The sequence below is a fragment of the Gymnoscopelus microlampas genome (genome assembly GCF_963454915.1).
Source record: "Gymnoscopelus microlampas genome assembly, contig: SCAFFOLD_138, whole genome shotgun sequence".
Classification (NCBI taxonomy): Eukaryota; Metazoa; Chordata; class Actinopteri; order Myctophiformes; family Myctophidae; genus Gymnoscopelus; species Gymnoscopelus microlampas.
The window spans coordinates 1-62,500 of record NW_028155849.1 but is presented as its reverse complement, the minus strand read 5'-3'; the positions used below and the strand labels follow the sequence as shown (position 1 = coordinate 62,500).

Genomic DNA, 62,500 nt, shown 5'->3' with positions numbered 1-62,500 from the left:
CACAATAAGTATAAGGGGACTTTAAATGGGATTTATGTTTTTTTGTTGTTTTCACCTGTGCCCTATTGTCAAGATCATTTGGACCAGAAAACAAATGGTGTAAATATGGAGCTGGTCTGTTCCATCAAGTCAGACGCAACACGTCAGCCAGTAATTCAAACTATAGCGCTTTGTTTTTGCAGTTTTTTTTTCATTTAAATTAGTTTTACCCCCAGAAATCAATGGAGTCATGTTTTCAGACAGAATATATAAGCCTGTATTTACCAAAAACAAACAAACAAACAAACAAAAAACGGCATCATTTGAGACACCGGCTTGTCTGAAGGCTAACAAAAGGACCAATTACAAACATGCTAACGCTAACCCTTTTGTTTTGTGGTCCAAACATTCAGTAAAAACCGGGCCCAGGTTTAAAACATTATAAATAACATTTTAAGTGTGTCACTTAAAAAAAAAAGTGGACACGGCAAGACCATGAAAACCCAAAGACGGTGAGAATTGTTTAAAGGAGGGAGGGGGGGGGGGGAGGGTGTACCCGCGGCGGCCTCTGTATCGTTTACTTTGATCTTTTATGTGCTACGGTGTTTTAGAGATGGTGAAATGAAGGGCGGGGGTCTTATTATGAGAACAATCAGAGTGCGAAGGTTTTGGGGGGGGAAATAATACAAAAAATGGTGGCAATCGTTGACTTGAAATAAGCTTCAGGCGAAGGTTTCACATTGGAGGTTGTTAACGACGTGGTTCTCAACGTGAGGTCTGGGGACCCCCATGGGGTCCTCGAGAGGGTTTCAGAGGGTCCACAGCTTAAATGATTTGATACGACCCTTCTTTATACCCGTCAACTCTTGAGAGTGTACAAATGGAACCAAACGAACCCTTACGGGTCCGTATGGTTCCATTTGTACACTCTCAGAGTTACATTGAAGACTGAGGATTTCACAGCGTAGATTATTGGGGTCCCAGAGATGGGGTTCGCTCGTTTGAAATTAAAACTCTCTCTTTCGCTCCAGAGTTCTACAACACAATCAAAAAGTAGTTCCAACATGTTTACAATGAAACAAGTACTACCCTGAAACACTGACCCGTGGGGATGCACCGATACACTGTTTATATATCGGCCGCATATCGGCATCATCGGCCGATATCCGCCTTGCTTGTTCTGGAAAAGGTTCCAAATGTGATGGAACCTGATTTCCTGGTTCCCTCTACTGTTGGATCCGGTTCCCTCCGGTTTCCTGGGATCGGTGCATCCCTCTCTGACTGACTAGATATCTGTGTACAAATGGGTTTGTTGAGGAGAAACCTGTTTCTTTCTGTCTCTGTTGCATGCAGATGATGATGATGATGATGATGATCGTGTCTAGTGGATTTAAAACAAAAAAAAAGAAAGAAATCTTTTCATTTTCATCTCCATTCCATGTTTGAGATGTTGGTTTTTTTCATGCACCTTCTCACCGCCTCCGTTCGCACTCAAACTCCCAGAATTCCCTACTGTACTGTACTGTACTGCACTGGTTCTCAACATAAGGCCTGGGGACCATCGGGGGGTCCCAAATGGTCCCTGGCATAGTGTGTAACTTTGCCTTGTGTTTACATAACAAAACTATATATATAAATATATATAATTCTCTCTTTAGCTGCCATAGTGATAGTGTAATAGTGTCACTGCTGCCAGCGAGAAACAGCAATTTTACTGACCTTTGAAAAATGATGCAATATATTCTGTGAGCTCCGTCCTCATGGAGATGGGCTCATTACACACACAGGGGTCTCGTAGTGTAGGGGGAAAAAAAGAGTCCGCTCGGGGTAATCCATTGCACAGCTGTGGCCGTTAGAATGATATGAGGCTTGTTTTTGCCGTAAAGCAACAGGAACTGAGAAATAGCGATTTCCCCACCGGAAATAAACAGGAAATTAACAGGAAGTAAACGCGCTTTAATTTGTTTAAATGACGTTTTCAATTCCGGCTCTGATGGATAAGATGTTTTATTTATTGTTGTTTTTTATGCAAACACAGGGCAAATGTTCATATTATGTCTTTAACACTACAGCTTAGACTGGGGTCCCAGATATATTTAAAACGTGGGGTCCATGAAATCAATAAAAAGCTGAGAATCACTGCTGTACAGATAGTGGTCAGAAAACGCTGCTTCTAAACAGCCAATGGAAACGTGAAGGACAAACTGTCACTTAAGAGTGAATAAAGATCATTGCTTGTTCTTTATTTTTATATTTTATATAAGCCTTAATGTACAGCTTATATGTAAGCTGCTCTACTGTAAAGTACCTTTATATTACCATTCATATTCATAATGTAATCTATACGTGATTTTACTTTCATTTTGTCTCCATGGTTTCTATCGTTTTCGTTCCGTTTCTTCGTCAAATCAGCCGAATGCAAGTAATGTTTTTTTATCTTTTGTTTTTTAACACTAATTGCCATTTGTATGTTTGTTTGTTTATTATTATGTTTTTTTTTATAATGTATTAAGAGTTTTAATTGCTAAAAAAAGAGCTATCATTGCTTGTAACTTTGTACACATATTTATATTTAAATAAAAGCCATTTCTGATAAAGAGACGAGTGTGGAGTGTCCTGTTCAACCTGAGTCTAAACCTAACCCTAACCCTGTTCAACCTGAGTCTAACCCTAAACCTAACCCTGTTCAACCTGATCTATGATAAAGATCTATGATAAAGAGACGAGTGTGGAGTGTCCTGTTCAACCTGAGTCTAACCCTAATCCTAACCCTGTTCAACCTGAGTCTAACCCTAATCCTAACCCTGTTCAACCTGAGTCTAACCCTAAACCTAACCCTAACCCTGTTCAACCTGATCTATGATAAAGAGACGAGTGTGGAGTGTCCTGTTCAACCTGAGTCTAACCCTAATCCTAACCCTGTTCAACCTGGTCTATGAGAGAGTTGCTTCACTGTGCACAGGGGAGTGTGCACGAGTGTGCACGGGGGAGCGCCCGAGAGTGTACACGAAGGACAGTGTTAATTTCGTAAACTAAAACTACAAAATATGTTGGTCTTCTATAGCTTTTTCACTATGAAAACTAAAAACTAAGCTATGATGAGTAAAGCTGTAAATAATAAACAGTTTTGTCAACAAATAAAAACTAGACTAAAATGTCAGGGATGGACTTGTCCCTGACACACATTGTGAGCTTGTAGATCTGTATTTTCAGCTTGTAGATCTGGTATTTTCAGTACGCAGCCAAGTATAAATCAGGCATTGACGCCAACATAACATTTATTTAACTGTAGATTTAGTCGACTAAAATCTTATGACATTTAGTCGACTAAATCCAAACATTTCAGATATCGCCATGACAATCAATTGGCGGTTCTGGCGGAAAACCGACGACCGACTATCCGACCCACTCGACACCGTGGGCTCGACTCCCTCGGGTCGTGTGTGACGTGTGAGGCGACATTTGAAGTCGGTTCATGAGGTATATGAACTACAGACGTACGTACATAGGTTGTAGGTTGAAAATGGGTGAAGTGGTCCTTTAACCACGTTCCATAAAAATCTAAAGTAACAAAAAGTAGCAGATCTATACGTTGCGTTGTGAGCTTGTAGATCTGCTGCTTTTGCGTGACACTGTAATACAACTAAAGCATTAATCTATGAGGGAACGTGCACGGGGGAGCAAACGTACACAGGGGAGTGTGCTCGGGGGGGGAGGGGGGTTAACAAAGCAGCGTGCGCGCGTACGTGCACACGCCCATGTGCTCCACATGATGTATACATAAATTAGCGGCTCTTGTCTGTGTTGATTCTGAGATTCCCCCGACGACAGAACAACACTAATGAAGACGGATGACACACACACACACACACACACACACACACACACACACACACACACACACACACACACACACGTTTGTATAACTATACTTGTGAGGACATCAACATTATAGGAAGGTGATTGTTTTTACTGCCAATTCAAAATAAAAAAAAATGTCCGTTTTTAACTCCAATCCTAAAGCTGAAAATATCAGATCTACAAGGCAAGCTCACAGCTTGTAGATCTGCTAACTGTGGTGTGCGACACCGGTATGCAACGAAGTATAAATCAGGCATTATTCTGACCCCTAAACCACTGGTTCTCAAAGTGGGGTCTGGGGACCCCCAGGGGTCCTTGGGGGGGATACCAGGGGGTCCCCAGCTAAACTAATATGACGTCACAATCATTTTAACCATATTTTATACTTTGGCTATTCAAAAATAGCAGATCTACAAGCTCATAACATACAAGATCTACAAGTTCATAACATACAAGATCTACAAGCTCATAACATACAAGATCTAAAAGCTCATAACGCGGCACTCTGTGCCGCGCTATGAGCTTGTAGATCTGCTATTTTTTTTAAACTCCTGGTACAAAAACATTTTTTGAGACAGGCTTTCCGCAGCAAAAAAAAACATCATTTTGGGGTCCTTGACATTAGTTTGAGAACCACAGACCTAAACCCCAACATGAAACTTTTCCCAATTTTAAACCTATAACTCCCCAGATCCTTTCTAACCATTTAACAGTTTAACACACACACACACACACACACACACACACACACACACACACACACACACACACACACACACACACACACACACACACACACACACACACACACACACAGCAGTGACAGCAGGTATGATGGTGACAATATGAACTTGTCACCTGTGTTCGTTCCTCTGTTGTCACGGCGTCTGCCCCCGCGGTGACGCGGTCGCCACGACAACGGGGGCAGAGAGCTAACCGCTAGCACACGCTCCTTAATATTCCAATGGGAAGAGGGGGAGGGGATTTCCTAAATGCATGTTAGACATGACATGTGACATGATGAGACACGGGTGATGTAATCAATGGTACAAATCTGTTTATTAAATCTCTCATGTTAAAACATTGCACAAACACAAATTACATCTTACATCTATCCATCCATCTGCGCAGACAGACAGACAGACAGACAGACAGACAGACCAGTGTACAGACAGACAGACAGACAGACAGACAGACAGACCAGTGTACAGACAGACAGACAGCCCAGTGTACAGACCATAGACTGTAACAGACAGACAGACAGACAGCCCAGTGTACAGACAGACAGACAGACAGACAGACAGCCCAGTGTACAGACAGACAGCCCAGTGTACAGATAGACAGCCCAGTGTACAGATAGACAGCCCAGTGTACAGACAGACAGACAGACAGCCCAGTGTACAGATAGACAGCCCAGTGTACAGACAGACAGCCCAGTGTACAGATAGACAGCCCAGTGTACAGATAGACAGCCCAGTGTACAGATAGACAGCCCAGTGTACAGACAGACAGACAGACAGACAGACAGCCAGCCCAGTGTACAGATAGACAGCCCAGTGTACAGACAGACAGACAGACAGCCCAGTGTACAGACAGACAGACAGACAGCCCAGTGTACAGACAGACAGAAAACCCAGTGTACAGACAGACAGACAGACAGACAGACAGACAGACAGAAAACCCAGTGTACAGACAGACAGACAGACAGACAGACAGACAGACAGACAGACAGACAGACAACCCAGTGTACAGACAGACAGGCCAGTGTACAGACAGCCAGTGTACAGACAGACAGACAGACAGACAGCCCAGTGTACAGACAGACAGACAGACAACCCAGTGTACAGACAGACAGACAGACAGACAGACAGACAGACAGGCCAGTGTACAGACAGACAGACAGACAGACGGACAGCCCAGTGTACAGACAGACAGACAGACACAGACAGACAGACAGACAGACAGACAGACAGACAGACAACCCAGTGTAAAGACAGACAGACAGACAGACAGACAACCCAGTGTACAGACAGACAGACAGACAGACAGACAACCCAGTGTAAAGACAGACAGACAGACAGACAGACAGACAGACAGACAGACAGCCCAGTGTACAGACAGACAGACAGACAGCCCAGTGTACAGACAGACAGACAGACAGACACAGACAGACAGACAGACAGACAGACAACCCAGTGTAAAGACAGACAGACAGACAGACAGACAGACAGACAGACCAGTGTACAGACAGACAGACAGACAGACGGACAGCCCAGTGTACAGACATTACTCATGAAAATAAAACAATCTAAAAGTCGGGCCTTTCAACACATTTTTGTGTGAAATGTCCCTTTATAAAACTGCCAGCTGATCATTCTAAAGGTCTGAACAGAATGGATCCTGTTCCTTCCTGTACAATTCACTGTGTATAATATATAATAATGTTTCATCTCTGCTCTTTAATGTATTCATTTACACACCAGAACCAACAGGAACTCAATTAAAGTTTCCAATCAGGCGTCTTGCTCGGTCAACTCGGTGGGTCCTGAGCGCGGCCACTAGAAAACACGCCCCGCGGGGAGAGAGCCCTCGTGGCGTTGCTGGGGCAACCAGCGACCCCCCCCCCCCCCCCACCCCGTCGATGTGATTGAACGACGTGGAGCAGAAGGTCCCTCGTCACCCCCGGGTGAAAAAGGGTCAACGTGTGCAAAAGGAAAAAAAAAAAGGCGATTGGATTTCAGCCGTGATACACAGGATATAAATGATCTGTGTCAATTCACCCATTTACAACTCTCAGAGTGTGCACATGGAACCAAACGGACCCCTACGGGTCCGTTTGGTTCCATGTGTACACTCTCAAGAGTTAACAGACCTGTAAGGCATTGGTTCTCGCATTGGGTCCTTGAGGGGTTCCAGGGGGTCCCCAGCTAAATGATGGACAGGAACCAAATGGACCCTTATGGGTCTGTAACTCTCAGAGTTGAATTAACATTGATTTTACAATATAAACTGCGGTCCAAGTGATAGAAATGCCATTAAATGGGGGTCTGTAGCCTAATGCATGTCAAACTGGGGGTCCTTGAAATTAAAATGGTTGAGAATCACTGCTAGAGCCGTAAAAATCTTCTCTTATGGGGGTCCCTGGCATATCTTTTCAAATGAGGTCCGCGGGCTAATAAGTGTCAATTTGGGGGTCCTTGACATGAAAAAGTTTGAGAACCACTGCTGTAAGGGTCCATTTGGTTCCATTTGTTCCAGTTAAAAAAGGTTGTACGCGATAGGTTTTTGTTAAATTAAGTGTTATATAGCTCTATATTGTGTTGGATGGATACAATAACAGGGGTCTCCTTGTCTCTCCAGCTCTTTAGTAAAAACAGAAGATGTAGGTCAGGATACCAACGTCAGGAGAGAGAACACCATACAGGATAAACACGTTAAAGTGTAAGTGACGACACAAAAAGATGAGCAGACACAATTAGAACTGTAAGGCTGTACAAGGGATAAATGGGTTTTCTGTCCTGATTGGGGGAAAATAATCTGTAAACAGCTAGAGAGACGTGGAGACCCCTGTTACTGAAGAAAGTCTCTATAGCAATGATTACTGTCACAATACAGAGCTTTAACTTTTTAACCAGAACCATGGACGTATGGTTCCATGTGTACACTCTCAGATTTGAGCGTCCAACAGAAGCTTCAGTGTCACAAAGAGTCCATCAAAGCTTTAATGTTATCGTAGGAGAACAATCACAGGTCACAGATTAAAAACCCATTTTAGACCAAAAGAAAAACCATTTCATAAGACACTTTGACATGTGCTGAAGACGTCTGGATCCATAGATATATCTACCATATTATACACGGGGAAGAAAACGTTGTAACCCTGAGAGAAACGAAGGTACAGACATCTGTACCGAGCAGACAGACGTGTCTCAGTGTAGTCCCAGCGTACAGTATGCATAAAAAAGAAAACCTTTAACAATATCACAAGAATACTGAAGAGCAGGCCTCAGCCGTTATTAAAACACACATTTAGACCTTTCATTAAGACAGTTTGATATAGATATCTGCACCGCTATGCACACATTTAGCGCTTCCCTTTTTAGAATGATAATGCATCTCGCTCGGTCATAAATAGCTAAAATATTGCATTTCTTAAAAAAAAAAAAAAGCATATAAACATCATTGCCATTTCAAGGATTGCTCATATTATTTCAAACAGCGTCGCCTCGTATTAAAATAACTCAAAACAGATAAAAAACGTTGCCAGTTCCTCTGGCAACATTAGCAGAGCGCCGCGGCGCTAAAAACCAACGCCACGGAGTTCCATTTCAACGCGGCGGGAATCCTCCGAATATGATTTACATATTTACACTGAATTAATAATTCATAAAACCAGCGGAACGTGACATGATTGAGAGGGGGGGGGGGGGGGGGAGGGCACAATGGTCTGTGTGAGACCATTAAAAAACTTTAATAATAAACAACTTATAACACCCTGTGTGTGTGTGTGTGTGTGTGTGTGTGTGTGTGTGTGTGTGTGTGTGTGTGTGTGTGTGTGTGTGTGTGTGTGTGTGTGTGTGTGTGTGTGTGTGTGTGTGTATTACTATACTTGCATAATGTCTCCACAAATTAGAGAAATAGACATTTAGAGGATTATGTTCCTGGCCCTCACAAGATAAATGGTTCCAAGAGGTTGGGTTTAAGGAGGGCGTGGAGCTTCATCCCTGATTCATACATGTGGTGTCGTGCCCTGAAAATAACCGATCTACAAGCTGGTAGGCATTCATAACATTGCTTTTCTGGAATGTCGATGTGTGTATGTGTTTGTGTGTGTGTGTGTGTATGTGTGTGTGTGTGTGTGTGTGTGTGTGTGTGTCTTCCATTTCCGGTCACCGTGATGTCAACGCCCCTACACCCATAGATATAGAAACCTAGATACCTCATTGGCCTCTGCAGTTCGTTGGAGCAACTCGTATCGCGGCCGCCATTTTCGCGTAGGAAAACGGGCACTCAAAGTGACTACTGGCCAATCACAGCGCTCACAGCGCGTTGACTACTGGCCAATCACAGTGCGTCTTTTCTAAGATTTGTCAGAATCTAGTTGTCCTGCCCCCACTTGCCTCTGATTGGCCTACCGAACGCCCCCTTCTGTGACACACACGGAAGCTTCAGGGAAGCTTTCCTGCGCTAAAATGGCCCCCGTGATACCAATGCCTCAGAGCCAAAGGAGGCGTCTACCTTTATATGTCTATGCCTACAGCCCCCCTACAGCCCCCACCCCGCCACCGCCCTTCCCCCTGACCACACCCCACCCCTCTCCCGTCCCGTGCTGATGATGTCATCATCAGATGCCCGTCTTGGTTCTGATCCATTCCCTCAGCTTGGTGACTCTGGAGTAAACGCCCGGTTTGTTGCGTCGGGCACAGCCCTCCCCCCAGCTCACGATGCCCGCCTGGAACCACTTCCCACTCTCCTCGAAGCACGCCAGGGGACCGCCCGAATCACCCTGGGGGGGGACAAGATAAAAACATGACATTAGGATACAATAAAATACATATTACAGAGCAGAAGAGAAGGAAAAAGAGAGAAAGAAAGAAAGAAGAAAGAAATAACTCAAGGAAAGGCAGCGTCAAAACACAAAGGTCTTTAGTAATGTTATGAATGTTATTTCTTTTGTGATTTAAGGGAAATAAGAGAGGCAGCAGAACCTGCATTTTTCTGGGCGTTTGTTCCAGATATATGGAGCATTGAAACTAAATGCTGCTTCTCCATCTTTATGAGTGCTTTTAGGAACATAAAGAAGAGAAGCGTATGGACTGTGCTCCACACATCTGTGGTTTATGTTTTTTTGTTTTAGTGGACTTTCTTCTTCTGTTGTCGTCGGTGTTCATTGGCTGCGAGTTCCCACCTGATGACGTGTGGGAGTTCAGACCATACATGGGCAACTGGCGGCCACATGCGGCCCCCACCTTCACTTAATGCGGCCCACAGGTTAATATCAGAATACTGATATCCTACTATAATTCTAGTAACCGTCTTGAGTATGTGAGTACGTGAAGCTACCCGGTTCTCCTCAGTGGCTGGACCAATTGCTCTGATTTTGCACACAGCCATTGACCATTACCATCTGAACTTAACTGTGAAGCCCGTTTTTCAATTTCATCAAATCTCAGCTTCTTATTAGCGTTTTTGTGTCAAACACTGTCGCCATGGTTACGGGGCTGCCCAGCTATGGGACGAACTGCCTCCCGGGTTGCCAGATCATGTGCGCATATCCCCCCACGGATGCGTCGACCGGGTATGGTCTAGTATTATTGATTTCAGTTGTTATAATTCCAAACATCCAAACATGACCCGCTTTAATTACTTCACAATTTTGGACTAAGATTATCTTACCTTTTCTACGACGTTATGATATCTTAGGATGAATGGTACAGTAGAAACATTTCATAACTCCATCCTGGGTCCGCCACAGCTTAAAACGTGCGCCATAAGGCCTTGCGCTAGATTGCGTATTTTAATAGCTTTTTTGGTGAGATCTGACGTTCACAGTGACAGAACACTGTGTTCTGTCACTATGAACATCAGATCTCACAAAAAAAAAACAAGAACTAGTATTACAATTCTATGGTCTTTTTTATGTCCAATGTATTTGTATTTAAATTCATAAAGTTAACATAAGTATAAGTATGGGTCGGCAGTGGTTCAGGGGTAGAGTGGCCGGGTAGAGTGAACTGGAAAACCGCAAGGTTCACAGTTTGATGGGGCGCTCCCCTAGAGTTAGTGTGGAAGTGTCCTTGAGCAAGACGTTGAACCCCTAATTGCTCCTGATGAGCAGGTTGGTTCCTTACATGGTTTCCTCCTCCATCGGTGTATGAATGTGTGTGTGAATGGGTTAATGGCACAATCAATGTAAATCGCTTCGGATAGAAGCGCTATATAAATGCACCATTTACCATTTATAACTAAATGCATTTGAAATGAAATAGAAATATTTTCAGGATTCCAATTGAAAAGTAGCAGATCTACAAGCTCAAAACACTGCGCTGCGACACGTTCATAGAATGGCGAAGTACGGCATTAATTATATATATATAAATATATATATTTTTTTTTAGGGGGTAGGCGGGGTCTCCCCTCTCTCGGGCCTCCATGCAAGTGCGTGGTCTGCATAGTGCAAATATCCGCCCCTGAGCGAGGAGTGCTGGGCGGGAGGAGTAGGACGAAGGCTCTCCGTCCTCTCGGTGGGGGCTCCTCACTGTCAGGTGAGTCAGTAAGATAGGACAGCAGTGACAACACAGAGATGTGTGTGTGGAGGAATAGTTAATGGCATAAGGACTACATTGTGGAGGAATAGATAAAGGCATAAGGACTACATTGTGGAGGAATAGATAAGGGCATAAGGACTACATTGTGGAGGAATAGATTGGCATAAGGACTACATTGTGGAGGAATAGATAAAGGCATAAGGACTACATTGTGGAGGAATAGATTGGCATAAGGACTACATTGTGGAGGAATAGATTGGCATAAGGACTACATTGTGGAGGAAAAAGGGCGTAAAAAGGCTCAAAGTGGGAGGTCTCACCTGACAGGCGTCCACGCCTCCGGCCAGGAAGCCACTGCACATCATCCTGGAGGTCACCTGACCTTCTGTCACCACGTTACACACCGTGTCGTTGATGATCTTTACCTCCGCCTTCTGGAGCACACGGGCCGTACGACCTGATGGAGAGAGAGAGGTGGAGAAAGTACTCACATGTTTTACTTAACACATTGAGTGCCTGGATTTTTTCATAACAACTTAGCGTGGGTGCCAGCATTCTCCCCATTGACTGCGCTTTGCTGTTTAAAGCTCTAGACTCCACGACCAGCAAATCCACGTAAAAAAAAACATCCATTCATGTAGCGCCATGACCCTGGCTACATCCTGGAACCATAACATTTCACTCGCGAGTTACAACAGGGGGTGGATCACGCATGACCGGTTTTCTCCACCGGAAACAGATTCAGAGATATAGGCGTTTTAAAGAAGGAAATAGACAGGAAGCGGATGGGAAAAATGTTTTTGTTTCCGGTGAGTGATCTGGCACTTCCTTCGCAGGATTACAATGGGTGCTCCCAGAGCTGCTCTAGCCCCGCCCGCGCGGAGAAAAACGAAAAAAACAAAAAGACTAAACTCACGGTTCAGACCGTGTTCGGCACCGAAGCGCCACTATGTAAACACACGGTTCAGACCGTGTTTGGCACCCGATGTGTTAAGTACAGTACTTGAGTAAATGTACTTAGTTACTTTACACCACTGTGCATATATTCTGAGAATACATCCTCCTTCAGACAGACAGACAGACAGACAGACAGACAGACAGACAGACAGGAGCAAAGACATAATCTGGCCTTACTGCAGAGACAAAAATGAAATAAAAAAAACAACTCAGTCAAAATCAGACGACATCACACTGAAGAACCAGTGTGCGCACGCAGGCCGGCACCAAATGAACCCCACCGCTCATAAGATGTCATGTTAAAGTGGTCACAGCCTCACGTGTCAAAATGCATCCTATCAAACATTCAAATGCTGTTTTTCTCCCAGTGTGGACGAAGAATGCTTAGGATGTTTACTGTGATCTCTCACTCTTTTACTATTTTTACTCAGGATCTCTGCCTCTTGAAATATATAATCCTTAATTGGTTTCTGTTGTGTGTAAACATTTAAACAATAACAGCATTTCAAAGCAGTTTTCCCCCAAACCCCTCCTCCTCCAGTGTCTGTCATAAGAACAGAGGGAGCGCTCTGTGATCATGACACCAGAACCTGCTCTTGCTCGCGCAGCTGCAGCCCGTCAAGTCTAATTTATGCTCCGTCCCGCCAAGGTGTCGCGCGCAGAGAACGGCCGAGAACAGCAGAGCTCTAAGTTCACAGCGGTCTCATCCGTGACGCGGTTGTGAGCTTGTATGTCAGCTGTTCTCGGCGTACGAATACTGTTGCCGGATGAAGTATATATGTCTCGCTAGGGCGCGCCTCACTATCCAACACACAAGAGGTTGAATGAACTGAAACCAGCGCACCCCAAAACAACAGGTTTGGGGATCTGTTAGGAATTGATTATGTCAGGGGTCTTCAACAGGGGGTCCGGGACCCCTAGGGGGTCCTCAAGAGTTACTACAGGGGGTCCGCCAAATCTTTGTGTGATATGATTTTTTATATTTTACCTTAACCACTTGAACCCTGGCATCCATTTTCTGAGGAGAACTTTAGCCAAAAATAGCAGATCTACAAGCTCACAACGCCTCGCAGCGCGAGGCGTTGTGAGCTTGTAGATCGGCTATTTTTGGCAAAGAGGCGTAAGAGGTAAAAAAAAAAAAGAGCAGACCACGTAAACAAAAAATGTTGAATCTGAAACACAATTTTATACGATATAGAGGGGGGTCCCTGCTTCATCACTCTCTCTCAGCTAGGGGGTCCTTGGCCAGAAAACATTGAAGACCCCTGCATTACATGAAACAGTCACCTGGTCTCTACCTCCTTCTCTCAGCGTGCCCCAGCCCCTCACCCATAATAAAATAAGTGGGTCTCTACCTCCTTCTCTCAGCCCCTCACCCATAATAAAATAAGTGGGTCTCTACCTCCTTCTCTCAGCCCCTCACCCATAATAAAATAAGTGGGTCTCTATACCTCCTTCTCTCAGCCCTTCACCCATAATAAAATAAGTGGGTCTCTCTACCTCCTTCTCTCAGACCCTCACCCATAATAAAATAAGTGGGTCTCTCTACCTCCTTCTCTCAGCCCTTCACCCATAATAAAATAAGTGGTCTCTACCTCCTTCTCTCAGCCCTTCACCCATAATAAAATAAGTGGGTCTCTACCTCCTTCTCTCAGCCCTTCACCCATAATAAAATAAGTGGTCTCTACCTCCTTCTCTCAGCCCTTCACCCATAATAAAATAAGTGGGTCTCTCTACCTCCTTCTCTCAGCCCTTCACCCATAATAAAATAAGTGGGTCTCTCTACCTCCTTCTCTCAGCCCTTCACCCATAATAAAATAAGTGGTCTCTACCTCCTTCTCTCAGCCCCTCACCCATAATAAAATAAGTGGTCTCTACCTCCTTCTCTCAGCCCTTCACCCATAATAAAATAAGTGGTCTCTACCTCCTTCTCTCAGCCCTTCACCCATAATAAAATAAGTGGGTCTCTATACCTCCTTCTCTCAGCCCCTCACCCATAATAAAATAAGTGGGTCTCTCTACCTCCTTCTCTCAGCCCTTCACCCATAATAAAATAAGTGGGTCTCTATACCTCCTTCTCTCAGCCCCTCACCCATAATAAAATAAGTGGGTCTCTATACCTCCTTCTCTCAGCCCGTCACCCATAATAAAATAAGTGGGTCTCTCTACCTCCTTCTCTCAGCCCTTCACCCATAATAAAATAAGTGGGTCTCTCTACCTCCTTCTCTCAGCCCCTCACCCATAATAAAATAAGTGGGTCTCTCTACCTCCTTCTCTCAGCCCCTCACCCATAATAAAATAAGTGGGTCTCTCTACCTCCTTCTCTCAGCCCCTCACCCATAATAAAATAAGTGGGTCTCTCTACCTCCTTCTCTCAGCCCCTCACCCATAATAAAATAAGTGGGTCTCTCTACCTCCTTCTCTCAGCCCGTCACCCATAATAAAATAAGTGGGTCTCTCTACCTCCTTCTCTCAGCGTGCCCCAGCCCCTCACCCATAATAAAATAAGTGGGTCTCTACCTCCTTCTCTCAGCCCGTCACCCATAATAAAATAAGTGGGTCTCTCTACCTCCTTCTCTCAGCCCTTCACCCATAATAAAATAAGTGGGTCTCTATACCTCCTTCTCTCAGCCCCTCACCCATAATAAAATAAGTGGGTCTCTCTACCTCCTTCTCTCAGCCCTTCACCCATAATAAAATAAGTGGGTCTCTATACCTCCTTCTCTCAGCCCCTCACCCATAATAAAATAAGTGGGTCTCTATACCTCCTTCTCTCAGCCCTTCACCCATAATAAAATAAGTGGTCTCTATACCTCCTTCTCTCAGCCCTTCACCCATAATAAAATAAGTGGGTCTCTATACCTCCTTCTCTCAGCCCTTCACCCATAATAAAATAAGTGGGTCTCTCTACCTCCTTCTCTCAGCCCTTCACCCATAATAAAATAAGTGGGTCTCTACCTCCTTCTCTGAGCGTGCCCCAGCCCGTCACCCAGCAGCTCATGCCCGGGGAGAAGAAGTGAGACTTGGCGGGCAGACAGATGGGGTGGATGGTGTTGGTGAAGGTGAGGGGCGTGGCCAGCTCCAGCAGGGCCACGTCGTAGTCAAAGGTCATGGGGTTGTAGTCCTCGTGGGTGACGATGGTCTTCAGGGCGTGCTGCTGGACCTCCTCCTGTTTGTACTGGTCCTGCATCCCGCTGTACGTCTGCCAGTTAGACGTCATGTGGTTGCTATGGGAACGGAGAGACAGACAGACAGACAGACAGACAGACAGACAGACAGACAGACAGACAAACAGGCGTGATGTTAGAACAATATGCCATAACTTTGTTGTGTCGCCATAAGTAAACAGATATTAACATCCAGACAATGAAAGCCTACTGTATGCCTGTATGCACACACTGGACAACAAGAAGAAGAAAGACATTGATTAACAAAGGGGTCTTCAACGTTTTCAGGCCAAGGACCCCCTAGCTGAGAGAGAGATGAAGCAGGGACCCCCTACTCTATATTGTATAAAATTGTGTTTCAGATTAAAGTTTTTTTTTTTTACTTAGTCTGCAATTTTTTCCAGGAAAAAATAGCAGACTAAGTAAAAAAAACAACTAGTAGAGTCTACACCTATAGTCTCTTAGCCAAAAATAGCCGATCTACAAGCTCTCAACGCCTCTGCTATTTTCGGCTAATGTTCCCCTCAGAAAAGGAATTCTAGGGTTCAAGTGGTTAATGTAAAAAAAACTAAATCCTATCACACAACGATTTGGCGGACCCCCTATAGTAGCTCTGAGGACCCCCTAGGGGTCCCGGACCCCCTGTTGAAGACCCCTGGATTAATGTATTAAAAAAAATAAAGTTCAGACACTTTATTTTGGTGTATTATTTCTATAATACCATTTGTTTTGTATTTCATATGGTTGGAGAGCCTGATTAGTCGCCTTTACAATGAGGTACAACTTAAGTAAGTAGGGATGTCCCATATTATCGCCCTCCCGATATGAGCTTGTAGATCAGCTATTTTCGGCATGGAGCTAAGTATAAATTATTATGACGCCATCAAGGCCCTCCCAAAATACCATTTAATCAACTCAAATCTTAAATGATATTTAGTCAACTAAAATATGACTAAAACTAAATCATTTTAAATGACACTAAAAAATAAGACTAACTAAAAAGAATTTTATTCAAATGACTAAAACTAAATCAAAATGTGTTGACAAAGTGAACATGGTGTTTTATAGAAAATAGGGGTTATCTCCTTACTCGATTGATTGATTGAATACTTTATTAGCAGTTAGCACAAAAAGCACAGGAAAGTACAGTCTGGTCAGATAAGAGGATTTTAAACCCAAGAAAGCCTATGGCTTGTTTCCATTGGGTCATTTGTACTCAATTCATCGAAACATTAATGACTTTACAAACTCAGTGAGACCTAAAAACTCATCTCATCTTCTGCCTGATGCCAGGCTTGGAACGGAACGTGATCGTTAGGTTTTTAAAATCAGTTGTTTCTGTTTTCTCTGTTAGCACAGAAAACAGGTTAGCTACAGTAAGCTAACGGCCAGAAGCTAATGTTAATCCCAGGGGAAGCTAAATTAGATGATAAATATGTCAGGATGTGGTTGGTTGTCTAAATGTGGATTCTAAAGTGTAAGAATCCTTATCAACCGTTACGTTCCCACAGGAGGGAAAATGAGGGCAACGTTAGTATTGGTCTGTCTAAAGCTGTCACTCAAAGCATAGTTGTTATTCACACACACACACACACACACACACACACACACACACACACACACACACACACACACACACACACACACACACACACACACACACACACACACACACACACACACACACACACACACACACACACACACACACACACACACACACACACACACACACACGGATTCTTTACCAGACACCAGAAATAGCAGATATACAAGCTTGTAGCTGCTATTTTGTTTGGAAACATTGTGAACATTTTGACACTGTTCCAGGGACCGCCAGAAGCAAAGATTTGAGTCTGCTTGAGATGAATTGCCTTTTTTCTGCTTTAATACCTTGTTTCATTTCTAACCTCACTGTATGTTAAGCACTTAGTGAGATCAATGTGAGAGAAGTGATATGCAAATACAATGGACTTGATTAACTTCCATAAAGCAGAGATGATTATCATATTTGTTCTCTCAGATGTGTTGCTTTGATCCTCTGAACCCTGTAAATATACAACACCTGATTCTACTGAGCTTTATTCCAATATGTTTTGTATTGTATTGTCTGTATATATGTATTACTGATGAATTGAGCACAATGGACCACAATAGAAACCTTTGACTGTACTGTACTGTTAATAAGCTTAATAATAAAGTATTCACTCAATCAATAAATAAAGGTTTTGCCATTTGTGTGGCCTGTAAAATGTACTTAATGTCCTCAACATCAAATGACTGTTTATATCAATAGTGTTTCTAACATGGACAAAAGACAGAGTCTTGCTCAAGGGCACTTCCACACACAACCAGGAGGAGAGGGCCCGGTAGGGATCGAACCGGGGAACTTTTCAGCTCCCAGGCGATCACTGTGCCTGCCCTCAGCCACCGCCCCCCGCTCACCCGCCCACCCGCTCATCCAACAGAGCTCATCCAACAGCCGCTCGTTCATCCAACAGAGTTCATCCAACGGAGCCAGAGATGCTTTCAGGTGATTTATTGCACTTGATGTTGCAACAAAGCCAAGTGCTTTTTAAACGGCTCTTCAAGTGCTTTTATGTGTGTGTGTGTGTGTGTGTGTGTGTGTGTGTGTGTGTGTGTGTGTGTGTGTGTGTGTGTGTGTGTGTATAGCGTATAGATATATATCCTCACTGACAGGTAGAAACCTTGTAAGTCCAAACCAGTTACTAGTCAGGAAATGGAAGAATAAAATGAAAAGATTTTCAATGGATCTATTGTAGATATGATTTAGTCAGAAACTATTAACTCATTCAGTGCCATTGACGTGTTTCATGTGTTTTACCGCAATGGCGCAACGTGCCAATGACGTGTTTGACGTGTTTTGGAAAAAAAACATTCAGAACCCAAGATATCATCATTTGAAGATTTGCTGCTCCATTCACTTCTTGTTTAACTTATTACTGAAAAAGGCTGTATCTCGGCTCCTGAGCACTTTTTTGTCTCCGCCAGAGGTGGAGAGTATATGTTTTCGTTCCCGTCACGCTGTGTCCCCCCCCCCCCCCCCCAGCCAAGCTAACATTGGTCAAGCTTCACGTGACAATATGTTGTCACCAATACTTTTGATTGGCTAGCGAGACGCATGACGAAATAAAATCCTATAAATATGTGTGTCACTTCCAAAAAACATTTATGTTTTTGGAAGTGAGGTAACATTGGATGGGATCAAGCTAACATTGGTCAGGTGACACGTGACAATATGTCATATAAATAGGTAAGACAGGATTAATCAGGAACAGTACTGGTGGAGACCTGTGCTCCGAGGAGCACATTTTATAGTTTTTACTATGTATTTTTATGTTACTATGTTATTTTCAAAAGGCAGACAGTGTCAACAAGGTCCAATGACCTCGTTGACAGCACCCATCAGGGGATCCATTATACTGGAGATAAATATTACTTGAAAAAGGTATAAGAAAATTAAAAAAATGCTGGCACAGTTCGCAATGATTTTTTAAATTGCATTGGCACTGAATGAGTTAATACTTTTCATGGGTTCAACGTTAATATTTGACTGGTCATTGTCTTGTAATGGTCTGTAAATGTTAGATCTACAAGCCGCTTGGAGCTTGTAGATCTGTGTTTGTGTGACGCTGTAGTGTGATCAAGCAGGACATTAATTTACCAGAGCAAAAAAAAACAACACAAAAATGTTAAAATCTAGAGATAAGAGGTTTCTATATCCATACATGCACCAGGCAGGAGGAGCTACAATACAGGGGTCTTCAACAGGGGGTCCGGGACCCCTAGGGGGTCCTCAGAGTTACTACAGGGGGTCCGCCAAATCTTTGTGTGATAGGATTATTTTTTTTACCTTAACCACTTGAACCCTGGCATCCATTTTCTGAGGAGAACTTTAGACAAAAATAGCAGATCTACAAGCTCACAACGCATCAGCGTTGTGGGCTTGTATGTCTGCTATTTTTGGCTAAAAGGCGTAAGAGGTAAAAAATAAAAGAGCAGACCACGTAAACAAAAAATGTTGAATCTGAAACACAATTTTATACAATATAGAGGAGGGGGTCCCTGCTTAATCCCTCTCTCAGCTAGGGGGTCCTTGGCCTGAAAACGTTGAAGACCCCTGTTCTAATATTAGGCAGGAGGAGCTACAGTACTACATTCTAATACAGGGGTCTTCAACGTTTTCAGGCCAAGGACCCCCTAGCTGAGAGAGAGATGAAGCAGGGACCCCCACTACATATTGTGTAACATTGTGTGGCAGAAAACACTTTTTCATAGATTTCATAGATAGCTGGATTCATGTTAATGTGTATGTTCAGTTTGTTAACCGTTAAACCTTCAATATTTAGTCAACTTGACCGTTAGCGCTGTACTTGGTCTGCTCTTTTTCCCTCTCTACACTGACTCTCCTAAAATAGCCGATCCACAAGCTCACAACGCCTCGCAGCACGAGGCGTTGTGAGCTTGTGGATCCGCTATTTTAGGCTAATGTTCCCCATCACACAAAGATTTGGCGGACCCCCTGTAGTAACTCTGAGGACCCCCTAGGGGTCCTGGACCCCCTGTTGAAGACCCCTGTTCTAATCCATATATTGTTGCTGTCATCTACACATTCTAACGTTTTGTATTTGTTTGGTAAACCAACGTCCTTCTTGATCACACCAAAAGTAGCAGATCTACAAGCTCCAAAGCTTGTAGATCTGCTACTTTTTGCTACTTTTTCCCCATTTGAATCCTGAACAGTCATAGTTTAGTAGATGTGAGGTTTCCCAGCCGGACAGAGCAGATATCCATACATGCAGCCAGACATCATTCTAATAAATATATGAGTGTGAGAACCTCATAACCCATTGAGACCGGGACCGCATCATCTGTGTGGCATTTTGACAGTTATTTGGGCTATTCAAAAATAGCAGATCTACAAGCTCATAGAGCTATGAGCTTGTAGATCTGCTATTTTGGAAAAATCACGACAATTTTGTGCAAATCTTTGTATATATATGTATTTCTTTAAAGTGAACATTTGTAACTCAAATCTTTGCTTCTGGGGGGGCAAAACATTTTACAAATGTTTGCTTTAAATATATATATATTCAAAGATTTGCACACATTTTTTTTACGATTTTTAACAAAAATAGCACACTCGGCGCCGCACCATGAGCTTGTAGATCTGCTATTTTTACAATAGCAAAATAAATCTAAAAAGACACAGATGTGTTTCCGGATTGAATGAGATAAAGTACATGTCATACTGCTATACTCTGAGAAACGCTGCAAATGAAAAAAACTGCATGGCACAGCGAATATCACACACACACACACACACACACACACACACACACACACACACACACACACACACACACACACACACACACACACACACACACACACACACACACACACACACACACACACACACACACACACACACACACACAGTTAATGAATGGCTCAAACAGTGTGGTTAGTGCTCCCCCTGCAGGCTCCTATGAGACATGCAGCCCTTTAACACTAAAGAGTCTCCAAGGTGTTTGTAATTAACGGTGTCATCAGGGGCTCGTTTAGACGGTGTGTCATTTCTATTTAAATCCTCTCTCTGTTGTGTTATGTATTTCACCCTCATCAGAATGTATGGCAAAATGAATATTTACATATTCAGGAATGAGCCTGGATAATAAAATAATGGGGACGCGTTTAACTCAGAAATGACAAACCCTCCCCCCCCCAAAAAAACAGTCCTTGAATGGTTAAAGAGGAACGACCCACAGTATTTGGCTTCGAGGAATACACCGTACATGCTTGTTTCACCACCGTCAACCTGGCAACCCTATATTGGCCATGTTTTTATTATTAGGTTATATCTAAGTGTTTTTCAAAAGAGCCGATCTACAAGCTCACAACGTGTCTCATTGCAACGTGTTGTGAGCTTCTTTTTAGAACAAAATGGATTTTTTTGTTTTAAGATGTAACACAACACTTGTATACGGGCTCTTGGCACAAAATCATTCCAGATGGTCTCGTCTCATTCCACTGTTCTGACCCCAGCATGTGGAACACCCACCAGACATCTACAAGTATGACTCCCTCTCCTCCTTCATAACCACCAGAAAACAGCTGTAAAATACCTCGCCACCAGAAATTAAGTTTTAGTCATTTGATTTCATTAGTTTTAGTCGACTAAATTTTATTTTGGCGGGGCCGTGATGGCGTCGTAAATCGTAATGGCTGCTTTATACTTAGCTGTGTGCCGAAAATAGCCGATCTACAAGCGAGTTTGACACCCATTACATTACATTACGGTCATTTAGCAGACGCTTTTATCCAAAGCGTCTTACAATAAGTACATTCAACATAGGTAGGGAAGGAAAACTACTAATCACCGGAAGTCTGAAGTGCATTCTCTTCTAAAACAAGCAACGTATACATATATACATGGTAAGTGGTCGGGCAGGGGTGTAAGCATCGACCATAGCCTGGAGGTAGGAAGGAGCTGTTCCTTTCACTGCCCTATAGGCTAGCACCAGGGTTTTAAACTGGATGTGAGCCGCTACGGGGAGCCAGTGTAGAGAACGGAGAAGGATAGTTGTGTGGGAGAACTTGGGGCTGTTGACGAGCTGCAGCTTTCTGAACAAGCTACAACAAGCTCCACACAGAACCAAGCACAAAATAACTAGTCTCACTTCTACTGGATCTCCCTGACATTCTAGTCTAGTTTGTAGTTGTTGATGAAATGGTCAATATATTTAGTCCAGAGGTCTTCAACAGGGGGTCCGGGACCCCTAAGGGGTCCTTAGAGTTACTCCAGGGGGTCCGCCAAATCTTTGCGATAGGATTTTTTTTTTTTTACATTAAATTAACCACTTGAACCCTAGCATCTCTATTCTGATGAACATTAGCCAAAAATAGCAGATCTACAAGCTCACAACGCCTCGCGCTGCAAAGAGGTTTGGTGTGGAGTGGAAAAGAAGCGAATCAAGTACTAAGTATTGAAGGTTTAACTGGTTAAATGTCTGAAATGAACCGAAAATATTAATTTACACAGCACTGATGATGATAGTCAATGAAGCCATCTATGAAATCTATGAAAAAGAGTCTGCAACACAATTGTCTGCAATGTATGGGGATCAGAGCATGTGAGCGGAGCGGAGCGACGCGATTTTGACGTGAGCGCGGAGCTGGTTATAAAAAGGTTGGAGCGCTACTCAGAGCGAGGACCGCCTCCCGCTCCAGGCCGCCCTCGCGGGGGCTGCGCACCGAATGTTTGAGCATGCCCGGTCGCACGGACTCAGAGACACACAGACATCCGCAGTGCACAGGCACCGAGATGTCATTAGAATTTCTACTTTCTTTTTCCTTTCTTTTTTTTACTGTTGAGCGACCCGGTTTGAGCGGAGCGAGATTTGCGCAAATCAACGTGAGCGAGGAGCGACGCTGAGCGGAGCGCGGGGGGAGTTGACGTGAGCGAATAGCGAGCGTGAAACCGGCCCCCTGGAGCGCCGAGCGGCATTTCCACCCGCTCCGCTCCGCTCACGTGCTCTGATGGGGGTCCCTGCTTCGTCTCTCTCTCTCAGCTAAGGGGTCCTTGGGCTGAAAACGTTGAAGACCCCTGATTTAGTCATAGTTTTAGTCATCATAGCTTACTTTTTATGTAGTTTTTGACAAAAAAAAAGCTTGTCGACAACACATTTTCAGCATAGTTTTAGTGGTGGAAATGAACACCGTTAACAGTTTTTAGAAGTCATTTTGTTAGTATTAATCATAATAAGGTACCTGGGGTCAGAGGTCTTGAAGCAGTGTTAGTATTAATCATAATAAGGTACCTGGGGTCAGAGGTCTTGAAGCAGTAATAAGGTACCTGGGGTCAGAGGTCTTGAAGCAGTGTTAGTATTAATCATAATAAGGTACCTGGGGTCAGAGGTCTTGAAGCAGTGTTAGTATTAATCATAATAAGGTACCTGGGGTCAGAGGTCATGAAGCAGTGTTAGTATTAATCATAATAAGGTACCTGGGGTCAGAGGTCTTGAAGCAGTAATAAGGTACCTGGGGTCAGAGGTCTTGAAGCAGTGTTAGTATTAATCATAATAAGGTACCTGGGGTCAGAGGTCTTGAAGCAGTAATAAGGTACCTGGGGTCAGAGGTCTTGAAGCAGTAATAAGGTACCTGGGGTCAGAGGTCTTGAAGCAGTAATAAGGTACCTGGGGTCAGAGGTCTTGAAGCAGTGTTAGTATTAATCATAATAAGGTACCTGGGGTCAGAGGTCTTGAAGCAGTAATAAGGTACCTGGGGTCAGAGGTCTTGAAGCAGTGAGCAGCAGACAGCAGCCAGCGGTCAGACAGGATGGACGCTCCACACACGTGACCCCGCGTCTGGAAGTGAAGGCTGACCTGCCAGGGCCACTCCCCCAGCTCTGCGTCGTCCCCGCCCACAATGCGGTTCAGCTTGTAGGGCCTGATGCCGCACTCTGACACACACACACACACACACACACACACACACACACACACACACACACACACACACACACACACACACACACACACACACACACACACACACAACCCATTAGGATCGGGAACGCATCTTCTTTGCTATAACCATTATTGTATACTTTCAGCTATTCAAAAAATACTAGATCTACAAGCTCACAAGCTTGTAGATCTACCTTTTTTTTTTTTTTTTTACAATTGTGCATTTATTCTTACTTTTTTTCTCTCTCTCTGGAAACAACTAAAACGACAGAGTTTGCAAAAGAATGAATTTCTCCAGCTGTTTAACATCCTGTAAACCAGTGGTTTTCAACCTTTTTCATGTCAAAGACCCCCACATTTTCCCCCCTTATTAGCCCGCGGACCCCCCATTTGAAAAGATATGCCAAGGACCCCCATAGGAGAAGATTTTTACGGCTCTAGCAGTGATTTTCAACCATTTTAATTTAAGGTTCCATTTGTACACTCTCAGAGTTACAGACCCGTAAGGGTCCATTTGGTTCCTAACTATCTATCATTTAGCTGGGGACCACCTGGAATCCCTTCAAGGACCACTGGTGGTCCCCGGACCACCGGTTGAGAACCAGTGCTGTAAACCTATATAAAGATGTTTGTGACTCTCTGAACTCCACAACTCTTTAGAATTCCAGAGCGTTGCCCAGCAGGGCGGCGACACCACTGATCCAAACACTCCAGAGCCCTGAGGCTTTGAGCGAAGGACAGGAAGTACATAAACTAAAAAAATAAAACTTCACACAGATGAGTCACAAGAGTTTAAAGAAAGATTGAGATAAATTAAAAAGTCTGGAAGCCTCGGGCGGACAGCCTGGTGAGACGAGAGTCACAACGCGAGACACAATGTAACACACAACACAACTGTGTGTGTGTGTGTGTGTGTGTGTGTGTGTGTGTGTGTGTGTGTGTGTGTGTGTGTGTGTGTGTGTGTGTGTGTGTGTGTGTGTGTGTGTACAGTATGAAGCCGTGGGCTGATCACAAATCACGCCGCATGGAGGGAGTTGAGATGGAGGGATGTTAGCGGGGGGGGGGGGGGGGGGGGGGGGGTGAAGGGAAAGCACTCACACAGGGGGTTAAGCTTAATCTATGCTCCATTGGGGAACGTCTGAGAATAGCAGATCTACAAGTTCAGGAACCTGTAGGTCTGCTATTCTCAGCATGAGACACCATCGTGTGACCATGTGTGAATGGTTGCAGATTCAAATGGTTATTACGTGATGTTACCACAGTTGTTATGTGGTATGGTTATAGAGTATTGATTGATTGATTGAATATGTTATTAGGCAAAACATTTAAAACAGCACAATTACATTTAAAATACTTTGTCTAACAGGTCTGTGTCCTTGCGTCTTGTTTCCAAAGAGGGCCTTGGTATTCAATTCATAGACATTATAGTGGCACCACAGTTCTAATATCAATACAAATAATACAGAAAAAGATAACACTGTGAACAACAAAAAATAAAAACATTAAAAAAAAGGGGGGACAAAAAAAACTATATGTACAAGAACAGGGGGGGGGGGGGGTCGGCTGTCTAACGGGAAAATGGTACTACCTCCTCTTTTGGCCTACTGAAAGGTGATTTTTTAAGGCTGTTTTAAATGAGCCCAGTGAACTGCATGTTTTGAGGGATGGGGTTAGACTATTCCAATCCTGGGTGGCAGTGCTGTAGAAGGAGAATTTGCCCATGTTTGTTTTATGGGTGGGTGGTACCAAATTGTTGTTAACGCTCCCTCTGGTATTGTGATGTGGGTGTCACTAACTTTAGGTATTTACTCAGATATGCGGGAATAGGGGGCATATTGTGCAAATTTACACATTTTTCAGAACCTGGCGTCTGTGAGAGAAACAAGCAACCAGCGTCATGTCGTTCTGCACGAACGGTAGGTCATGTGCGACATTCAGCGCATGTTTGAGTATCATGAGACTCCACGATGATCAGTAGTAGAAAAAACAACAACATTGCATCGGTTATAATAGACGATTTTCACTCTTACACACGTCTCCGATTATGCCGCTGCAAGGGGTCTGCAGAATGGACAACAGGGGCAGATCTGGAAATATTCAACGTTCCTTTGTGTGTTGGTGAGTGATTAGCGACACATCAAACACACAACCTAAAATGACCGGCACTCACCTTTAAAGGGTTATTATGTGATCTTATACAGTTAAAGGGTTATTAAGTAACAGTTAAAGGGTTATTATGTGATCTTATACAGTTAAAGGGTTATTAAGTAACAGTTAAAGGGTTATTATGTGATCTTATACAGTTAAAGGGTTATTATGTAACAGTTAAAGGGTTAATATGTGATCTTATACAGTTAAAGGGTTATTATGTAACAGTTAAAGGGTTATTATGTAACAGTTAAAGGGTTATTATGTAACAGTTAAAGGGTTATTACGTGATCTTACCACAGTTAAAGGGTTATTATGTAACAGTTAAAGGGTTATTACGTGATCTTACCACAGTTGGCCTCATCAGAGCCGTCGTCACAGTCGTTGACTCGGTCACACTCTGCGTTGACTTTGTTCACACACTCCTTGTCCTGACACCTGAAGCTGAAGTCATTGCACACTTCTGGAGCTGTGGGGGGAGGGGGGGGGGATACTCTGTATTCACATTTTTTACTTAAGTAAAAGTATCAATACTGCCATGTAGGAATAACATGTTACTTAATGTTAAGTAAAATGCCGGATTACAAAATGTACTTATTATGCAGAATGTCCCAGTTTCACAAGTTTTCAAATGTATAAAAATCTTTTGCAAAATATAGATCTGCTATTTTCAAATGGCCGAAATGTACACAGGGCTGAGGTGGTTACTGTATGTTTTGTAACAATAATCAAAATCAACAAAGTAACTAAAGTTGATATTATAGCAACAGGCCTATTTATTAACCCACAATATATGTCAAATTTTATTGTATGTACCTGCATAACCTTTCCAAAAACATAACTTTTAAAATACAGGCGGGGGGGGGGGGACCCACCAAAACCGTTCCGCGACCCACAATTTGGTCCCGACCCGCTGTTTGGGAAACAGTGCTCAAACGGGTATGCATGTGCGTGCGACTAGTGGAGCCCCACCTCCTGTGTGTGTGTGTGTGTGTGTGTGTGTGTGTGTGTGTGTGTGTGTGTGTGTGTGTGTGTGTGTGTGTGTGTGTGTGTGTGTGTGTGTGTGTGTGTGTGTGTGTGTGTGTGTGTGTGTGTGCGCGTGTGTGTCTCATCACTCACAGGTCTTGCAGTTGGCCTCATCACTGCCGTCTCCACAGTCTCTCTTGGTGTCACAGACCACGTCCTGAGGAACACACGACCCGTCCCCACAGCGCCACTCGTTGTCATCACAGCCTGGTCACGTGATCACATGGTCACATGATGAGAGAACCACACACAGGTCACATGATGAGAGAACCACACACACAGGTCAACAACACTTTGTTTGATTGATTTTTTTTATATATATATTGTTTTCTTATCCCACGATTTTGTAACCCTTATTTTTCACCCGGTGCCAATTTTCTAAGTGATCCTGGGCGCTACACTCCCCTCACCAGCCTAGGGAGGCCAGGGCCGAGCTCATGCCTCCTTCAATGCATGAGAGCCAACTGACCTTCTTGTCACCTGACAGGGGGGAGTTTCCCTGGTAGAACGTAGCGCGTGGAAGGAACACGTTATTCCAACCAGTTCCCTTCCCCTCCATCAGGCGCCCCGGCTGACCAGGGGGAGGCAGTATAGTGACCAGGATTACTACATGTTTTTGTGAGGGTATTAACTACCCTAGGTGACACGGGGAGAACATGCAAACTCCACACAGAAAGGCCCTGCTTCTGGTCTCCGCCTACTTTACGAGAAGTAAACCAGAGATGGTATGTCTTTTTTTTTGTCTTGGACTGAACCTTACAGACAGACAGACAGACAGACAGACAGACAGACAGACAGACAGACAGACAGACAGACAGACAGACAGACAGACAGGCAGAACACCCCATCCTATACGAACGGGACCATTGTGGATTTGTTTTGTATTTTATTATCTTTATTGGTGTGCTACTGGGCTTCATGATTATTGCACATACATGTATTCCACAACACTATGGATGTATTAAATCACATGAGCATTTCTTAATTAGGAATTTGGGAACAAAAAAAAGAGTATTTTTTTGTTGCAGAATGTGTCTTGAGAGATTAGTAAATCAGAGGGTTTTTATATTTCCCTGAATAAATGAATTTGTTGTCTCTTTCAAAAACACAACTAATACATGCAGTAGCCAAATAACACAATAGAACATAATGAATGAAAATAAAATAAACGTTGATCTTTGTGTGACACTGTTGTACGACAAACAAGGGCGTCACGTACATATGAGGTTTGTGGATGACAGCGACAAGATGATTAAAATGCTAACCAGTTCTATTAAACACACACACACACACAGACAGACAGACAGAAGAACTTACTACATTGCTTCTCATCACTCTCGTCCCCACAGTCGTTGACTTGATCACAAACCCAGTACTTAGGTTTACACATCCCGTTGTCACACGCAAACTGGTCCTTAGCACACTCTGAGAGAGAGAGAGAGAGAGAGAGGTGTCAAATACAACCCGTTTTTTATCAAACCTACGTTTTTCAAATTGACTTCACCATTTTGTCTTTATAAATGAAGAGTCCAAATTGTGTGAGTAAACTTTTGGTTTTAATCTTTGGTAGTCTAGGACACGTGCACAAGTTGGTTGTGAGGGGCCTGCAAATGGCCGGCCTCTCCAAAAGGAGGGCTAAACAATTAGCAAGGTACTGCTCAATATCAGCTCTTATAGGAAGCCGCTCAATGTGGAGGAGGCGTTGTTTCCTTTACCCATGATTGTTGTCTGCTGTGTTTGACAGGTATGCCAACATTATTGTATGTAACAATGCTCTACCTTATATACACTTTGTAACTGACTGTTTTCTCATTATCTGACTGAACTGGCAGTGTTTATGTCCTTTCTACATCTTGTACTTCTGTTTAGGTGGACATAAATAAATATTTCAAATGTGTGTGTGTGTGTGTGTGTGTGTGTGTGTGTGTGTGTGTGTGTGTGTGTGTGTGTGTGTGTGTGTGTGTGTGTGTGTAACTCACTGCATTTCATCTCGTCACTCATGTCTCCACAGTCGTTCCAGCCGTCACAATGCAGGTCGTTGTTTATGCAAATCCCAGAGTTACAAGCAAACTGCTTGGGACAGGCTGGGCGAGAGACATAGAGACACAGAGAGAGAGAGAGAGTTACAGGCAAACTGTTTGGGACACGCTGGGCGAGAGACATAGAGACACACAGAGAGAGAGAGAGTTACAGGCAAACTGCTTAGGACACGCTGGACGAGAGACATAGAGACACACAGAGAGAGAGAGAGTTACAGGCAAACTGCTTAGGACACGCTGGGCGAGAGACATAGAGACACACAGAGAGAGAGAGAGTTACAGGCAAACTGCTTGGGACACGCTGGGGGAGAGACAGAGACACACAGAGAGAGAGAGAGAGTTACAGGCAAATTGCTATGGACACGCTGGGCGAGAGACATACAGTAGAGACACACAGAGAGAGAGAGAGTTACAGGCAAACTGCTTAGGGCACGCTGGGCGAGAGACATAGAGACACACAGAGAGAGAGAGAGAGAGTGTTACAGGCAAACTGATTAGGACACGCTGGGCGAGAGACATAGAAACTAGGGGTGTCACGATTCACTTACCTCACGATTCGATTCAAAATCGATTCCTAGGGTGCCGATTCGATTAAAATTGCGATTCTGCGATTAATTGATATTCGATTCGATTCTGCGATTTATTGCGATTTTCTAGGGTGCCGATTCGATTAAAATTGCGATTCTGCGATTTATTGCGATTTTCTAGGGTGCCGATTCGATTAAAATTGCGATTCTGCGATTAATTGATATTCGATTCTGCGATTTATTGCGATTTTATAAAAATAAAAATAAAATAAAAAATAAAATAAAAAAATAAAAAATATATATTTTTTTTTTTAAATCGATTTTAATATTTTGAATCGACTTTTAAAATCGTGGCATTAAGAATCGCGATTTATTCATGAATCGATTTTTTTTGACAGCCCTAATAGAAACACACACAGAGAGAGAGAGAGTTACAGGCAAACTGCTTAGGACACGCTGGGCGAGAGACATAGAGACACACAGAGAGAGAGAGAGTTACAGGCAAACTGCTTGGGACACGCTTGGCGAGAGACATAGAGACACACAGAGAGAGAGAGAGTTACAGGCAAACTGCTTAGGACACGCTGGGCGAGAGACATAGAAACACAGAGGGTACATCCACACATGTCTGTTCGCGTCCGTCAAGTTGTCGTACGGACGGCCGGAAGTCCCATCCACTCCCATGTTAAAAAAAAACGGAACAGTACTGTTCCGTTTTTTCTAGTATGGAACGGACATGTGTGGATGTACCCAGAGAGAGAGTTACAGGCAAACTGCTTGGGACACGCTGGGCGAGAGACATAGACACACAGAGAGAGAGAGAGAGAGTTACAGGTAGGGATGGGACGATAAGAAAATTTCATATCACGATAATTGTGGCCAAAAATATCACAATATACGATATTATCACGATACAGTGAACAGTGAAAATCACTTGACCTGTCATTTCTGTTAAAGAACATTTATTATCTTGCTGTCTCACATGGAGGTAGAGAAAGACAATGTAAACACAATAAGTTATTTATTTTATCATTCAGAAGATATGATATCTCTACATACAGTGGTGTAAAAGTACATTAAGTACTAAATACATTTACTCAAGTACTGTACTTAAGTCTTAAGTACACTTTTGAGGATTTTTTACTTTACTGGAGTATTTCCCATTTCCAATACTTTTACTTCTACTCCAATACATCTCAGATTCAAATATTGTACTTTTCCTCCACTACAATGATTTGACAACTTTAGTTACTAGTTACTTTGCTGATTTAGATCACAAAACATACATGAACCACTGCAGCCCTATGCATTTTGGCCATTTGAAGATGAGCTTGTAGATCGGCTATTTTCAAAAAAAAAATTATATAGATTTGATGCCAATACTTTTGTACTTTTATTCAAGTTAATTTTGATTACCAGACTTTTACTTGCAACAGAGTTTTGCAGTATTTTTTACTTTTACTTAAGTCAAAAATGTGAGTACTTTCTCCACCACTGGCTATATAAATATCAATCTGACAATGTAAAGTTAAAACGGAACGGGACGTGCAGCAATTGCTGCTATAAAATAATGACTTTATATTTGGTTGGGTGCCGAGTGACACATCAAAAAGAGCCGATCTACAAGCTCACAAATGCGTCAGATCATGAGTTTGTAGGTCGGCTATTTTTGCTGCACAACACGGTCGTTCAACTCAGCATATTCACAAACGGCTTATTTTCCGTGTTAACTTGAATTCCACGCTGTAATATGGATGAGGCTTGACAACAAGTAGCACAAAAAGCTAGTAGCCTACAAGGGACAGTGAGGCGAGTGCACTGACTCGTTGCGACGCTGCCCATTACATTACAACCGCCTTCTTTGGAACTGTATCCTCTGCAGTCCACACACACATATATATACATGCTCACAGCGGTTTCCATTTCCTTTGATTCTCTCTGGGCCGGATATGCACCCTGGCAAAGCAAATGGACACCAAAAGTTTTTTTGGTCGAACTTTTTTTTTTTTTTTTTTGCGATAATTACAGTACCCTGCGATACAGTTATTGTGGACGTTTTAATATTGTATATCGTCCCATCCCTAGTTACAGGAAAACTGCTTAGGACGAGAGAGAGAGAGAGAGAGAGAGAGAGAGAGAGAGAGAGAGAGAGAGAGCACAAAAAAGTTATGAAGTTAGTGAGCAAAGGGTAGAGGGAGAGAAAAGAAAGAACGACCGAGTGTGACAAAAAACAAGAGAGAGGCGGACAAACACAGAGAGAGAGAGGGAGAGAGAGAGAAGGGGCGACACGGGGAGCAAGCCGAGCGGCAGGCAGGCAGTGACAGCATCTATTCAGTCATCAGTCACTCTGCCATTTACTGTTCCCTGTTGATCACACATTATAAATACATTTGGGTCGGCCGGGGGAGGGGCAGAACCCGGCCCGCTAGCCAGGAGAGAGAGAGAGAGAGAGAGAGAGAGACAGAGAGAGTCCCTCTCACTGACTGACTGGCTGACAGCAGCAAATAAAATGGAGCCAATAAACCAGCTCTCTGGTGATTAGTGGAGCTTCACGTGTCATCAGTGTGAGATCTGTTAAGCAGACACAACACCAGCATCTTATACGGGATGCTGGATAAACGGCTGTCCCGTCCCGCTCTGTCCTCATCTGGGCTCTGGTGACACGGAGCCCACGCTCGTGTCAACAACAATATGAGAACGTTTGGGTGAAAACAAGCAAACGTTTGACCTAAAGGTAGCTGAACAGCTCTGCCAACGTATAGGCAAACATCCGGCCAAAATAGCAGACTGACATTTTCACTATTTGACGCACACTGGATTAATAAAGGGTTGAAGTGTTTTTTTTTAACTCACGGTTGGACGGGTCGAAGGCGCTGTACTCAGCCCTGAACCCTTTATCTGTGAAAGCCTCGTCTGAGTGGAACTTCACCTCCAACATGTTAGACTGACTGGTGACCGCTAGAGAAGACAGCTCACCACAGTACCTAGAGAGAGAGAGAGAGAGAGAGAGAGAGAGAGAGAGAGAGAGGTCAACATGTTAGACTGACTGGTGACCGCTAGAGAGGACAGCTCACCACAGTACCTAGAGAGAGAGAGAGAGAGAGAGAGAGAGAGAGAGAGAGAGAGAGAGAGAGAGAGAGAGAGAGAGAGAGAGAGAGAGAGAGAGAGAGAGAGAGAGAGAGAGAGAGAGGACCCCCAGGGGTACTTGATGGGGCTCCAGGGGGTCCCCAGCTAAATGATGGACAGGAACCAAATGGACCCTTATGGGTCTGTAACTCTGAGAGTGTACAAATGGAACCAAATGGACCCTAACAGGGTCATTTGGTTCCATTTGTACACTCTCAGAGTTAAATTAACATTGATTTTACGATATGAATTGGTGTCCCAGATATAGAAATGCCATTAAATGGGGGTCCGTAGCCCTAATGCATGTCAAACTGGGGGTCCTTGAAATTAAAATGGTTGAGAATCACTGCTAGAGCCGTAAAAATCTTCTCTTATGCAGGGGGTCCCTGGCTTATCTTTTCAAACGGGGGTCCGCGGGCTAATAAGTGTCAATTTTGGGGTCCTTGACATGAAAAGGTTTGAGAACCACTGCGCTAGAGGACAGCTCACCACAGTACCTGTAGAGAGGGAGGGGTCAAGTTACATTATAACATAATAAACTTTATTTATATAGCACTATTCAAAAACAGGTTTACAAAGTGCTTCACATACAATACATAAACAGGATATATAAAAGCAATTCATTGAAGGACATTTAAAAACAAAAGGAACAATACTCAAATAATAAGACCAAAGATAAGAGTGAAAGCAGAAAACTAGCTGACCAATCAATCTGTAGTAATGACTTTTTAAAAGGGTTTTTAAAAGCGGACTCTGAAGTGGCCTGTGTCTGATTAGTAGTGACCTCGGCCCCTAGCAGCAAATGCAAGTAAAAGTTTGTCAGATGATCTAAGACAGGGGTCTTCAACAGGGGGTCCGGGACCCCTAGGGGGTCCTCAGAGTTACTACAGGGGGTCCGCCAAATCTTTGTGTGATAGGATTTTTTTTTTTACCTTAACCACTTGAACGCTGACATCACTTTTCTGAGGAGAACTTTAGCCAAAAATAGCAGATCTACAAGCTCTCAACGCCTTGCGCTACGAGGCGTTGTGAGCTTGTAGATCTGCTATTTTTGGCAAAGAGGCATAAGAGGTAAAAAAAAAGAAGAGCAGACCACGTAAACACAAAATGTTGAATCTGAAACACAATTTTATACGATATAGAGGGGGGTCCCTGCTTCATCTATCTCTCAGCTAGGGGGTCCTTGAATGCCTGAAAACGTTGAAGACCCCTGATCTAAGATTACGGGGGGGGGGGGGGGAAGACCGTTCAGTGCTTTAAAAAACAAACAATGTGATTTTAAAATCAATTGTGAACGCCACTGGTAGCCAGTGCAGTGAAGCAGGAACAGGGCTGATGTGGTTAGATCTCCTGGTTATATATCTATATGTGGTTATATCCAGGGGTGCACATAACTGGTGCGCAGGTGCGCATGCGCACCTAAAATAAAAAATGCGCACCACATAAGGCGACGCGAGGCGCTTTTGCGCACCAACAGCTGGGACAGGAATTTCCAAGCTTTTAATTTTTTGCAAAAATAAAAAATAAAAGCCTGGAGATCGAGGCTAGGAATTTACTTCCTGAAGCCACACTCACACAATCACTCTAAAGCACCCGTCGGCCCCATGTACAGCCATTAGGCACAGGGGTAGAGATATGACTCGCGTCGCCTCGCATCGCCTCGCATTGCCTCGCTGAGTGCACGCAGCCAGCAGCGGCTGTTAGAGGCACTCGTCACCGATGATGAACGCACCGTAATGGTGCAAAATATGCCGTGAACGTCCCAATCTGGCGGATAAAATCAGCGCAGCAGCACAGGGCACCAACCTTGGGGGCTTTATCTAACAGCGTGAGAAAAAAAAAAAACGGCGAAAATCGGCGGAATTTAGAAGCAGAGCGTTCTTTCCCCCCCCCCCCCCGTTGACAAAACTGTCCGGTGGGCACCGTGCGGACCCCCCCCCCCCCCCGTTGACAAAACTGGCCGGGCTGAACCCCCCCCCCCCCCCCCCGTTGACAAAACGGGACGGGCGCCATGCGCACCAAGTCACATGTCCAGGTGCTCTTCTGCGTACCAGACCTAAAAAGTTATGTGCACCCCTGGTTATATCTATATTATATATACTAGACCATACCCGCCCTGGTCGACGCATGCGTGGGGGGATATGCGCACATCATCTGGCAACCCGGGAGGCAGTTCGTCCCATAGCTGGGCAGACCCGTAACCATGGCGACAGTGTTTGACACATAAACGCTAATAAGAAGCTGAGATTTGATGAAATTGAAAAATGGGCTTCACAGTTAAGTTCAGATGGTAATGGTCAATGGCTGTGTGCAAAATCAGAGCAATTGGTCCAGCCAGTGAGGAGAACCGGGTAGCTTCACCACTACAAACGCACATAGGTTACTAGAATTATAGTAGGATATATTATATATTATATGTGGTTATATCTCCTGGTTCTTGTAAGAACTCTAGCTGTTGTATTTTGAATGAGTTGAAGGCGATTGATTGACTTTTTGGGGAGTCCAGAAACAAGTGAATTCCAGTAGTCCAGGTGGTTTGTGACAAAGGCATGAATAAGGGTCTGTGCATCGCTGAATGAAATACATGATCTGATTTTAGAAATAGTCCTGCTTTGGAAGATGATGCTGTTTTTGTGATGTTTGGAAAAACACTAAATTGGTTAAGAGGTTTAAATACAAGCAGGAGAATCTTAAAGGCATAGTTCACCCCCCAAAATGACTTTTTTTTCCTATGGATTAGTCACCCCATGGAGACTTGAATTCATGGATATTTATTAGTTTTTGTCTCATTTCTAAGACAATAATTTGATGACCGGCAGCGGTTCCGGAACCGCTGCCTACAGGTCCGCTGGTCATCACATTATTGTCTTAGAAATTAGACAAAAACTAAAACATATCCATGAATTACAAGTCTCTATGAGGTCAGTAATCTATGGAGAAAACACGTTGTTTTATTGGGTGAACTATCCCTTTAAAAGCAACTCTAAAACTAAACTGTACTGGTAGCCAGAGGAGAGGAGAGGAGAGGAGAGGAGAGGAGAGGAGTAAAATGGCACCCATCCAGAGCCACGTCTGAAGCTCATCAGAGCAGCGTTTTGGACAGGCAGGACAGACTATAGTGAGACTGTCACCCTGCTGTCACATTATAACAGGGTGACAGGGAGGACGTCTCACAGTGTCCCTGCCCGTCCTATACAAACCCCCCCCCGTCCCCCCCCCCGTCCCATACAGCCCGCTGTCCCTTAAAGCCCCCCAGCCCCCCCCCCCCCATCCAGACCCTGGCTGGCTGAGTATAAAAGCATCATCTAAAGCCCACAATGTGATGAATGTGCACATTCACCCCATTCATCTCTGCTGAGTTACCTCTGTATAACTCTGCACCGTACCTGCACAGCCTCACTGTATAACTCTGCACTGTACCTGCACAGCCTCACTGTATAACTCTGCACTGTACCTGCACAGCCTCACTGTATAACTCTGCACTGTACCTGCACAGCCTCACTGTATAACTCTGCACTGTACCTGCACAGCCTCACTGTATAACTCTGCACTGTACCTGCACAGCCTCACTGTATAACTCTGCACTGTACCTGCACAGCCTCACTGTATAACTCTGCACTGTACCTGCACAGCCTCACTGTATAACTCTGCACTGTATGACTCTGCACCGTACCTGCACAGCCTCACTGCAGAGAGCTGACATGTCTCTCTCTCTCTCTCTCTCTCTCTCCTCCCCGTTAGTCCATCCACATGATTTATAGATCAGGACTTTGTGTCCAGTGGAAAACGCATATCTCCATGTTGCAACTTTGTGTATACAGTACAGTGTTTCCTCCTGACAGAGAACATTTATATTCTCACTTATTTCATTTAATTGATGTTTATAAATATTATATTTGTCTGGTTTCACCACCCAGCTGAGACTGAAGTGACAGAGACTCAATGCCCTGTGTGTTGCGTGTGCGAGTGCGTGTGCGTGTGTGTATGTGTGTGTGTGTGTGTGTGCAGGGACGTGTACAGATAGACTCTAGGTGGTGCTGGAGCCTCTTCAACAGAGGCTCCGGGACCCCTAGGGGGTCCTCAGAGTTACTACAGGGGGTCTGCCAAATCTTTATGTGATATGATTTTTCTTTTTACCATAACCACTCGAAACCTAGCATCCCTTTTCTGAGGAGAACTTTAGCCAAAAATAGCAGATCTACAAGCTCACAACGCCTCGCGCTGCGAGGCGTTGTGAGCTTGTAGATCTGCTATTTTTGGCAAAGAGGTATAGGTGTAGAGGGAAAAAAGAGCAGACCAAGTAAACAAAAAAAGTATAATATATTTGAGCACCTGCCCCTCAAAATGTCTGTGCACGCCACTGTGTGTGTGTGTGTGTGTGTGTGTGTGTGTGTGTGTGTGTGTGTGCGTGCGTGCGTGCGTGCGTGCGTGCGTGCGTGCGTGCGTAAGTGCGTGCGTGCGTGCGTGCGTGCGTGCGTGCGTGCGTGCGTTTTTGTTACAGGTTAAGAGTTATGCCTGATATATACTTGGTAATGATAGATAGAGAGAGAGAGATAGACAACTTTAAAAAAGAATACACTGTATACATGTATATAAAGTGTATATATATATATATATATATATTACTTATTGTCCATAATCTCCACGTAGTCTTTATGACAGACTCTGACATCTACTCCAGGTTCCTTCATCCTGAACATGGTGAACTTCACTCTCACTTTCTTCCCAGCAGGAACCTACAGAGAGAGAGAGGATGATTAAATGCTGCCTCGACCGCCCTGACTACCACACACACACACACACACACACACACACACACACACACACACACACGTTTGTATTAATATACTTGTGAGGACGTCCACATTTTAGGAACACATTGAGAAATTGCTGAAAATAGACCCCAAACATATCAGATCTGTAAGCTGACGACGCGTCACACCACAACGCTACTCACAATGATTGTTTTTAGTTTGGAGCTTGTAGATCGGCAATGTTTAGGTGCGTGACATCATCACATGACTAAGTATAAATAAGAATAACTATCCTCTAAACACACAATGTGTTCATAATGTTCTGTAAGAAGCTTTCATTGTTTCATTACATAAAACAACCATTTCTATTGTTCTATTCTATAAGGTCCTCAATGTCTATTTCTCTAATTATACTAATATGTCCCCACTACTGAAGTATAGTAATGCAAGTGCACGCACACACACACACACACACACACACACACACACACACACACACACACACACACACACACACACACACACACACACACACACACACACACACACACACACACACACACACACACACACACAGTACACACACACACACACAGTACAAGTACTTGCAAGATATACTGCACACTCATGCTCGTTCGCTCACACGCACGCACACAAACCTGCACAAAAAAAGGGGCACGCACACACACACACGCACACGCACACGCACACACACACACACACACGCACACACACACACGCACACACACACACACACAGCAGAGAACAGCGCAGTGACAGATGAAGATGGAAGAGGTTGTGAACACTCTGGATTGTAGAGCGCTGAGACAGCACTTCTTACTGAGAGGAGAGGAGAGGTAGAGAGGGGAGGGGGAGAGGAGAGGGAGGTGGGGTAGAGAGGGGAGAGGAGAGGAAGGTGGGGGAGAGAGGGGTGGGGGAGAGGAGAGGGAGGTGGGGTAGAGAGGAGAGGGGGAGAGGAGAGGAAGGTGGGGTAGAGAGGGGAGGGGGAGAGGAGAGGAAGGTGGGGGAGAGAGGGGTGGGGGAGAGGAGAGGGAGGTGGGGTAGAGAGGGGAGGGGGAGAGGAGAGGAAGGTGGGGTAGAGAGGGGAGGGGGAGAGGAGAGGAAGGTGGGGTAGAGAGGGGAGAGGAGAGGGAGGTGGGGTAGAGAGGGGAGGGGGAGAGGAGAGGAAGGTGGGGTAGAGAGGGGAGGGGGAGAGGAGAGGAAGGTGGGGTAGAGAGGGGAGAGGAGAGGGAGGTGGGGTAGAGAGGGGAGGGGGAGAGGAGAGGAAGGTGGGGTAGAGAGGGGAGAGGAGAGGAAGGTGGGGTAGAGAGGGGAGGGGGAGAGGAGAGGAAGGTGGGGTAGAGAGGGGAGAGGAGAGGAGAGAGGGGAGGGGGAGAGGAGAGGGAGGTGGGGGAGGGGAAGGGGGGGTGCAGCTTATATATTGACATTTTGGCCAAAGCTCTGACAACCGATCAACTGCAGGTCAGATCAATGGATACAGAACAGAGATATTTAAATCCACGTTTCCAGTAGGATTGACCTTATAGTTGTTCTACTAACTAGACCCTCCAGAAAAACACCTGCTAGAATCCTTCATTATGCTCTGAAATATGAAATATGAAATATGCAGGTTTTTATGTCATTTAATGGGGTGAAATGTGCAGGAAGCTGCTAAATAAGGTCATAGCGCCATGAGCTTGTATATCTGTTATTTTGGATTAGCCAGAGTATAAAATAATGGTTTAAGTGGTTACACAGATGAAACAGATTAAAGCAGTGGTTCTCAAACTTTTTTCATGTCAAGGACCCCCAAAATGATATGTATTTGGCCGCGGACCCCATCTCAAAATATGTTGTTCCAGGGACCCCAGAAGCAAAGATTTGAGTTACAAACGTTGGCTTTAAAAAATATATATTCAAAGATTTTTCAAAAATAGCAGATCTACAAGCTCATAGCGCGGCACTCGGTGCCGCGCTATGAGCTTGTAGAGCTGCTATTTTTGAATAGCCAAAGTATAAAAGGTCATAATTATTGTGTTGCTATATTAACACATTTTGCTGGGTACCCCCTGGAACCCCCTCAAGTACCCCTGGGGGTCCCCGGACCCCACTTTGAGAACCATGGGATTAAAGAGTAGGAGGTCTGTGAGCTCTGTTACCTGACAGGGCTTTGTCTGTCAGGGTCCCCACACATTTTTAGCAATGAATTTCCAAAACTTTTCCAAAACTTTTCCAGAATATTTAGCCCAATTTCCAGGCCTATATAACAAGCATTCGGCCCAATAATGTGTCTCTTACTCCTATGTAGAATGCCCAAAGATAGGCAGTGTAGCAAAAATAAAGTTTGAGACATACATTAGGCTGCCGTCACACAGCCCGTTCGGCGAAAAACTACTTATGTTACATATTTCGTGTAATATTATTCATGTTTATGAAAATGTTTTGTTTTAACAAAATCAATAGCCAAAAACAATGCATAGCCAAATATTTTTCCAGGACCCTTGATAAATTCCAGGACCTTTGATGATGTTTGATCAATTTCAAACCTTTTCCAGTACTGGATTTTTTTTTTTTTTATTTCAAAATATTTCCAGGAATTTCATGACCGTGGGGACCCTGGTCTGTGTAACACCTGTCAGTCAGGGTTCTGGGATATCTCCCAACCAATCAGATCTCTGAATGAATTTCACAAATTCCAATTAGGGTTCAGATCCAAAACATGTCGGAACCAATCGTATCGCAGAACTAATTGGGGGGGGGGGGGTGTCTTACCTTGATGGTCCACTTGCAGTCCACTGCGGGGGGGTAGAAGGAGGGGTGGTGGGGGGAGGTGAAGTTGCCCGCGGCCGCCGTCAGCTCGCCTCCGCACGTTTTGGCTGAATGGAAGGAAAACACAAGTCAGGTTGAAGTGGGAGGAGTTAATTCATACTATACGCAGTATGGGGGGCAGTGATGGGTCGCTCATGATCCATTCGTTCAAAAGAACCAGTTCATTTGCTGCGAACGTGAACGAGCTCGTTGACTTTCTGTTCACGTGCGACGTAAAAACAGTTTTTTAGATGGTGTTTTACACACATTATAAAACATACATTAACCACTTTAGCCCTATTTTATACATAGGCTATTTGAAAATAGCAGATCTACAAGCTCACAACTACATCTACAAGGCCCATTTTGGGCCCATTTGTGTCACAAAATGCCACGAATCATGAACGCAGCGTCTGACACTATGTTGAGGAACAAATGCCACCCTTTTAACATTGCCCTATTATAGCGCCACCAGGAGGCTGTTTCTTGCACAACAATGAATGAGTTAAAGTACTCCTACAAATGTTGTCCAAACATCACACATATCAGTACACGTTATCTCTATAGTCATGTGATCAAACATATCGGTACACATTATCTCTATAGTCATGTGATCAAACATATCGGTACACATTATCTCTATAGTCATGTGATCAAACATATCAGTACACGTTATCTCTATAGTCATGTGATCAAACATATCGGTACACATTATCTCTATAGTCATGTGATCAAACATATCAGTACACGTCATCTCTATAGTCATGTGATCACACATATCAGTACACGTTATCTCTATAGTCATGTGATCAAACATCACACATATCGGTACACGTTATCTCTATAGTCATGTGATCAAACATCACACATATCGGTACACGTTATCTCTATAGTCATGTGATCAAACATCACACATATCGGTACACGTTATCTCTATAGTCATGTGATCAAACATCACACTTATCAGTACACGTTATCTCTATAGTCATGTGATCAAACATCACACATATCGGTACACATTATCTCTATAGTCATGTGATCAACACGGATCCGTCTGATTTTTCATAAGCCATCCTGATTGGCTAATTCCGAACATTGCTGGTCCACAATAACCTACCTGACCTGGTGGAGACCTGTGCTCCGAGCAGCACTTTTTATACTTTATACTTAGTTGTGTGGTTGTTGATCTACGAATTGTGAACTTTTAGGTTTGGCTATTGTATTGTCAGCTATTTTCAATGATGTCCTAAAATGTGGAGGTCCTCACAAGTACAGTAATACAAACGTGTGTGTGTGTGTGTGTGTGTGTGTGTGTGTGTGTGTGTGTGTGTGTGTGTGTGTGTGTGTGTGTGTGTGTGTGTGTGTGTGTGTGTGTGTGTGTGTGTGTGTGTGCGTCAGACCTGAAGAAATGTCGATGAGCTTGTAGACGGCGTTGAACCCCGGCCTCTGGGTGGCGCTGTCTGTGATCAGGTTGACCAGCATGATGTTACTGGAGGAGACCACCTGTAGAGGGTTACTGGGAGGAGTCTGACCACACTTCCTGTAAGAGAAAACACATTGAAATGGTTCAGTGGGAGGAGTCTGACCACACTTCCTGTTAGAGACACATTGACATGGTTTAGCATAGACATATAAAGGTAGACGCCTCGTTTGGCTCTGAAGTGTATGTATGGCTGACGCACTTCCGCTTCTGGTGGGGCAGCTGGAAATTTCCGTGTGCGTCACAGAAGGGGGCGTTCAGTAGGCCAATCAGAGGCAGGCGGGACAACTAGATTCTGAAAAGTCCTGGAAAAGACGCGCTGTGATTGGCCAGTGCCCATTTCCCCCGGAAATATGGCGGCCACCATACCAAACATGTCGCTCCAATGAACTGCAGAGGCCAATGAGGTATCTAGGTTTCTATATCTGTGTGATTCAGTTGATTGCTTTTCAAAGTGGGGTCCGCACAGCTAAACTAGTTAATGAAGCGTGTGCTACGTCAGGGGCCCCTTGGGGCCACAGGCACACTGCTGCTCCAATCCACAACCTAACTTACACAAACCCTGTTCAGCTGAGGGGCCCCTTGGGGCCACAGGCACACTGTTGCTCCAATCCACAACCCAATTACACAAACCCTGTTCAGGGGTCTGTCATGAGTATAGTTACATCATACAGGGGTCTGTCATGAGTATAGTTACATCATACAGTATAGTTACATCAATTTTCTTATAATAGCAGGTTGCTTTAAGTAGCTGTACTTTGTTCTAAAGTGTCAGTGTTGTGTAGTTTGTATAGTTGTAGTGTTGTGTAGTTGTATAGTTGCTTTAGCTTCTAACTAGTTGTTATTTAGCTTGCTCTATTGCTCAGCTGACAGCCTATTAAAGGCACTTTGAACTGAAGACTTGTATAATTAGGGGAGGTGCATTCACAGTGTCAAGGTGTTATAAGCCAGTGTGGGGCCAGTGTGACTTCAGTGTGTAAATTCAACAGCTGAAGGAACCCTGTATTCTGCCTGAGTCACCTAGAGACAGTTTGAGTATATTTTCTTATAATAGCAGGTTGCTTTAAGTAGCTGTACTTTGTTCTAAAGTGTCAGTGTTGTGTAGTTTGTATAGTTGTAGTGTTGTGTAGTTGTATAGTTGCTTTAGCTTCTAACTAGTTGTTATTTAGCTTGCTCTATTGCTCAGCTGACAGCCTATTAAAGGCACTTTGAACTGAAGACTTGTATAATTAGGGGAGGTGCATTCACAGTGTCAAGGTGTTATAAGCCAGTGTGGGGCCAGTGTGACTTCAGTGTGTAAATTCAACAGCTGAAGGAACCCTGTATTCTGCCTGAGTCACCTAGAGACAGTTTGAGTATATTTTCTTATAATAGCAGGTTGCTTTAAGTAGCTGTACTTTGTTCTAAAGTGTCAGTGTTGTGTAGTTTGTATAGTTGTAGTGTTGTGTAGTTGTATAGTTGCTTTAGCTTCTAACTAGTTGTTATTTAGCTTGCTCTATTGCTCAGCTGACAGCCTATTAAAGGCACTTTGAACTGAAGACTTCGATAATTAGGGGAGGGGCATTCACTCCTGGCAGGTGATTAGCAATCAGTTGAAGTGGCTTTAAATACTAGCTTTGAAAGCGGCAGCTTTCAAGCGGCCAGTCGAACTAAGGCTAGACGAACAAAGGCAAGGCAGGCGACTTTGTCAAAGCGCGACTTAGTCAAAGAACGATAGGCAGTATCATTGACTAGTGACATAGATAGTAGTCTGATAGATATAGCAGTGTATAGTGTGTATAGGTTTAGTGGTCTACAATGTGTTTTCTTCCTATTCCTGTCCTCTCCTCTTCCTGGTGGTCGCACAAACACTGGGTTACACCCAGATGTCGCGATACCACTAATCTAATATATCCTACTCTGTCAACTCACGTCGAGCAAGTGGTAACGGGAGGGCTTTGGAATTGCCACTCGGCTGTGGTGGAAGGCAAAGCTGCTTTCATCTCAGCCTACGCATCCTTGCTCTCCCTCAACTTCCTTGCTCTGACTGAGACCTGGATCCCACCAGAAAACACTGCTACGCCCGCGGCTCTGTCAGATGTGTACTCTTTCTCTCACACTCCCAGAGCCGTGCGGATAGGTGGTGGTGCTGGTCTACTAATTTCCAGAAAATGGAAATACTCTCCTGTCTCACTGTCACAATTCTCTCCTACCTCCTTCGAATTTCATGTGGTCACTGTCTCTCATCCAGTCAAGCTCACCATTGCAGTTGTTTATCGCCCACCGGGCCCTGCTGGTGGCTTCCTGGAAGAGCTGGATACTCTAGTCTCTCACTTCCCTGTCGATGGCTCTGGATTCATCCTTCTGGGTGACTTCAACCTCCCGACTGAGAAGCAGCGAGACCCACTCCTTTCGTTTCTCGCCGCCTTCGACCTAGTTCTCTCCCCATCTCCCCCTACCCACGAGGCTGGCAACCAACTGGACCTGATCTTCACCAGATGCTGCTCTACAGCTAACCTGTCCGTGACTCCTCTTTCCAGTGAAAAGGTTAGAAAAGGTAAGAAATTATCTGATCACTACTTCATGTCCTACTCTCTCTCTCTCTCCTCTCCCCCCTCACAGCCCCTCCCTACCCACATGATTTCCTCACGTCGCAACCTTCGCACACTATCCTCCACTGATCTCTCCTCATCTGTTCTCTCTGCTCTCCCTGCCCCTGAATCCTTTGCTCTTCTATCCCCTGACACCGCCACTGATCTTCTTTTCTCTACCCTATCCTCTTCTCTAGACCATCTCTGTCCCCTCACCACCAGGCCTGCACGCCAAACTCCACCTGCCCCCTGGTTGTCGGACTCAGTGCGTACTGAGAGACGGAGCCTGAGAGCGGCTGAGCGCAAATGGAGAAATGGCAACCTCCCGGAGGACCTTCTTACCTTCCAAACTCTCCTTTCTACCTTTTCCTCCTCTCTATCAGCTGCTAAAGCTGCTTTCTTCTGCACTAAAATTCAGGCTTCTGCTTCCAACCCTAAAAAACTATTTGAAACTTTCTCCTCTCTCCTGCAACCACCTCCCCCTCCTCCCTCCTCCTCCCTCCTCCCTGACGACTTCGCCAACTTCTTTGACAAGAAGGTGAACGATATCCGATCCTCCTTCACTCCTCCCCCGGCTGATGCCCTGCGCACTACCCACACCTGTCTGCCTTCCACCCCTCCCTCCCTATCTTCATCTACTCCTCCTCCCTCTCCCCCACCCTCTCTATCCCACTTCTCTCCCCTCTCCTCTAAAGAGGTCCTTCTCCTTGTTACCTCTAGTCGCCCCACCTCATGCTCCCTGGACCCGGTCCCATCCCCTCTGCTGCAGTCCTCTGCACCTGAACTCCTTCCCTTCTTAACCCACCTTATTAACACCTCTCTGACGTCTGGCTACTTTCCCTCTGCTTTCAAGACTGCCAGAGTCACCCCCCTCCTGAAGAAACCGACACTTGACCCCTCTGAGATCAAGAACTACAGACCGGTTTCCCTTCTATCCTTCCTATCTAAAACTCTCGAACGTGCTGTCTTTAAACAACTGTCTTCCTACCTCCACCAGAACAACCTCCTGGACTCCAACCAGTCGGGGTTCAAAGTGGGTCACTCGACAGAGACTGCCCTCCTGGCAGTGACGGAGTCGCTCCATGCCGCTAGAGCGAACTCTCTCTCCTCCGTCCTGATACTCCTGGACCTGTCTGCAGCGTTCGACACAGTGAACCACCAGATCCTCCTCTCCACCCTCGAGGGGATGGGTGTCTCAGGCTCTGCACTCTCCCTGTTTGCATCCTACCTGACGGGTCGCTCCTACCAGGTGATGCTGAGAGGGTCTGTGTCAGAACCACACAGGCTCACTACTGGGGTTCCCCAAGGCTCGGTTCTGGGTCCTCTTCTTTTCTCTCTCTACACTACATCTCTTGGTGCTGTCATCCACTCCCATGGCTTTTCCTACCACTGCTATGCCGATGACACCCAGCTGATCCTCTCATTCCCCCCCTCTGACACACAAGTGGAGGCACGCATTGCTGCTTGTCTGGCTGACATCTCGGAGTGGATGTCGACGAACCACCTGAAGCTCAACCTGGACAAGACCGAGCTGATGTTCATCCCGGGGAAGGGCTGTCCTCACCGAGACATGGCCATCACCATTGAGAATGCTGTGGTGACGTCAACTCGGACTGCGAAGAATCTGGGTGTGACCCTGGACGATCAACTGTCGTTCTCGGCTAACATCGCATCAGTGACACGGTCCTGCAGATTCCTCCTCTACAACATCAGGAGGATTCGCCCCTTCCTCACGGAGAAAACAGCCCAGGTGCTCATCCAGGCTCTTGTCATCTCCCGCCTGGACTACTGCAACTCCCTCCTTGCTGGTGCTCCGGCATCAGCCATCAGACCTCTGGAGCTTGTTCAGAAAGCTGCGGCTCGTCTGGTGTTCAACCGCCCCAAGTTCTCCCACACAACTATCCTTCTCCGTTCTCTGCACTGGCTCCCCGTAGCAGCTCGCATTCAGTTTAAAACACTGGTGCTAGCCTATAGAGCAGTGAAAGGAACAGCTCCTTCTTACCTCCGGGTTTTGGTCAATGCCCACACCCCTGCCCGACCACTCCGGTCTGCCACCTCGGGGCGACTGACTCCCTCGCCACTCAACGGTCCTTCTGGTCGATCGACACGGTCACGACTTTTTTCTGTTCTGGCCCCACAGTGGTGGAATGAACTTCCCACTGATGTTAGGACAGCAGAGTCACTGCCCATCTTTCGCCGCAGGCTGAAAACCCACCTCTTCAGGAAACACTATCCTTCCTCTTTGCCTGGCCTACTTGTTGTTAACTAGTTGTACGAACTCTTGTTTTATTTTTGTATTGTTTTATTGGATCTTGTTTAGTCGATACACTTATTTGTTTTAGCTCGTGCTCATTTGATTTTGCCATTTTTGTCTCATCTGTTTAAGAAAGTAGGTAGCTGATATATTGCACTTTTACCTTAGCGCTAGGTATACTCTTGGTTGCTTGTTTTTGCAGGAAATGTACTTAAAACTTCTGGTGATTAGTAGTTTTCGTTCCCTACCTATGTTGAATACACTTATTGTAAGTCGCTTTGGATAAAAGCGTCTGCTAAATGACTGTAATGTAATGTAATGTATAGTTACATCATACAGGGGTCTGTCATGAGTATAGTTACATCATACAGGGGTCTGTCATGAGTATAGTTACATCATACAGGGGTCTGTCATGAGTATAGTTACATCATACAGGGGTCTGTCATGAGTATAGTTACATCATACAGGGGTCTGTCATGAGTATAGTTACATCATACAGGGGTCTGTCATGAGTATAGTTACATCATACAGGGGTCTGTCATGAGTATAGTTACACCATACAGGGGTCTGTCATGAGTATAGTTACATCATACAGGGGTCTGTCATGAGTATAGTTACATCATACAGGGGTCTGTCATGAGTATAGTTACATCATACAGGGGTCTGTCATGAGTATAGTTACATCATACAGGGGTCTGTCATGAACATAGTTACATCATACAGGGGTCTGTCATGAGTATAGTTACATCATACAGGGGTCTGTCATGAGTATAGTTACATCATACAGGGGTCTGTCATGAGTATAGTTACATCATACAGGGGTCTGTCATGAGTATAGTTACACCATACAGGGGTCTGTCATGAGTATAGTTACATCATACAGGGGTCTGTCATGAGTATAGTTACATCATACAGGGGTCTGTCATGAGTATAGTTACATCATACAGGGGTCTGTCATGAGTATAGTTACACCATACAGGGGTCTGTCATGAGTATAGTTACATCATACAGGGGTCTGTCATGAGTATAGTTACATCATACAGGGGTCTGTCATGAGTATAGTTACATCATACAGGGGTCTGTCATGAGTATAGTTACATCATACAGGGGTCTGTCATGAGTATAGTGACATCATACAGGGGTCTGTCATGAGTATAGTTACATCATACAGGGGTCTGTCATAGTTACATCATACAGGGGTCTGTCATGAGTATAGTTACATCATACAGGGGTCTGTCATGAGTATAGTTACATCATACAGGGGTCTGTCATGAGTATAGTTACATCATACAGGGGTCTGTCATGAGTATAGTTACACCATACAGGGGTCTGTCATGAGTATAGTTACACCATACAGGGGTCTGTCATGAGTATAGTTACACCATACAGGGGTCTGTCATGAGTATAGTTACATCATACAGGGGTCTGTCATGAGTATAGTTACATCATACAGGGGTCTGTCATGAGTATAGTTACACCATACAGGGGTCTGTCATGAGTATAGTTACATCATACAGGGGTCTGTCATGAGTATAGTTACACCATACAGGGGTCTGTCATGAGTATAGTTACATCATACAGGGGTCTGTCATGAGTATAGTTACATCATACAGGGGTCTGTCATGAGTATAGTTACATCATACAGGGGTCTGTCATGAACATAGTTACATCATACAGGGGTCTGTCATGAGTATAGTTACATCATACAGGGGTCTGTCATGAACATAGTTACATCATACAGGGGTCTGTCATGAGTATAGTTACATCATACAGGGGTCTGTCATGAGTATAGTTACATCATACAGGGGTCTGTCATGAGTATAGTTACATCATACAGGGGTCTGTCATGAGTATAGTTACATCATACAGGGGTCTGTCATGAACATAGTTACATCATACAGGGGTCTGTCATGAGTATAGTTACATCATACAGGGGTCTGTCATGAGTATAGTTACATCATACAGGGGTCTGTCATGAGTATAGTTACATCATACAGGGGTCTGTCATGAGTATAGTTACATCATACAGGGGTCTGTCATGAGTATAGTTACATCATACAGGGGTCTGTCATGAGTATAGTTACATCATACAGGGGTCTGTCATGAGTATAGTTACATCATACAGGGGTCTGTCATGAGTATAGTTACATCATACAGGGGTCTGTCATGAGTATAGTTACATCATACAGGGGTCTGTCATGAGTATATAGTCACACTAACAAACCTAACCTGCACACGTATGGGGATCTACTGCAGTTAGGGTAACCACCCGTCCCGAAATTCGCGGGACAGTCCCGAAATTGGACCCTCTGTCCCGCGTCCCGCACAAGCAGAGCAATGTCCCAAAAATCAAAGATATGAAAAGAAAAAAGGGGGGGTTTTGATAATAAATCGGTAAAATCAGGCAAAAATAAGAAAAAAATAAGAATTAAATAACATAGCCCTAACCTAACCATAATCCTAACCCTAAAACCGAAATAAAGAAACCAAAAACTGGAAAAAAACGAACCCAACCCGCCCAGAACCGCGCAAAATAAAAATGTGCGCGCGCTGTTGGAAGACATTTGTAGAATCCCCCAGAAGTAACGATTTGAGTTACAAATGATTGTTTTAAAAAATAATATATATAATCAAAGATTTGCACAAATGTTCGCGCTTTCCAAAAAAAAAAAATAGCAGATCTACAAGCTCATAGCGCGGCACTCGGTGCCGCGCTATGAGCTTGTAGATCTGCTATTTTTTTTAATAGCCAAAGAAACCTTAAAATGACACAGATGTGTTCCCGGTCTTAAAGGGTTATGCAACACCTAGCAGCAGACTGTTTGGCCCTGAGACTCACAGACAGAACATTAGGCCTTGAAGACACAACACTGTGAAAACCCTCAGTGTTAGAATCATCCGTTCTGTAACACCGGGGGTGTACACACTGTAACCAAATGGACCCCCCCCCCCACGTAGATGAAGTGTGGGGACACTGACACACAGTGGTGAAGCAGCAGGCTGGGTGGGTGGGTGGGTGGGTGGGTGGGGGTCCCTGATGGATCGGTCCATTTGAAGACCACTCCATCTCACCGAGGTAACGATGAAACGGAACAAGCCGCGTGTGTGTGTGTGTGTGTGTGTGTGTGTGTGTGTGTGTGTGTGTGTGTGTGTGTGTGTGTGTGTGTGTGTGTGTGTGTGTGTGTGTGTGTACACCTCTGACACTGACAACAAGGATCACATGACGACCTACCACCTTCCTGACCAACACACACACACACACACACACACACACACACACACACACACACACACACACACACGCGCGCGATGCTGCAGCAATAACATGCATAAAGCGGCACTATGTAACTATGTGTCTAAACCAGGGGGTCCGGGACCCCTAGGGGGTCCTCAGAGTTACTACAAGGGGTCCGCCAAATCTTTGTGTGACATGTTTTTTTTTTACATTAACCACTTGAACCCTGGCATCACTTTTCTGAAGAGAACTTTAGCAAAAAATAGCCGATCTACAAGCTCACAACGCCTCGCGCTGTGAGCTTGGTGAGCTAGGTGTGGAGGGAAAATAAGAGCAGCAAAAGTTTATCTGAAACACAATTTTATACAATATAGAGTAGGGGGTCCCTGCTTCATCTCTCTCTCAGTTAGGGGGTCCTTGGCCTGAAAACGTTGAAGACCCCTGCTCTAAACAGTACATCTGATACTTTATTTTACCCTTTTCTCTAGAGACTGTTATCGTTTAAACGAGGCCTCAATACAGTCAGTCAGTCAACACAACCATGACTCACTCACTGATGGCCTGGGAGTCATAGATGGACACTAAGTGGTTGAAACAGTCCATCCATCCATCCATCCATCCATCATGGATCATCATAGATGTATTTTATCTATGTTGACATTTGCATATCTATGATGGTCTTGGTCTTTACCCACCAATAGTCACTGGACATACGCCCGTAAAGCCTGTATTTCTCTGATCATGTACAAATGCTAATTATAAGGTGCTTACCCGGTTGCCCCGGATGTTAACTCTGCATTGGGAATCTTTGTGCATTGTATTAGTCTGTATTGTTCAATAGAGATGTGTTTTAATCCTGTCTGTGGCCCAACACCTTTTTCCCCCCTCGCTTACTTCCTCTTTACATTGAGTGTAATACCGGCTTTCACCTGACGCGCCCCCGTCACCACCACACGTTGAGGAATACAGGGGCGACAGAATCCGACACAGACGTGATTAAAACACATATCTATTGAAAAATACAGACTAAAGTGAACACTGGTTCCTAATGTCCAGTTAACATCCGGGGCTACAGGGTCAGCACTTTAGATGTTCTGTTTTGTACATGTACAGAGAAATACAGGCTTTCAGCGTGGATGTCCAGTGACTATTGGGGGGTGAAGCCCAAGACTATCATATATATGATAGTCTGGATCCAAGGCTACCTTTCATTCATTCATAACATTAAATCACTCAGTGATGGCCTGAGAGTCATCAGGACTCAGTGAGTCATAGATTCATTCATAATAACATGAACTCACTCAGTGAGTCATAGATTCATAATAACATGAACTCACTCAGTGAGTCATAGATTCATTCATAATAACAGTAACGCACTCAGTGAGTCATAGATTCATTCATAATAACATGAACTCACTCAGTGAGTCATAGATTCATAATAACATGAACTCACTCAGTGAGTCATAGATTCATTCATAATAACAGTAACTCACTCAGTGAGTCAGAGATTCATAATAACATGAACTCACTCAGTGAGTCATAGATTCATTCATAATAACAGTAACTCACTCAGTGAGTCATAGATTCATTCATAATAACAGTAACTCACTCAGTGAGTCATAGATTCATTCATAATAACAGTAACTCACTCAGTGAGTCATAGATTCATTCATAATAACAGTAACTCACTCAGTGAGTCATAGATTCATTCATAATAACATGAACTCACTCAGTGAGTCATAGATTCATTCATAATAACAGTAACTCACTCAGTGAGTCATAGATTCATTCATAATAACAGTAACTCACTCAGTGAGTCATAGATTCATTCATAATAACATGAACTCACTCAGTGATGGCCTGGGAGTCGTCAGGACTCAGTGAGTCATAGATGGACACAAAGTCGTTGGAACAGTCGTCCTCGATGTGGAAGTGGGAGAACCGTAGAGAGATGGCGCGTTTGGGCGGGGCTCTGATCTGCCACTGACAGCGAGACTTAGAGGGATATTTACTGGGAAACCCTGGAGACTGGAAGCTCTGCTCCTTGGTGTCTGCCTCCAGTCTGAAGAAACACTCCTCTGTAGAAGATATTAATATTAATATTATTATTATTATTATTATTATTAATATTATTATTATAGAAGCTCTGCTCCTTGGTGTCTGCCTCCAGCCTGAAGAAACACTCCTCTGTATCATCATTATTATTATTATTATTATTATTATTATAGAAGCTCTGCTCTGCAGATTCATATAAAACACCTTACTGTAGTAATGTAATGTAGGATATATACAGTACAGTACAGTACAGTACAGTTACTGTACTGTACTGTACTGTACTGTACTGTACTGTACTGTACTGTAAGCAGCCATCCAGCTGGAAAATGATTCTGTAGCATTGATTGATTTATGTACTTTATTTAGTAAGACATGAGAACAGTACATAACAGTACATGGAAGTACAAATTCACAATACAAGGTCTACTAAACTGGATAGCACTGAGCTTGTTTAACTCATTCACTGCCAGAATTATTTCTGGCCTGTTTGAACACCGCCAAGATTTTTCATTGAAAAAAAAAAGTACTCAGGAGCCGAGATACAGAATTTTTAAGTTTTAAGTTAACAAGGAAGTGGATGGGAGTCTATATCTTCGAAAAATCATATCTCCTTGGTCTTTGGGTCAAAAAAAAAAAAAAAAATCTAAAAAAAAAAAAAAAAAAAAAAAAAATATTTTTAATTTTTTAATTTTTTTTAAAAAGTCGTTTTAGTCGTTCTTGGCAGGCATGGCTTATGGACAGAAGTCGTTTTAGTCGTTCTAGGCAGTATATGAGTTAAGATGAGATCCCCATGCACACACATCATGATGACATAGAAGAGACAGACAGATATACACACTACTATACATATAAGAGACAGACACATATACACACTACTATACATATAAGAGACAGACAGATATACACACTACTATACATATAAGAGACAGACACATATACACACTACTATACATATAAGAGACAGACAGATATACACACTACTATACATATAAGAGACAGACAGATATACACACTACTATACATATAAGAGACAGACAGATATACACACTACTATACATATAAGAGACAGACACATATACACACTACTATACATATAAGAGACAGACACATATACACACTACTATACATATAAGAGACAGACAGATATACACACTACTATACATATAAGAGACAGACAGATATACACACTACTATACATATAAGAGACATACAGATATACACACTACTATACATATAAGAGACAGACACATATACACACTACTATACATATAAGAGACAGACAGATATACACACTACTATACATATAAGAGACAGACACATATACACACTACTATACATATAAGAGACAGACAGATATACACACTACTATACATATAAGAGACATACAGATATACACACTACTATACATATAAGAGACAGACAGATATACACACTACTATACATATAAGAGACAGACAAATATACACACTACTATACATATAAGAGACAGACACATATACACACTACTATACATATAAGAGACAGACAGATATACACACTACTATACATATAAGAGACAGACACATATACACACTACTATACATATAAGAGACAGACACATATACACACTACTATAAATATAAGAGACAGACAGATATACACACTACTATACATATAAGAGACATACAGATATACACACTACTATACATATAAGAGACAGACACATATACACACTACTATACATATAAGAGACAGACACATATACACACTACTATACATATAAGAGACAGACACATATACACACTACTATACATATAAGAGACAGACACATATACACACTACTATACATATAAGAGACAGACAGATATACACACTACTATACATATAAGAGACAGACAGATATACACACTACTATACATATAAGAGACATACAGATATACACACTACTATACATATAAGAGACAGACAGATATACACACTACTATACATATAAGAGACAGACAGATATACACACTACTATACATATAAGAGACATACAGATATACACACTACTATACATATAAGAGACATACAGATATACACACTACTATACATATAAGAGACAGACACATATACACACTACTATACATATAAGAGACAGACACATATACACACTACTATACATATAAGAGACAGACACATATACACACTACTATACAGAATGTCATACAATCAGCTTACAGGTTACTGGTATGAAGAGTGAAAAATATGTACAAAAGAAGAAAGAGAGGGGGGGGTAGGGGGTAGGTTAGGTTAGGACATGGGGTAGGTTAGGACTTGGACAGGGGCCATTTTTGAATTGCAGCCTCCTGAAGGTGTATCTTTAGGGCAGTTTTGAAAGTGAGTAGGGTTTTACACTCCTTTACTCCTTTTGGTAGGGCATTCCATTTTTTTATGACTAGCATGAGAACGAGTTCATTCCCTTTGTTGAGCCAAATCTGGGTTGAACATGATTTGTGGAGCTTCCTCTGGTGTTATGATCATGGACTTGATTCACATTTTGGAAGTATTTTGACAAATACAGGGAAATCCCAATGTTGTGGTGTATCTTGAAGACCAGACCCATAGCAAGTTGCTGTACTCTGTCCTCAACCCTAAGCCATCCAATCCTAGCAAAATGAGCATGGGTTATATGGGTTAATAAAGAATAAAGAATGATTTACTCACTGGCTTTAGGATTCCTGGCCATCCTGGGATCTGTTACTGTAGACAGACAGACAGACAGACAGACAGACAGACAGACAGACAGACAGAAGGTGTGTTTAGGTAACAGTATAACAGCAGTAGGTACATAGTATACAGAGTCACATACAGAGTGATACATGGAGTATGAAATATTTGGGTTGGCCTTTTTTCCTGTTCCATTTCCGTGCTGTTATGAACCCCCCCCCCCCCCCCCCCCCCCTTCTTCCCGGGGGGGGGGGGGGGGGGGGGGTTCACCTTGCCCGCTGCAGCACCAACCCATACATCTCTGTCTTGCTAACTGGGACACTGACATCACATCATAACCCAAAGAAATACCTTTAAAAAAGAGAGAGAGAGAGAGAGAGAGAACCCCCCCCCCCCCCCCCCCAACCACTACCAATAATAACCCCCCCCCCCCCCCCCCCCCCCCCTCTGACTCACGAGGGGGGAGGAGGGGGGGGGGCTCCGCAGGCTCGGCCGGTGGCCAGGGGACGTGTGGACAGATCTGTCAGACTAGTCTATGAAGATATCTATGTAATCTATGAAAAACTTTAATCTGCAACACAGTCTCACAGTGGTGGAAAAGGTACTCAAATGTTATACTGAAGTAAAAGTATCAATACTGCGACGCATTGTGAGCTTGTAGATCTGCTATTTTCAAATGGCCAAAAAATATATATATAGGTATAGGGCTGAAGTGGTTAATGTACGTTTTGTAATAATCATCAGAATCTGCAGAGTAACTAGTGACTAAAGTTTTCAAATAATTGTAAAAAAATAATTATAAATGTTTTGCTTAAAACAAATATATAGAAGTAAAAGTACTGAAGATTTGAATATTCCAGTAAAGTAAAAATACCTCAAAACTGTACTTAAAGGGCAAGACCACTTTGGTAGAGGTTTGGGTTGTGTAGTTACCTTGCCATGATGTAACTCCAAAGGTGGACAAGTAATCGAAAATAATTGCTCCATTGATTAGAAATTGATAATTCAAAATATGCTCTTCATTGACTTACATTGTACAGTAAAACAGCTCTCAAAGTCACTCTTTTAGCACGTAAACGAATGCAAACAAAGTTGATTCAGACAATATAGAACATCACCAAACCCAGTACTGTTTGTTTTTTTAAATAAAAATGTCAACTTCTTGTTGATTTTACCATTTTTATTTCTATTTCTTCAAATAGTAAAATCAACAGGAAGTTAAAATTTGTATTAAAAAAACAAACAGTACTGGGTTTGATGATGTTCTATATTGTCTGAATACATTTTGTTTGTGTTCATTTTTGTGCTAAAAGAGTGACTTTGAGAGCTGTTTTACCGTACAATGTAGGTCAATGAGGAGCATATTTTGAATTATCAATTTCTAATCAATGGAGCAATTATTTTTTATTTCTCTTCCACCTTTGGAGTTACATCATGGCAAGGTAACTACACAACCCAAACCTCTACCAAAGTGGTCTTGCCCTTTAAGTACAGTAGTTGAGTAAATAAGTTACTTTACGCCACTGTAATCTTATACAATATATAGTGGGGGGGGGGGTCCCTGCTTTATCTGTCTCTCAGCTAGGGGGTCCTTGGCCTGGTAAAAAAAACAACAGTGAAGGACCCCTGGTCTGGACTCACGTGAAGCGGTGACCTCACTGATGCGTATCTCCTGGCGGCTCCTCTTGCCCTGCATACGCAGACCGCTCCACAACACCTCCTGGACACGCTCCTCTGAGAACTCTGGAAGGACCTCCAGGTCGTCTGCTGGGACGTCGAACTGGGTCCAATGGTACGCCACCACGCCCTCACTGGACAGGAGGGACAATACGGGTCCATTTAGGTTTCAACCCATTAAGACCTGGGACGCATCTGTGTCATTTTTAGGTTTGAGCTAAAAAGCCATTATTTTACACTTTGGGCTATTCAAAAATAGCAGATCTACAAGCTCATAGCGCGGCACCGAGTGCCGCGCTATGAGCTTGTAGATCTGCTATTTTTGAAAAATCAAGAAAACGCGTGGAAATCTTTGAATATATATATTTTTTAAAGCGAACATTTTTAACTCAAATCTTTGCTTCTGGGAGGTCCCTGGAACAAAATATTTTGATGGGGGTCCGCGGCCAAATACATATTAATTTTGGGGGTCCTAGACATGAAAAAGATTGAGCACCACTGATATAGAAACATGCATTTTTCAGAATACTGTTGAGATTTAGGAGACATGTAGAATCGGCTTCTGATTCTACAAATGCCTTCTAATCTAAATACTTTTTGAATGGGTTAAGTTGGTGCAATTATGGATTTTCACATCCTCCTATAATTTGAGTAACCTCTGTCCGTTTGTCTGTAGTGGTGTAGTGGTGAATGTAGTGGTGTCACTACCCGGTTCTCCTCAGTGGCTGGAGCAATTGCTCTGATTTTGCACACAGCCATGGCCATTACCATCTGAACTTAACTGTGAAGCCCGTTTTTCAATTTCATCAAATCTCAGCTTCTTATTAGCATTTATGTGTGAAAGAATGTCGCCTCCCGGGTTGCCAGATCATGTGCACATATCCCCCCACGGATGCGTCGACCGGGTATGGTCTAGTAATTAATTAATTGATTGATTGATTTGAACAGGATATAACCCACGAATCATACATCATCGTGGTGGAATGTCCAAAATGTTTTGTTTTTCTACACGTCAAAATGTGGGCGTTTGGTCAAAATGTGGCGTTTTGTGAGACTGTTTGATGATTGGTCCTTGGTCTGAAGGACAGCCAATGAGATGACAAAGCCTTTTGTCCCATGGCTGGGAGGAGGGCAAGCGTCATATCTCCCAGAACCAGTAGGTGGCGGTATGATGCTGCTACATACTGTAGTATTGCCACGGCTGCCAAATCAATCAAGTAAATCTCAATGAATGTAAGATCTCACTCAACAACAGACAGGGTTCATGCATTAATGTCACTGTGACTGTCATTTACTTATGTCACCGTTTTGTTTTAGTTTTTCCTTTCAGAAAATGGAGATATGACTGATATTGAACCAATGAAAAGTATTAAAAAGAACTTGTGATCTCTTCAGGAAACACACTACCCTTCCTCTTAGCCTGGCCTACTTGTTGTCTAATAGTTGTACAAACTCTTGTTTTATTGGATCTTGTTTATTTGATACACTTATTGGTTTTAGCGCTTTCTCATTTGATTTTCCTATTTGTCTGTTTAAGTAAGTAGGAAGCTGATATATTACACTTTTACCTTAGCACTAGGTATACTCTTAGTTACTTGTTTTAGAAGAGAATGCACTTCAGACTTCTGGTGATTAGTAGTTTTGTTTCCCTACCTATGTTGAATGACCTTATTGTAAGTCACTTTGGATAAAAGTGTCTGCTAAATCAGTGGTTTTCAACCAGTGGTCCGGGGCCTTGAAGGAGTACCAGGGGGTCCACAGCAAAATTAGTTAATAGCGTCACGATCATTTTCAACCACTTAGTTTTGGCTATTCAAAAACCTTGAAAAAGTGTGCATATCTTTGAATATTTATATCTTTTAATGTGAAAATGAACTGATATCTTTGCTTCTGGGGGTCCCTGGCACAAAACATTTTCAATTGGGGGTCCGCGGCCAAATGTATATCAATTTAGGGGTCCTTGGCATGAAAAAGGTTGAAAACCACTGTGCTAAATGACTGTAATGTAATGTAATGTAATGTAATGTAATGAGACTAAATCATAACTACATCGGATCCATTGGAACAGGTTCTTTATTTATTACATTTCCTGTAACAGTTGTTGTGGACATAAGGCTTCGTCCTGACAGACAGAGAGCATGTTGAAGCTGCATTGAAACGTTGTGAACATTTCACAGGCATGTATTCAGGTCAGGGCAGGATGTTCACAGGCCGGCCAGCCGGAATGCCCCCCCCACTTTGACCTTCTGACCCCATAAAACAAGGTGCTCTTTACACTGTTCTTCTCTTTACTGTCAAAACTGTTTGGTTTTATCTCAACCCCCCCTGTCTCCCTGTCCTCTAACACATTGGTTCTCAAAGTGGGGTCCTTGAGGGAGTTCCAGGGGGTCCCCAGCTAAATGATGGATAGTTAGGAACCAAATGGACCCTTATGGGTCTGTAACTCTGAGAGTGAACCAAATGGAACCAAATGGAACCAAATGGACCCCATTTGTACACTCTCAGAGTTCAATTAACATTGATTTTACAATATAAATTGGGGTCCCAAAGATAGAAAATTAAATGGGGGTCCGTAGTCCTAATGCATGTCAAACTGGGGGTCCCCAACTGGGGTTGAGAATCACTGCTAGAACCAAAAAAATCTTCTCTTATGGGGGTCCCTGGCATATATTTTCAAATGGGGGTCCGCGGGCTAGTAGGTGTCAAGTTGGGGGTCAATTTGGCAGTAGGTCTTGTATATCTAGCTGAATGCAGTAACCACAGGTCTTGTATATCTACCTGAATGCAGTGACCACAGGTCTTGTATATCTACCTGAATGCAGTGACCACAGGTCTTGTATATCTACCTGAATGCAGTGATCACAGGTCTTGTATATCTACCTGAATGCAGTGATCAAAGACTTGGTGTAGGTCTTGTATATCTACCTGAATGCAGTGACCACAGGTCTTGTATATCTACCTGAATGCAGTGACCACAGGTCTTGTATATCTACCTGAATGCAGTGATCACAGACTTGGTGTAGTATTTAGCCAGGAAAGTATCCTTCTTGTAGTTTTTCTCCAACTGGAATCAGAAGAGAAACAGAAATGATATGATTTATAATATATTATTATTATATTAAATGAGTCCAGTGTTAACCCATTCAATCCGGGTTCACATCTGTGATATCAGATCTACAAGCTATGAGCTTGTAGATCTGATATTTGTGTGCAAATCTTTGAATATACATATTCTAAAGCGATGTATGCATGTGGTTCTGACTTTGAGTTACAAATGTTCGATATGTTTGCTTTTATGAGAGAATCTCTTACGTTTCTCCCGCGTTTGTTAACAAAGAGTGGGGGGGGATTTGGAAAGGCTGTGATAGTTCCGGATCAGACTGTAGCAAATGCCAATGTTTCTTAAAGACTGACCGGATGTGATGGGAATGTGGGGAATAAGTAGTGATACAAGTTCTTTAGTAGTAAATCAGATCTGGGTTTCTCTAAAGCTGAATGAAACCCCTGCTCAAGCCATTCTGTCGGGTTGAACAAATGGTAGTTTCATCTCACTGGATTTATTCGTGTCATCTGTTGTGTGACATATTCTTCATAGTCTGTAAAATTGGCTTTTTGGCAGACCTTTTTTGAGGGTAGTGGGGTGTGCGCTCTTGGCCAACAATAATGTGTTCCTGTCTGTGTATCTTGTATGACAATAGCCCCTCCTTTATCTGCAGGCTTAATTACAATATCTTTGTCATTTGCCAAAGAGTCGTTAATGTTAACCTTTCTTCTTTGGACAAAGTGTATGAAATGCGACTTGGCTTCACATGCTCAGCAATCCTGCAAAAGGTATTTATAGAGGGATTAGTCACCAAGGGACAGAAAGTGCTCTTTGGTTTGAAATGAGTGGTGGGTATGGTGGTGTTGGCAGAGTCTGTGTTTTTAGAGAAACAAATGTCCCAATTTGATTTGCTTAAAGCATTTGAATCCACCTTTAAACCAAAGATGTTCACATCACTGGCGGGTACAAAAGACAGTCCCTTAGAAAGAAGAGACAACTGAGTGTCTGTGAGTTCTTTGGATGATATATTAATTACCGTTTCCTAATTTAGTCGACTAAAAACTATGACGAAAAATGTTAGTCGACTTTTTTTCACATTTTAGTCACTAAATCAACTAAAACATTTCAGGTGATTAAAATATGAAAAAACTCTAAATTGTTTTTTTTATCTATGACTATAAAAGCTCATCAAAATTAACACTTAATATCTCATATATTTACATATATTTCATATACAAAGATATTGACAGAATGTTATCAGTACAGAACAGCTGTAGGTGTAAGACAGAGAACAACTTGTGAATATTAAATTGTGTACTTTTACTGTAGGGAGCTGATATTCAAATAAACCCAGCAATATGCATACTGTAACACTTATGACTATATATATATATATTCCCATTAGTACAAAGTAAAGAATATCTGGTGTTTTCGGCTAATGTTCCTCAGAATAGAGATGCTGGGGTTCAAGTGGTTAATGTAAAAACTATATCTCCTATCACACAAAGATGTGGCAACATTCAAACGCGTTATAAGGAGAGTGATGGTAAATACAGTATGATCATTTTTAACAGACATTTATTCAATACAACACTGAAGAAATATGTGCATTTCAATATGAGGTATAACGCTCTGGAATAATCTTGATAAAAATATTAAAGTTTGCAATAATATTAAACAGTTCAAGCACTGCTAAAAGCTAAACAATGGACAGTTGATTTTATATGGACTATAATTCTTTACTTTAAGTGATGTATTCTTTATTATTACTTTTATTATGATTGCTTTACATTTATGTTAACATTTTTAGGGTGTATAAACTCCATTTCTGTATGATAACATACTGTTTACAGCAGTGGTTCTCAAAGTGGGGTCCGGGGACCCCCAGGGGTCCTTGAGGGAGTTCCAGGGGGTCCCCAGCTAAATGATGGACAGGAACCAAATGGACCCTTATGGGTCTGTAACTCTGAGAGTGTACAAATGGAACCAAATGGACCCTAACGGGTCCATTTGGTTCCATTTGTACACTCTCAGAGTTAGATTAACATTGATTTTACAATATGAATTGGGGCCCCACAGATAGAAATGCCATTAAATGGGGGTCCATAGCCCTAATGCATGTCAAACTGGAGGTCCTTGAAATTAAAATGGTTGAGAATCACTGCTATAGAGCCGTAAAAATCTTCTCTTATGGGGGGTCCCTGGCTTATCTTTTCAAATGGGGGTCCGCGGGCTAATAAGTGTCAATTTGGGGGTCCTTGACATGAAAAAGTTTGAGAACGACTGGTTTACAGTATATTGTTATAGAACAAGGTAAGAAGGGCTTCTCTCTGCCTCTTCTTCAACACAAATGTGTTGATGATGTAGTTTTCTGTACCATGTTTTTATTTGTTCAAGATAAATAAAGCCCCTGGCCCCTGCAGTAACTCAGAGGAGCCCCTAGGGGTCCTGGACCCCCTGTTGAAGAGGTAGAACATTCATTAACTGATAACGTGTTCCATCCAGAACGCTGTCAACAGACTGGAGAAGCTCAAGGTAACATCCGTGAGGAGAGAAGAATACCGCCCTTCTTTATACTCTTTAAGTAAAAGTATCATCAACACCACAATGTAGAAATACTCTGTCACAAGTAAAACCTGGATTCAAAATGTTACTTGAGTACAAGTACAAAAATCTACTGAGCTTGTAGATCGGCTGTTTTTTCGACTAGCTCAAGTATAAAATATAGAGCTTGAGTTGATTGTGTATGTTTTGTATTAATGTATGTTTTGTATTAATAATAGAAATCTGCATAGTAACAAGTAACTAAAGCTGTCAAATAATTGCAGTGGAGTAAAAAGAGTTGAGAAGTTAAACTAAAGTAGGAGCTCGGGGGGTGTGCGTTGGTAAAAAAAAAAATCCTGCTCTGATCTACAAGCTCAAAACGTTGAGCTTGTAGATCAGCTATTTTTGCTAATTTTGGGTGACATAGAATGGCGAAAAAAGTTAAAATACGGCAAGACCGTATATGTAATGTGTCCCTCTGGAGTTAGTGTGGAAATATAGCGTCCCTCTCCATCATCAAAGTTGCATCATCCCTGTAGTAGATGTATCGGAAAACGTGAGATACTCAAAGTTAAAGAACCTAAAAATGATACTGAAGTAATATGAGTTACTTTACACTAACGGCCCTCCAGGAGAATATTAATATGTTTCATTTGTGAGGTCAGTCATAATGACAGAGACAGAGAGAGAGAGAGAGGGAGAGAGAGAGAGAGAGAGAGAGAGAGAGAGAGAGAGAGAGAGAGAGAGAGAGAGAGAGAGAGAGAGAGAGAGAGAGAGAGAGACACAGAGAGAGAGGACAGAG

The 62,500-nt window shown here is 43.3% G+C and overlaps 1 protein-coding gene across 1 annotated transcript; it reads right to left on the bottom strand.

Annotated features, from left to right (window-relative positions):
- Positions 1-9,157: 9,157 nt before the first annotated feature.
- On the bottom strand, positions 9,158-59,175 carry LOC311041222 (suppressor of tumorigenicity 14 protein-like; the record flags this gene model as incomplete). The annotated part of the gene is made up of 16 exons (XM_084086129.1): positions 9,158-9,346; positions 11,429-11,565; positions 15,024-15,292; positions 23,537-23,717; positions 26,222-26,341; positions 26,992-27,105; positions 28,216-28,323; positions 28,878-28,982; positions 32,318-32,448; positions 37,217-37,326; positions 40,117-40,220; positions 41,553-41,692; positions 51,541-51,769; positions 54,432-54,467; positions 56,076-56,245; positions 59,105-59,175. Coding segments are annotated over 16 exons (2,187 nt in total), but the record flags the coding sequence as incomplete, so codon positions are not given.
- Positions 59,176-62,500: the final 3,325 nt, after the last annotated feature.